Source organism: Triticum urartu, chromosome 1, assembly GCF_003073215.2.
Source record: "Triticum urartu cultivar G1812 chromosome 1, Tu2.1, whole genome shotgun sequence".
Taxonomy (NCBI): Eukaryota; Viridiplantae; Streptophyta; class Magnoliopsida; order Poales; family Poaceae; genus Triticum; species Triticum urartu.
The window spans coordinates 493,081,720-493,153,808 of record NC_053022.1 but is presented as its reverse complement, the minus strand read 5'-3'; the positions used below and the strand labels follow the sequence as shown (position 1 = coordinate 493,153,808).

The following is a 72,089-nucleotide window of genomic DNA, read 5'->3' as shown; positions in this document are numbered from 1 at the left end:
TGTTATGCATGATAGTTATCTTAACTATATTTTTGCCTTCCTAAAATTGATAAGAATTTGTTAGAAATATTCTATTAAATATTCTGGTAAATCATATTACTGGTTTTACAGAAAGTTTGAACTTAATTTAGTGATAGAGAAAGTAATAATTGTTGATAGTGAAATCTTTTGTTATGCATATGAAAAATTTATTGGAATTGCTTTCTTGCGTAAGAAATCAATGAAACTTGTTGCAAAATATTTTGATTAAGTTGTGAGTCATCTGTAGAGTAACGTGAGTTGTTGACGGTTATGCTTGGTGCATATATGCATTAGTTATTTTGAAGATACATGTGTTATTTTGGCATTTCATGGCATGCTATGACACCGGTCATTGTTAGTTTAAAGTTGAAACTGAAAATAACTCAACTTGAATACACCGTTGACTGGATCATGGTGGCACTGAATCGAGTCTTTCCAGTGCAACCACATTTGCCTTTATGGGGGGCCTTAATTCGGTCCATTAACACGGCCTCTGGTCGGTGCCTCCATCTAGGGAAGGTTATGTCGTGTTTGCCCTGGCCCAGCAAGCAAACTTAACCTTGTGTGCTCGTTGATAAGATTATGGTACCGAGTTCCCCGAGTGGGAGTTTGACCACGATGGTGGTCAGGGTGTCTTTGGTAGACATGGGGCCACCCAGGACCAGCCCGTTGTGGATTTGGGTCGGAGTGGCCGGGAGAGTGTTGTGGCAATGGAGGGGTTTCGTCGGAATGCCGTTGGTCCACCCGAATGGGAGTGCGAGGCCATGGGTTCCGTGGTGTGGGTCCAGTGTGCTACCTCTGCAGAGTGTATAATCTACCGATAGCCGCGTCCACGGTTGAGGACACCTCATAGTAGGTCCCACCATGAGTCAACGAATGATAAAAATTGCACACTAAGCTATAAACCTTGCATTGTCAAGGATGGCAGAAAGGCCATCGCGGAACTTGCGACCAGATATTGGTCGTGGTTGTGATCGCCGTAAGGATCACGAGTCATTTTGTTAAAGACCACATTGGTGGTGTGTTTTACCACGTTGGTGGTGTATCTTACCACGTTGGTGGTGTGTTTTACCACATTGGTGGTGTTTGTGATTAGAGGATGATCATGGTTGGTAAGTTGTCCTGAGGGACGTTCGAGCATGATCACAGCATGTTGACATATAATGTTGCATCTTTAATAATTGGCTAAATATCATGATATTGTTTGTCATTATGATTATGCTTGTTGTGAGCTTGCAAGTACATTCAATGTACTGACCTGGCGTGTCATGCCAGCTTTCAGGAAAGTCTCGTTGGAAAGGAGCGTTGTTCGAGTCTAGATCGTGTCCACATCGGTGTCCCTGTGATATGGAGCTTCCGCTACGATGTTATTCCGCTGCCACGTAGTTGTTCAGATCGAGGCCCCTTTATGTTCACGAAATAATGTACATATTGTTCGGCCGCACCGAGTGTGCCGCTTGGCCTCGATCGCTGTTGTAATTTGAACTCTGTTCCGCTAGTATCAATAGAGCTGTTGTTTTCTGTACCAATTTGTTGTGTGTTGCCAGAAGACATGGTCTCTGGGCTGGCAATGCAGGGTAAACCGGTCTCTCTGAGCCGAGGTGCCACAACGATTGGTATCAGAGCCGCGCTGACTGTAGGCCACGCTAGACTACGACGTGTTAACTGGACGCTAGGTGCGAGAAAAATTGAGTGCCGGTAGCAGTTATAGCTGGTTGTTGCATTCTAGTCATTGGATTATTATTGTTATGCTAACCTGTTAATGGTTGTGAGTGTAGATGGCTCCGGTGTCATATCCGTGCCAGTTGCAGCTGATGCCGTACACGTCACCGCACCTTCTCGGCAACATGTGGCGTCGGTTGTACCCTCACGGAGACGAACCCGTCTACCGTGTGTACCGGGAGCGTCTAGCAGACTCAGTGTATGAGTATCACGCAATGGTTTCTCTACGCACCAGTTCCGATTCCGGCTCTTACACTCGCTGAGGGAGTCCTGCATTAGGGGGTGTCCGGATAGCCAAACTATACCTTCGGCCGGACTCCTGGACTATGAAGATACAAGATTGAAGACTTCGTCCCGTGTCCGGAAGGGACTTTCCTTGGCGTGGAAGGCAAGCTTGGCGATACGGATATGTAGATCTCCTACCATTGTAACCGACTCTGTGTAACCCTAGCCCTCTCCGGTGTCTATATAAACCGGAGGGTTTTAGTCTGTAGGATGAACAACAATCATACCATAGGCTAGCTTCTAGGGTTCAGCCTCCTTGACCTCGTGGTAGATCTACTCTTGTACTACCCATATCATCAATATTAATCAAGCAGGACGTAGGGTTTTACCTCCATCGAGAGGGCCCGAACCTGGGTAAAAACATCATCTCCCCGGTCTCCTGTTACCATCCGCCTAGACGCACAGTTCGGGACCCCCTACCCAAGATCCGCCGGTTTCGACACCGACATTGGTGCTTTCATTGAGAGTTCCTCTGTGTCGTCACTTTTAGGCTCGATGGCTTCTCCGATCATCAACAGCGATGCGATCCAGGGTGAGACTTTTCTCCCCGGATAGATCTTCGAATTCGGCGGCTTTGCACTGCGGGCCAATTCGCTTGGTCATCTGGAGCAGATCGAAAGCTACGCCCCTGGCCATCAGGTCAGATTTGGAAGTTTGAACTACACGGTCGACATCCGCGGAGACTTGATCTTCGACGGATTTGAGCCACAGCCGAGCGCGCCGCACTATCATGATGGGCATGATCTAGCTCTGCCGCCGAACAGTGCCCTGGAGGCCGCACCTGTGTCCGCTCCGACCCCTAGCTCGGAGCCGATCACACCAATCAAGGATGGGTGGTTAGACACCGCCTCGGGGGCTGCAATCTCTATGGCGATAAAGCTGAACACCAGCCTTGTCCTCTGCGAAGCCCGTGACTCCAAGGTGCCGGACTCCTCTTCGGACTCCGAGCCCTCCGCGCCCCTACCGATCAAATCCGATTGGGCGCCGATCATGGAGTTCACCGCCGCAGACATCTTTCAGCACTCGCCCTTCAGCGCCATTCTGAATTCACTCAGGTCTCTCTCTTTGTCAGGAGAGTCTTGGCCGGACTATGATCGGCAAGATTGGGATGTGGACGACAAAGAAATTCGAAGCCCACCCACCACCCACTTCGTAGCCACTATCGATAATTTAAAGGACGTGCTCAACTTCGACTCCGAAGACATCGACGGTATGGACGACGCTGTAGGAGATGAACATGAACCAACGCCTATAAGGCACTGGACAGCCACCTCATCTCATGATGTATACATGGTGGACACACCCAAAGGAAGCGACGACGAGGAACACAGGGATGCAACGAGGGATCGTTCACTCGAAAAGCAATCAAAGCGGCGACGTAAGCGCCGCTCCAAGCCCCGCCTCGACAGAGACAGCAGCCATACAGACCTAGCCATAGAGCAGGACGAGCCGACGGACGACGAACATGCCTTCGAACAAACGTCCGAACAGGGCAACTTGGATAAACAAACCGAACACCCCGTCCCCGGCGAAAACAACAGTCCGGATGACCTTACGCCGGATAAACTCACGGAGCAGAAGAACCTCCACGAAAGGCTCGTCGCCACTGCGCATAGCCTGAAAAAGCAGAAGCGGAAGCTCAAAACTGCGGAAGATGCACTCAGAATCAGATGGAGCAAAGTACGCAACTCCGCAGACAAATATGGCGGCAGTCGCCGCACAAAAAGCTATCCAAAGCGAAAGCTACTGCCTAAATTTGACGAGGAGGCCTTAGAGCCCCCGCAGTTAAAAAATAGGAAAGCCACCCGGTCGGATAGACGACCGCATGGCCAGCATGGAACGGCAAGCGGCGCCGCACACAAGCCGGCACGCGATCCACCAAAGGATCCGCATCAAAAATACGGCCCAGCCAGATCTATCTACGGGCCAAGAAAGCAAGCTCTAGTAAGCAATGCAACACAACAAATATCCGAACATCACGGCACACCCAAATAGAGGGGTGCCGCACACCCCCTATGTTTCACCGATGAGGTGCTGGACCATGAATTTCCAGCGGGATTCAAGCCCGTAAAAATAGAGGCGTGCGACGGAACAACAGACCCTGGGGTCTGGATCAAGGATTATATCCTCCACATACACATGGCCATAGGAGATGACCTCCACGCCATAAAATACTTACCCCTCAAGCTTAAAGGGCTAGCCCGGCATTGGCTCAAAAGCCTTCCCAAAAACACCATTGGAAGTTGGAAGAGCTTGAGGATGCTTTCCGGGCAAATTTTCAAGGGACCTATGTCCGCCCTCCGGATGCAGACGATCTCAATCACATAACTCAACAGCCCGGAGAGTCAGCCCGGAAATTCTGGAACAGATTTCTTACTAAAAAGAATCAGATAGTCGACTGTCCGGACGCCGAAGCCCTAGCAGCTTTTAAGCATAACGTTCGAGACGAATGGCTCGCCAGACACCTCGGCCAAGAAAAGCCAAGAACAATTGCCGCATTAATAAGCCTCATGACCCGCTTTTGCGCAGGAGAGGATAGCTGGTTGGCAAGATGTAGCACCAGCGACCCAAGTACATACGAAGTTAGGGATGGAAACGGAAAACCCCGACGCAGCAAGGACCAGCACCGGAATAAGGGAAACATCCCAAAGAGCACGGCGGTCAACGCCGGATTCAAAAGCTCGCAGCAGAATCAGAGAAAGCCGCCCCTCAAGGATAATAGGGACGAACTATCCAACTTAAACAAAATCTTGGACAAGATATGTCAAATACACAGTACTCCTGGGAAGCCTGCGAACCATACCCACAGAGATTGTTGGGTTTTCAAGCAAGCCGGCAAACTCAACGCCGAACACAAGGGGCTCGACACACCAAGTGAGTACGACGACGAACCCCACAAGCAGAGCACCAGGAAACAAAAGGATTTCCCACAAGAAGTCAAAACAGTAAACTTAATTCACGTGACGAACAGAATGGCGCCACCAGAGATACGCGCCATACGGCCTATCCCAAAGGAGTCTCGCCAATGGTTGTTGAAGCCGATCACCTTCGACCATCAGGATTACTCTAGAATATCCGGAACACAGGCTGGACTGCCTTGGTATTAGATCCAATAATCAGCGGACTCCACTTTACAAATGTCCTGATGGACGGCGGCAGTGGTCTAAACCTGTTATACCAGGACACAATCCGCAACATGGGGATAGACCCAACAAAAATTCGCCATAGCAAAACCTCCTTTCAAGGGGTAACGCCAGGCCCGGATGCCCGCTGCATGGGTTCTCTCCGGCTAGAAGTTATGTTCGGCTCCACTGATAACTTCCGTCGCGAACAGCTAACTTTCCACATCACCCCATTCTCAAGTAGCTATCAAGCACTGCTGGGACGCGAAGCTTTCGCCCGCTTTAACGCAATACCGCATTATGCATCTCTTACGCTTAAGATGCCTGGTCCACGAGGCACCATCTCATTAAAGGGAAAACATTGAGTGTTCCTCTCGCGCGGAAGACAGTGCGGCTACCTTGACAGCCCCACAACAAAGCGGCTTCACCAGCCAAAGCATCTAAACAGGTCGTCAAGACCACGGACACGGCTAGACGAGTTCGGCATAAACATACAATTGATAAAGGCTTAATAGCCGTATACCCCTGTACTAGGGGCTCCGCGCATATAAAAAAAGAGACAATAAAGCTCAATTTTACCTATTTCGATTTATACTTTGTTTATTTAGTATAACTCATGTTCGGCACAATCTTTCTTCAGCTAAGTTCCTCTCTTTTACAGATGAACACCGTGCTACGCCCGTCCAGGATACGGCACAACGGAGACACAGGCGCAGACGTGCAGCAGGGACCCGTTCCAAGGATTCTTTTCACATTAAGACCCTGCATAAACCTTTTTTACTGTCTCTTGTTGATACACATCCCCTGGTTTCTTGGTATAACCAAGGAGGAGGCTGGCATTTTGGCATGTGGCCACGTCAGAGTTTTGCGCATACCTGGACACTAGGGGCTTATTACTAAGGGCGTTATCCCGCCCGCCCTCATAAAGACCGAATACCTTAGGGAGTGTTCGGCATCGCGAGTTTGGCCTTATATGCATCAGCTCTGAATCATGTCTTTGGTCAAATGTTGGGTTTGCCCGGCTCCTGTGTTTTGCTACCTTACGTTCCGCTCTATCGGCTAAGGCGACACCAGGAGAACTACTGTGATTGTGCCCCGGCTCGGCCAGGCGAGCACCTCAGTAGAGAAAGCCGAAAACTGACTATCATGATATAGCATGAGACTGGTCAACCACTCGATGACTTACCGGAATCTTTAGGATTCCTCCGCATTAACGAAGGGCCGCTTCCCGGCCAGGCACATACGCGCCCCGAGTTCGGGCGAGCGCAGGCGCCACCAGGGGCTATATAAGTAGCCTCACTGTCAAACTCCTATGGCTAAGTGAAAGTGATAAAGCATCATAGTCCGATTGCCTAGTTCGCTGAGCTATCACCTCCTTTGTAGGACCAAGACATTGGATCAAGTGTGAAAATGCGCCTTCTGCGAACACCCCCGCATTATGTGCGTGGGGGCTGAAGCCGACGACTGCCATCTTTCAGATTATATATACATATATGTTAAACGGCCGCACAGGAGGTATTATAATACTTGCAGGCACAAGTATAAAAAGCTTCTACAATTTATCAAAATATTGTTTTACAATAATATATGCTATTCGAATATAGTATCCTTCGAGCACCGCGTCTCTATTAAACGAGCGCCTTGCAGAATTTCCTGAAAATAGTGATCGGCAGGTACTCGGCTTCCATCCAAATCTGGGGATGCAACAGCGGTGGCCTCCATTTCCGCCCAGTATGTCTTGACATGGGCAAGAGCCATCCGCGCACCCTCTATGCACGCTGACCTCTTCATCGCATTGATATGCGGCGCCGCACCAAGGAACTGCTGCACCAAGTTGAAATAACTTTTCGGCTCTGGCCTCTCAGGCCACAGATGACTCATGACATACTTCATGGCGAGTCCGGACAGCCTATTTAGCTTGGCCCATTCGGCCAAACGATCGGCTAATGACAGTGGACGCTCCGGATTGTGGAACTGCGACCAAAAGAGCTTTTCCATTTTGCGATCTTCTTGATCTCGGAAGTGTTCGGCCGCATCTGCGGCACTCGCTGCCAAATCCAGATAGATGTCCGCCGTACTCCACATCCGGTCTAACGGAGCATGTTTAGGATCACAGAACTTCCTCCGCAGCATAAAGGGCTTTCCAGCCGCGATCTCTCCGGCCTGACGCAGCTCCTCCTTCATAGCTCTCATCGCAGAGCGAGCATCCTTGGCATCGGCAACGGCCTTCTCTAGGTCCGTCTATTCCGCCTGATCTTCTTTTTCAAGAAGCTTGCAACGGTCAGCAGTGCTCTTCAGCTTCACAGCCATCTCGGCCATTTCCTTCTTGCTTCGGCAGTGAGCAGCCTGTTCGGCTTTCAGCTCTTCAATTGCCTTTCCGGCAGCCGCATCACTTTTCCTGGCTTGCTCCTTGGCTCGGGCAAGTTCCGCCCGAAGATTCTCCATGGCAGCAGCACCATCTGCATCAAGCGCACACATTGTAAGATACTGGCATAAGGCTCCTCTTACCAGGTGCCGCTGGAGTAATTACATACCTTGTGCCTCGTCAAGCCACTTGTTGACAAGCGCGATGTCGGCATCTGCCACGTCAAGTTGCCGCTTTAGCTCGGCAAATTCATCAGTCCGGCTGGCCACCCGACACTTCGCCACCTACGTATGAAGGCGGCATATTAGACCTGGTATTATGATCCTCTGCGCGCCGTCACTTTTGACAACGCACAGAGTCTCAGGGGCTACTATCTACACATGGCGCATCTTATTTATGCGCAACTATCCAAAAAGGGTACATTATTTCGCGTACCTCAAAACCTGTCAGTAAACTCCTGACGGCCTCGTGCAATCCGCTCTCCGCAGATGAAATCCTCTCAATCACCGTACCCATCAATGCATGGTGCTCCTCTGAGATAGATGCTCGCCCTAGCAGATCCTTCAGCTCCTCCAACCGCGCACCAGACGGTGCCGGAATCGTCCGATGGCCCTTTTCGAAGGCCGGACGCTGAGGGCTTTGGGGGGCCATATGACTACCTTCCGGCCCTGCCGGATTCGGAGAAACCCTCCGCGACGATACCTCAGGGTCGCCCGCCTCGCAAGGCGGTACGGCAGGGGGAGGCGTTCCGCTCTCCATCATCTCCGGAAGAAGATCCCCGAAGACGAGCTCTGCTGAGAAGGGCTAAGGTCTGAGCTACAAGGTAAATTTTCGATTACTCTTCTCAGATATAACGCAAGGATTTCTCTCATTTCTTAAAAAGGAAAACTCCTCTCTACTTACGACTCGGTGGAGGGCTGATCCCCTTGAGGGCATAATTCGGTCGAAGTATCCCCCGGCGCAGGATCCTCTGACGAAGATTTCTTCCCCCGCTTTGAGGCCATGGTCTCCGGGTCGTCAGAGGTGGTCCTCTTCTTCCCCTGAGGAGAGGAATTTTCGATTCCTCCCTTCCGTACAACCTTCTTCGAGGAGGCTATAGGTTCCTTGTCCCCTCCCTCGCTTTCCTCTGAAGGCACAACCTCCAACATCCTGACTAGCACGGGATCCGGCGTGGTCTCAGGGAGGGGGCCGGACACCTGATTAGCTTTGCTTTCGCTATCCACTCCTGTTTAAAGGACAGCTCTTTTAGGGGCAATTTTATGACAAATATACGGATAGCGAGTCCGGGCACAAGGCTACTTACTTGAGCATCCGGGCGATTGCAGCTCAGGCCTGCGTCCTCGGTCAAGTCCGGACACATTGCTTGTGATCCGAAGAACAATTTGTACATCTCCATGGGCGTTGCGCCCATGAAATGCTGGAGAGCTCGTGGTCCCTCCGGATTGAACTCCCATAGGCGAAGGGGGCGACGTTTGCCGGGCAAGGCTCGGCGGATCAACATGACCTACGTCACCACGACCAGGCTAATGTCTCTTTCTAAGAGATCTCGAATGCGGCCCTGCAACAAGGGCACGTCCTTGGATGGCCCCCAGTCCAATCCTTTATTGACCCATGACACTAGCTGTGGTGGGGAACCCGAGTGAAAGGCAGGTGGCGCCACCCACTTGGTGCTCCTGGGAGCGGTGATATAAAACCACTCTCCTTGCCATAAGCTAGACTCCTCTTGAAAAGAGCCCTCGGGCCATGGAGCACCAGCATTCTTGCTTATAAAAGCACCTCCGCACTCCGTGTTCCATCCCTCGATCATCTTCGGCTCTACTTTGAAGGTCTTGAGCCATAGTCCAAAGTGAGGAGTAATACGGAGGAAGGCTTCACACACGACGATGAATGAGGAAATATTGAGGATGGACTCTGGGGCTAAGTCGTGAAATTCCAGCCCATAATAAAACATGAGCCCCCTCACGAAGGGATCCGTCAGGAAGCCTAGCCCCCGAAGGAAGTGAGACATGAACACCACACTCTCACCAGGCTTGGGAGTGGGAATGACCTGCCCTTGAGCAGGCAACCTATGCCAGATTTCGCCGGTCAAGAACCTGGCCTCTCTCAACTTCAGCACGCCCTCCTCCGTGACGGAGGAGGGCATCCATCGGCCTCGAAGGTCGGAACCGGACATTATCGAAGGTCCGAAGCGCCTGAAATCTGGAGCCTTGGGTGTTGGAACTCGAGGCGAAGGGCGAACTCGTTTGAGATTGAAAGAAAGGAGTAAGGCCTTGGTCTTTATAAGAGGTTGAATACCAAGGGCCCTCCCCGTGACCGTTTGGGACTCACCTTTGATCGAGAAAACATACCAACGGGTACGACTGGGTTACCCACGCCCGTATTGATGAGAATCCTGGAATAAGGGGACACGATCTCTGCTTTGACAAGACGTGCCAAGGAAACCGCCTCGCTAAACGCGCTGAGGTGGGACAGTGAAATGATTTGAATAAAGACTTGGCCGTGGTGTGATGTCACGCTACGGAATACGTCAGCAGATTAGATTTGTGTAAATATTATTCTCTCTATGGCAATATGTGGAAACTTATTTGGCAGAGCCGGACACTACCTTTGTGTTCAAAATCTTCTATGAAGTACTTGGAGGAGGAACCCGCCTTGCAATGCCGAAGACAATCTGCGTGCCGGACTCGTCGTCATTGAAGCATGGTTCAGGGGCTACTAAGGGAGTCCTGGATTAGGGGGTGTCCGGATAGCCGGACTATACCTTCGGCCGGACTCCTGGACTATGAAGATACAAGATTGAAGACTTCGTCCCGTGTCCGGAAGGGACTTTCCTTGGCGTGGAAGGCAAGCTTGGCGATACGGATATGTAGATCTCCTACCATTGTAACCGACTCTATGTAACCCTAGCCCTCTCCGGTGTCTATATAAACCGGAGAGTTTTAGTCCGTAGGACGAACAACAATCATACCATAGGCTAGCTTCTAGGGTTCAGCCTCCTTGACCTCGTGGTAGATCTACTCTTGTACTACCCATATCATCAATATTAATCAAGCAGGACGTAGGGTTTTACCTCCATTGAGAGGGCCCGAACCTGGGTAAAAACATCGTGTCCCCGGTCTCCTGTTACCATCCGCCTAGACGCACAGTTCGGGACCCCCTATCCCGAGATCCGCCGGTTTCGACACCGACACTCGCACTTCTCGGAGCGGTTACGCCTCCACCGCTTCTCAGGCTGTCCAGTTTGCCGCATTTGGGATCCTTGTCGAGCTTCTTTATACCGAGGTTCAAATGCAGCACCACCCAGGTTTCTATTACTACCCATCTCTGCACGACAACGGTCGTGTCCGTTTTCCCCTCGTTGACCCGGAGTCTGATAGTGTTGCTAGCCATCTTGATCATTATATCACTGCTAGCTATCTGATGATCCACGAGCTGGCTTGAGAGCTGACTCGTGCTCGCACTGCTTTAGCCGCTACCTTGGTCACTACTAGATCCACCACTACTCCGTCCTCACTGGGATTTACCCCGTATGTCCCAGTTAGTTCTAGCTCTCCTCTTTCGCCGGTTACTCCCCCGAGTAGCACAGGCGTCTCCGCTGTGAACCCTCTCAGTGCTCCTGCCGAGTGGGTCTCACTTCTCGCTACCCCTGCAGCCCCGATGCTTCATCCTACCCCTACCCTTGAGGGAGAGCCCTCGAGGCAGCGTCGTCGCGTTATCTTTAACCCGGAGGTTTCCGTTAACCATGTCAGTTCGGGATCTGAGACCGCTTCAGGGGAGGACGCCACAGCACCAGCAGAGCAGTAGTATCTTTGAGTATTCGCAGTCATCTAGATGGTGCACGGATGTAGTTGTATGAGTTATGATGCTTCATGTATGAGAGTAGCGGAACCAGCCTTGTAGTTTAATTATCATGTATGAGTCTATGTATAATTATGTTGGGACTTTAATCGTCGTATTTTCTTCGCTCTTTTTGGTCTATTTCGAGAGTTGTTGCTGGCTTTTCCCCCAATTTTATTCTTGGATGTGTCTCATCTCGATTGCGTTGCCTTGGGAAAAAAATACTCAATAGGATGACGCGGGGAGGCAGCAGTAGCAACGTTCGCGCAAGAACTCCTATTCGTCGTTCCGCACGACAGGCAGGATATTCTCCCGAGCCGAATGTTCAGCCACCACCTCCACCGCCCGATCCTCCATCCACCGAACAAGTTCTGCGTATGTTTGAAGAGAAAAGGAACAATGATCTGATTGAAATATTGAGAAGTGTGCAAGCTATGGTTGGACAAAATGGAAATCAGAATGGTCACCACTCAAAGTTGTCAGATTTTCAAAGGACCAATCTGAAGGAAATATGCCCTAGAGGCAATAATAAAGTTATTATTTATTTCCTTATAATCATGATAAATGTTTATTATTCATGCTAGAATTGTATTAACCGGAAACATAATACATGTGTGAATACATAGACAAACAAAGTGTCACTAGTATGCCTCTACTTGACTAGCTCGTTAATCAAAGATGGTTATGTTTCCTAACCATGAACAATGAGTTGTTATTTGATTAACGGGATCACATCATTAAGAGAATGATCTGATTGACATGACCCATTCCATTAGCTTAGCACCCGATCGTTTAGTATGTTGCTATTGCTTTCTTCATGACTTATACATGTTCCTATAACTATGAGATTATGCAAATCCCGTTTACCGGAGGAACACTTTGGGTACTACCAAACGTCACAACGTAACTGGGTGATTATAAAGGAGTACTACAGGTGTCTCCAAAGGTACATGTTGGGTTGGCGTATTTCGAGATTAGGTTTTGTCACTCCGATTGTCGGAGAGGTATCTCTCGGCCCTCTCGGTAATGCACATCACTTAAGCCTTGCAAGCATTGCAACTAAATGAGTTAGTTGCGGGATGATGTATTACAGAATGAGTAAAGAGACTTGCCGGTAACGAGATTGAACTAGGTATAGGAATACCGACGATCGAATCTCGGGCAAGTAACATACCGATGACAAAGGGAACAACGTATGTTGTTATGCGATCTGACCGATAAAGATCTTCGTAGAATATGTAGGAGCAAATATGGGCATCCACGTCCCGCTATTGGTTATTGACCGGAGACGTGTCTCGGTCATGTCTACATTGTTCTCGAACCCGTAGGGTCCGCACGCTTAAGGTTACGATGATAGTTATACTATGAGTTTATGCATTTTGATGTACCGAAGGTTGTTCGGAGTCCCGGATGTGATCACGGACATGACGAGGAGTCTCGAAATGGTCGAGACATAAAGATTGATATATTGGAAGCCTATGTTTGGATATCGTAAGTGTTCCGGGTGAAATCGGGATTTTACCGGAGTACCGGGAAGGTTACCGAAACCCCCCGGGAGCTAAATGGGCCATGATGGGCCTTAGTGGAAAAGAGAAGAGGCAGCCCTACATGGGCTGCGCGCCTCCCCCTTCCCCTAGTCCTATTAGGACTAGGAGAGGTGGCCGGCCCCCTCCTTCTCTTTTCACCCTCCGTGAATCCTATTCCAACTAGGATTGGGGGGGAATCCTACTCCCAGAGGGAGTAGGACTCTCCTGGCGCACCCCTTGTGGCCGGCCAGCTTCCCCACCTTTGGTCCTTTATATACTGAGGTAGAGGCACCCTAGAACACACAAGTTGATCCACGTGATCTATTCCTTAGCCGTGTGCGGTGCCCCCAGCCACCATATTCCTCGATAATACTATAGCGGAGTTTAGGTGAAGCCCTGCTGCTGTAGTGCATCAAGATCGTCACCACGCCGTCGTGCTGAAGGAACTCTTCCCCGATACTTTGCTGGATCGGAGTCCGGGGATCGTCATCGAGCTGAACGTGTGCTCGAACTCTGAGGTGCCGTAGTTTCGGTGCTTGATCGGTCGGATCGGAAAGACGTACGACTACTTCCTCTACGTTGCGTCAACGCTTCCGCAGTCGGTCTGCGTGGGTACGTAGACAGCACTCTCCCCTCTCATTGCTATGCATCACATGATCTTGCGTGAGCGTAGGAAATTTTTTGAAATTACTACGAATCCCAACACAATCCCCCAGTTTCAGTCAGGTTGTTGACCCATTGGATGCAGACGATTGGTTGTGGACCATGGAGAAAAAGCTTGAGATCGCTCGTACTGAAGGAAATGATAAAGTCCCATTTGCAACCCATTACCTTGAGGGCGCAGCTTCCATATGGTGGGAAAATACAAAAGCCATGTGGCCGATTGATGAGGAATTCACCTGGGAAAAATTCAAGGATAAGTTCCACAAGTATCACATCCCTACTGGAGTTATGAAGGCCAAACAGCGTGAATCTCTCGCGCTCGTCCAAGGAAATTAGTCTGTGGCTGAGTACCTGCAAAAATTCAATCATTTGTCCCGTTACTCTCTGTATGACGTGGCCACTGAAGAAAGGAAGATTAACAGATTTCATGGAGGTTTAAATCCACAACTTCGGTGTGCTCTCAGTATGTTTGATTTCACCGATTTCCAAACTCTGGTGGACAAAGCGTTCATTGCTGAACGGGAGCACAAGCTTATATCGGATAATAGGTCTGCTAACAACGTCAACAAGCACAAGTTTGAGCCAAAGAAGGATGGACAACCTGTGCAAAAAGCTCGTACCTGGCAGCCAACTCAAGTGGAATACAGGCCAAATTGGCAGCAGAATGTTAATAGGACCACCACTCAAGTCAAGAATATTGTAACCAGTCCAACACATGAGGAGCGCCAGCGCAATAATACTTGTTTCATTTGTGGGCAGGCCAGACATTATGCCAAACAGTGCCCCAAGAACAACAAGGTGAATGCCGTGAGCAGGCCACAAGTCAACTTTATGGAGTCAGGGCCAACTGGGCATGTGAACCATATCTCCGCCGAGGAAGCCCAAGAGAAGCCAGAAGTCGTCATTGGTATGTTTTCTGTTGATGACATACCTGCAGTAATTTTATTTGACTCTGGGGCTTCCCATTCTTTTATTTCTCGGAGTTTTGCCGCCCAAAACAATTTTCCTTGCACCATTTTGGGCAAAAATATGCTGGTGCAAACCCCGGGATCTATAATCAAGAGCAATCTAGTCTGCCGTGATCTGGAGATCAATATCGACGGGGTCCAATTTCCAACATCTCTGATAATCATTGAGTCTGAACAGTTGGATATTATATTGGGGATGAATTGGTTGACCAAGTACCAAGTCTGTATAAACTGCGCAACCCGAGAAGTCAGTTTGACTGGTCTAAATGGGCAGCTCATCAAATTCTATGCTCGCAAGCATGTTCCCAAGCCAGAACTACTTTGCACCGCTGTGGTTGAGTTGGAATTTATTCCTGTGGTCAGTGAGTACCCTGATGTGTTTCCAGAAGAACTGCCTGGCATGCTACCAGATCGGGAACTGGAGTTTGCCATAGATCTTGTGCCCGGAACCGCACCAATATACAAGAAGTATTACTGGATGCCCTCATCAGAATTAGTGAAACTAAAGAAACAGCTTGACGAATTACTCCAGAAGGGTTATATTCGTCCCAGCTCATCACCGTGGGGGTCACCAGCAATTTTCGTGGGCAAAAAGGATGGCAGTCTCCGTATGTGCATAGATTACCGTCAGCTGAATGAGGTCACCATCAAAAATAAATACCCACTACCAAGGATTGATGATCTATTTGATCAGCTCAGTGGGGCTGAAGTATTCTCAAAAATCGATTTACGGACCGGATATCATCAGCTCAAGATTAAAAAGGAAGATATTCCTAAGACCGCATTCACTACACGATACGGTCTTTACGAATATACTGTGATGTCCTTTGGTCTCACCAATGCCCCTGCCTTCTTCATGCATATGATGAACAAAGTGTTCATGGACTTCCTCGACAAATTCATGGTAGTCTTTATCGACGATATCCTCATTTACTCCAAGAGTGAAGAAGAGCATAAAGATCACCTCCGAGCAGTGCTACAACGGCTTCGCAACCATCAATTATACGCCAAATTCAGTAAGCATGAATTTTGGCTCAAGCAAGTCGGGTTTCTTGGACATGTACTATCCGCCGAAGGTATAGCCGTGGACCCGAACAAAGTAAAGGATGTGCTCGATTGGGTACCACCCACGACTGTAACACAGATCCGGAGTTTTCTCGGATTAGCTGGATATTATCGTTGTTTCGTTGAAGGGTTTTCCAAAATTGCTAAATCGATGACGGAACTGCTCAAAAAGGATACAAAGTTTGAGTGGACAGAGGACTGTGAGAAGAGTTTTAATGAGCTAAAGACGCGTCTGACGACCGCACCGGTATTGACTCTTCCAGAAATTTATCACAGCTTTGATGTATACTGCGATGCCTCCAGACAAGGTATTGGTTGTGTATTGATGCAAGACAGCAAGGTAGTAGCATATGCCTCACGACAACTACGACCACACGAGGGAAATTATCCTACTCATGATTTGGAATTGGCTGCAGTGGTTCATGCATTAAAAATTTGGAGACACTATCTCATTGGAAAAAGGTGCCAAATTTTTACTGACCACAAAAGCCTCAAATACATCTTCACTCACCAAGATTTAAATCTCCGTCAGCGAAGATGGTTAGAATTGGTCAAGGATTATGACCTTGGAATAAATTACCATCCAGGCAAGGCCAACGTCGTTGCCGATGCGCTCAGTCCAAAGCTCGTCAGCTTAAATGTCATGTTAAAATCATTGCCTACCGAACTTCAGGAGGAGATCGCTCGGCTCAACTTGGTCATCATGGATGCTGGCCTCACTAATATTTTGGAAGTTACCCCCACACTTGAGATGGATATCCGCAAGGCCCAGCCAGAAGATGTCGAGCTACAAAAACATGCAAAGCAATCCCCAGATTTCTTTAAGGACAACTTCGGTACCCTCCGATTCCGTGGATGAATTTGTGTACCAGATCAATCGGACTTGAAGAAGAAAATCTTGTCGGAAGCACATAATCCTCGTATTCCATTCATCCGGGAGGTACGAAAATGTATGAAGACCTTAAACGGATATTCTGGTGGGATGGGAGGAAGAAAGACATTGCATATTTTGTAGCCTATTGTGACATATGCAACAAGGTGAAAGCAGATCATCAGAAGCCAACTGGACTTCTCCAACCATTGCCAGTTTCACAATGGAAATGGGATAATGTTTGCATGGATTTCATCACCGGATTGCCTAGGACTCAACGAGGCAAAGACGCCATCTGGGTTATAGTGGACACCCTCACCAAGGTTGCTCACTTCATCCTGATCAGCACCAGATACAGAGCAGACGAACTTGCACAACTGTATGTATCCCGAATCGTCAGTCTGCATGGAGTACCCCGAACCATCACTTCCGACCAAGGATCTTTGTTTACCTCCGCTTTCTGGTCCCGTCTTCATCAAGCCTTGGGGACAGCACTGAAATATAGTACTGCTTATCACGCTCAGACGGACGGTCAAACAGAGCGAGTAAATCAAATACTCGAAGATATGTTGCGAGCCCGTGTACTAGCCAACGGGGCAAAATGGGAAGATTGTTTGCCATACGCCGAGTTCTCATATAACAACAGCTTCCAGACCAGTCTAAAGATGTCGCCATATGAAGCTCTATATGGTCGTAAGTGCCGCACTCCTCTAAATTGGTCTCAAGCTGGAGATAGCCATATCTTCGGAACCGATCTCATGATGGAAGCTGAGAGACAAGCCCGGGAAATCAGAGACCGATTGCAATTGGCCAAATCCCGTCATAAGAGTTATTATGACGCAAAGCATCGGCAGGTCAGTTTTGAGTCTGGAGAACACGTGTACCTCCGAGTCACTCCTATGAAAGGAGTTAAGCGATTTCAGACTCATGGAAAGCTGGCACCCAGATTCATTGGTCCATTCCCAATTATGTCTCGAGTGGGTACGATCGCATACCAACTGGAACTACCCCCGGAGTTGTCGGATATACACAATGTGTTCCATGTTTCGCAATTGAGACGATGCATATCCCCGCCTGAGAAAAGGACTGCAATGACTGAGATAGAATTGGTAGAGGATTTAACTTATGAAGAAAGACCGTTCAAAATTTTGGATCAAATGGAAAGGGTCACTCGCAACAAAGCCAGAAAATTTTACAGGGTTCAGTGGGAGCATCACACAGAGTCAGAAGCAACTTGGGAGCAGGAAGAATTCCTTAAGGGTCGGTATCCAGAGTGGTTTTCCCAAGCAACCGAAACTCGAGGACGAGATTCATTCTAAGTGGGGGAGGTTTGTGACAGCCTGGTTTTTGCCCTCTTTCATTTGTTTGAGTTTTCATTTGAATTTTTTTGAAACTTGGGGTTTTTGAATCTTTTCATTTGGACTTAAACACTTGGGCATCCTTGGCTTTCACCCAAGTGTTCTTTTCTCTCCCAAACCATCATTTCACTTCTGATCCACCTCAAAATAATGAAAAATATTCAATTTCTCTCTAAAACCCTAAGCCAAACCTGTTTGCTCCAAAGCAACCCTAATTTTTATGGCTCAAAAAATTCCAAGATAATTCAAAAATATTCTAGAGACCCTAGGTCACCTCCTTGAGCAAAAATATTTCATCACTTTTTGGGATATTTTTGCTACAGAAAATCTTTTCTGTTCTGGACAGAAATGGTGGTTTCTACATCAACTACCATTTTACTTGCTCCATTTGACCTGATCTTTCTTGTGCTTATTTACCTTAGTAACTCTAAGCTAGCCTCCAAAGCACAACTTCAAACTCCTAGCCATTTGACCACAGTAACACCTCAAAGTTACTGTCCAGAAACTTACCAGACTTGTAAAACTTTCTCTACTGCACCTGGATCCAAACCCAACCATGGTAAACTTCAAAACCACCACGAACAACATGCCAGAGATGGTTTTTGGACGAAGGCCGGCCTGTGGAGGGAGTTCACGCGGTGACCACGCGTGTCCATGATGCCAGGCATGCGTGTCGACGCGCTCTGGGAGCCGCTGAGTGCTCTATTCGCGCATGCTCGCTTCCCCCACCTGCCAAACCTAGCCAAAGCTCGCCATCATCATCGTCTCGACACCATTAACTCCACCCTGGCACTCGCCGACGCCAGAGCTCGCTGCAGCAAGCACGGGCAAGGTCCGGATAGCCCAACAGTGCATGCGCACTGTGCTCGTCGTCACCCCCCTCGACCCTGTGCTCGTCTCCGCTCGCCCACAGTGGCCGCGTGACCTCCGTCGCCTGCTCCCCCTCTCACTGACGCTGCTCATCGCCGGGCGCCGTGGACAGGTGTCCACCGGCGGAGCCCGAAGCACCCTCGCCGCTCGCTATATATAGAGCCCCTCCCAACCCTCTCCGAGCATCCTCCAGCACTCACACACACTCCACGGTAGAGTAGGAATCCATAGCCTGGCCAGGCAGGCCTCGGGCCGCCGTCCCCGATCTCGAGCTCGCCGGCAATCCCCTCTAGTTGCCGCAGCAGCTCCAGCCCCTCCCAGGCCTGGGCGACCTCTCCAGGGCCTCCGCCTCTCTCCGGTGAGGCCGTCTCGCCCGCTTGGAGCCCCTGGAACGGCCTCTGCTCGCCGTCTTCCCCAACTCCGACGACCTCCCCGTTCTGTCTCCGCCCGCGAGCAAGTTTCTGACGCCATCCGACCACCCCTAGCTACGCTACGGGTACGGGCAGGTGCGCCTCGACCTCCTCTTGCCATCCCTCCCTCTCGTTTTGGCCAAAGAGCCCTCGTCACCGGTGAGAGCTCCGGCGAAGCTGCGGTCATCTCTGTTTCTCTCTCTTCCCCCACCTGACAAGCGGGGCCCGCTAGTCAGTCTCTCTGTACACACGCGAAGCAGTACGAGTGGTGGCGCCCCTGGGCTTTTACGCCTTCGACATCACCCCCCAGTCTGTTTCTTTTTATTAAAATTCATTTGAACTTACAGAACACTTCAAACACTCATAACTTTTTAACCATAAGTCCAAATGAATTGATTCTTTTTGCATTGTGTTCTTTGAAAGAAAATCTAACAGCTCACCAAAGATGATATTATTCTGAGCTGTTTAGAATTTTTGGTGAATTTCATAAGTGTTCTTGATATTTTCCTTGTGTGTTTAAAATTATTTTCAGAAGGTGAGGCTTGTCTTGAGGATCACCAGGAGGCTTGTGAACCTCACCTGCACTAAGGCAAGCCACAGCAACATTTTTATGATGCCATTTCAATATTTGTGATTTTCTTACTTGGATGAAATAATTAATCCATGCATCTAAATAAATATTGAGTTATTTGTATTCTGTTAAAGGTTGAATAGTTGTTATGCTTGATTCACAGAATAGTTGAAACTAGTTTAGTGGATAAAGCAAGTTAAGCTTTATTTGAGGTGATATTACAAATAATTTTGTTATGCATGATAGTTATCTTAACTATATTTTTGCCTTCCTAAAATTGATAAGAATTTGTTAGAAATATTCTGTTAAATATTCTGGTAAATCATATTACTGGTTTTACAGAAAGTTTGAACTTAATTTAGTGATAGAGAAAGTAAGAATTGTTGATAGTGAAATCTTTTGTTATGCATATGAATAAGTTATCGGGATTGCTTTCTTGCGTAAGAAATCAATGAAACTTGTTGCAAAATATTTTGATTAAGTTGTGAGTCATCTGTAGAGTAACGTGAGTTGTTGACGGTTATGCTTGGTGCATATATGACATCGGTTATTTTTATGGTACATGTGTTATTTTGCATTTCATGGCATGCTATGACACCGGTCATTGTTAGTTTAAAGTTGAAACTGAAAATAACTCAACTTGAATACACCGTTGATTGGATCATGGTGCCGCTAAATCGAGTCTTTCCAGTGCAACCACATTTGCCTTTATGGGGGGCCTTGATTCGGTCCATTGACACGGCCTCTGGTTGGTGCCTCCATCTAGGGAAGGTTATGTCGTGTTTGCCCTGGCCCGGCAAGAAGACTTAACCTTGTGTGCTCGTTGATAAGATTATGGTACCGAGTTCCCCGAGTGGGAGTTTCCCCGAGTGGGAGTTTGACCACGACGGTAGTCAGGGTGTCTTTGATAGACACGGGGCCACCCAGGACCAGCCCGTTGTGGATTTGGGTCGGAGTGGTCGGGAGAGTGCTGTGGCAATGGAGGGGTTTCGTCAGAATGCCGTTGGTCCACCCGAATGGGAGTGCGAGGCCATGGGTTCCGTGGTGTGGGTCCAGTGTGCTACCTCTGCAGAGTGTATAATCTATCAATAGCCGCGTCCACGGTTAAGGACACCATGAGTCAACGAATGATAAAAATTGCACACTAAGTTGTAAGCCTTGCATTGTCAAGGATGGCAGGAAGGCTCGCGGATCTTGGGACCAGATATTGGTCGTGGTTGTGATCGCCGTAAGGATCACGAGTCATTTTGTTAAAGAACACATTGGTGGTGTGTTTTACCACGTTGGTGGTGTATCTTACCACGTTGGTGGTGTGTTTTACCACATTGGTGGTGTTTGTGATCAGAGGATGATCACGGTTGGTAAGTTGTCCTGAGGGACGTTCGAGCATGATCACAACATGTTGACATATAGTGTTGCATCTTTAATAATTGGATAAATATCATGATATTGTTTGTCATTATGATTATGCTTGTTGTGAGCTGGCAAGTACATTCAATGTACTGACCTGGCGTGTCATGCCAGCTTTCAGGAAAGTCTCGTTGGGAAGGAGCAATGTTCGAGTCTAGATCGTGTCCACATCGGTGTCCCTGTGATATGGAGCTTCCGCTACGACGTTATTCCGCTGCCATGTAGTTGTTCGGATCGAGGCCCCTTTATGTTCACTAAATAATGTGCATATTGTTCGGCCGCACCGAGTGTGCCGCTTGGCCTCGGCCGCTGTTGTAATTTGAACTCTGTTCCGCTAGTATCAATAAAGCGGTTGTTTTCTGGACCAATTTGTTGTGTGTTGCCAGAAGACATGGCCTCTGGGCTGGCAATGCAGGGTAAACCGGTCGCTCTGAGCCGGGGTGCCACAATTTTTATTGCTTACCTCAAAGCCTGTTAGGAGGCTGGCGCAAGCTTTGGCCAGTCCGTTTTTGGCGGACTAAACTTTCTCGATCACCGCACTCATGATAGTGCGGTCCTCTTCGTCAATGGAAGTGCCGTGAAGCGCCGCGAAGCGCTTCCAGCAAGTTGTCCAGTGCCTCTGGATGGACAAAGGACACCAGCACGGGCGGCTGGCCCCCCTTAACGAGGGATCACCTGCCGAAGTCCGGAACCATCGAAGGTTCTGGCGCAGTGTTCGGCTGGGGGGCCGAACTCGGAGCCCGTGGGAGTTTTGCTCCCTTTGCGCCCAGGGTCTGGGAGGTCGCCTCGAGGCGCCCCCAGGACCACCGCCCCTTAGCTCGGTGCCTTTCGAGACAACACCTCAACGTTGTCCATAGGGCGAGGGGTGGAGGCAGTCGGAAGAGAACCGCTGTTCATATCCGACGAGTCCAATGAACCGCTCGACGAAGATACGTCGAGATGAGCTCGGGATGGACTGCATAATCATGTTCGGCATGAGGAGAAGCAGTGCAATAAAACATACCATGAATTACTATGGTGTCTGGATACTTACGACTTCGCCAGGGGCTTGACCCTGGGTAGCCACTCGTCGTCGCTGTAGGCGGCCGTCGTGGAGTAGTCCGGAGGGAGGGTCCTTCCCTTCCTGGACCCTTCGGCCTCCCCGGTTGGGTCGGCCTTCCTTTTCTTGTCTCTCTCGGCTGGGGGGAGAACTTTCCTCCTCCTCCTTCTCGTTTTCATGGGAGGACTACGCGTCGGAGTCATCGCACGATGAGTCTGATACAACCTTGCGTCGGAGACCCTTTCGGGTCCCCGTGGCCTTCTTCTTGGTCTTCTTCGCCGGCACCTCGTAAGGTGCCGGAGCCAGCATCCCCGTTAGGAGAGCATCTGCAGGATCTTCAGGCAGGGGGGCTGGGCAATCGAGCTCCTCCGCTGTCTTTATCCAGTCCTTTTAATGACATGTAAGCTTAGATCCCGCACATGATTTAACTGGGGCAAATAAATACCCTGTGAGATATCAAAACTTACCGGATTGGCATGGCGCTTTGCGCTGAGTCCGTGGTCCTCGGTGAGGGAAGGAGGTACCTCGGCGCCCTTGAACAGCACCCTCCAGACGTCCTTGTGCGTCATGTCGTAGAGCTCTCGCAGTGTCTGGTGCTTGGCCGGGTCAAACTCCCACAAATTGAATACCCGTTGTTGACACGGGAGAATCCGGCGGAAGAGCATGACCTGGACCACATTGACGAGCTTGATTTTCTTGCTTATCATGTTCCTGATGCAGGTCTGGAGTCCGGTCATCTCTACCGAAGAACCCCAGGACAGGCCCTTCTCTTTCCAGGAAGTGAGCCGCGTGGGGATTCCGGATCGAAATTTGGGGGCCGCCACCCAGTTGGTGTCGCGCGGCTCGGTGATGTAGAACCACCCCGATTGCCACCCCTTTATGGTCTCCATGTAGGAACCTTCGAGCCAGGTGACGTTAGGCATTTTGCCCACCATGGTGCCTCCGCACTCTGCTTGCTGGCCAACCACCACCTTCGGTTTGACATTGAAGGTCTTCAGCCACAGGCCAAAATGGGGCCCGATGCGGAGGAAGGCCTTGCGCACGACGATAAACGCCGAGATGTTGAGGATGAAATTGGGGGCCAGATCATGAAAATCCAGCCCGTAGTAGAACATGAGCCCGCGGACAAACGGGTGGAGAGGAAATCCCAGTCCGCGGACGAAGTGGGTAAGAAAAACTACCCTCTCATGGGGTTCGGGCATAGGGATGATCTGCCCTGCATCTGGCAGCCGGTGCGCGATATCCGCGGCCAGATATCCGGCTTCCCATAACTTTGTGATGTTTTCCTCCGTGACGGAGGAGACCATCCACTTGCCTCCCGCTCCGGACATGCTTGGAGTGGTTTGAGAAGAAAGACGCGAACTTGGGCGCTGGAGCTCGAGTGTGCGAGAATGGTTAAGCAAGGAGGAAGAAGGCGTGGGTGAAAAGAGTGAATCCTAATCCCTTTATAAGGGCGGAAGAGGCGATGCGCCTCCCCACTTGCCTGGTAAAATCGCTTATTCCCCAAGCGCCGTAATTGATGGCGCGGTTGGGTTACCCACGTCCGTATTGATGAGAATCCCGTAATAAGGAGAACATGATCTCTGCTTTGACAAGACGTGTCAAGAAAACCACCTCACGATATGTGCGGTGCTGGTTGAGAAAAATGGTTCGAATAATGACCGGGTCATGGCGTGATGTCATGCTGTCAAAACGTGTCAGCAGATTAGATTGGTGGAAATATTATTCTCTCTATGGTGGTATGTGGAACTTGTTTTGCAGAGCCGGACACTATCCTTGTGTTCAAAATCTTCCATGGAGTATTCGGAGGAGGAACCCGCCTTGCAATGCCGAAGACAAAACCGCGCGCCGGACTCATCGTCATTGAAGCCTGGTTCAGGGGCTACTGAGGGAGTCCTGGATTAGGGGGTCTCCGGACAGCCGGACTATATCCTTTGGCCGGACTGTTGGACTATGAAGATACAAGATTGAAGACTTCATCCCGTGTCCGGATGGGACTCTCCTTGGCGTGGAAGGCAAGCTAGGCAATACGGATATGTAGATCTCCTCCCTTGTAACCGACTCTGTGTAACCCTAGCCCCCTCCGGTGTCTATATAAACCGAAGGGTTTAGTCCGTAGGACAACATACAATCATACCATAGGCTAGCTTCTAGGGTTTAGCCTCTATGATCTCGTGGTAGATCAACTCTTGTAATACTCATATCATCAGGAACAATCAAGCAGGACGTAGGGTATTATCTCCATCAAGAGGGCTCGGACCTGGGTAAAACATCGTGTCCCCTGCCTCCTGTTACCATCCGCCTTAGATGCATAGTTCGGGACCCCCTAACCGAGATCCGCCGGTTTTGACACAGACACCCCCCCCTTTTGCCCCGATCGCTGTCGCCTCTCGTGTTCTGCCCCTTCCTTAACGTCGACACAACCTCTCCTACGATCTAGCAATGCCCTACTCCATCCCCTCTTCTTTATATCCAACTAGCCTTCTCCCCTTCCTCCATCGGGCCAAAGGGAAGGAGATGAGCCCATCGGTGTGTGCTACTCCCCGGATTCTTACGAGGGTTTCACCTTCGCTGCCATCCATTGATAGTGCAAGGTTCACACTTCTTTAGATTACATTTCCTTCAGCTTATTTGCACTGGTCTTAGTTTTCAATGAAAACATGTCCATGCAACTTAAATATAGCAATACTTCTCTGCAATGGAACAACATGTTCAGCTAGCTTAACATATTCATCTCAGTCTATCTCACCAAACACATAAAAGAATCAACCTATTATACTTTTCTACCTCTACCAAACACAAGAATGGAATTGACCGGTTTCTTTGGAATGGAACCATCACATTACATTCCACTTGATTCCCAACCAAACACACTCTTAATTTCACCCACACAATAATCTCTTTAGTGTTCATTGTGATGATGGACAAACTACGTGTGAATAACATGAAGATTCTTGGATTAGGGCATCTTGAATGACGTATCCCAAAGTGGGCACACTAAACACATGCGCGGACCCATACAGGAGTCGGCCACCCAATCCTATGCACCAAACATCCAACTCCATCTGCCTCTATTTTTTCCTATGTCCGTCGCACTGCATATATAGCATAAATAATTATTCAAGTAGTGCAAATATTCAAATGAAACAATAGTTTAAATATAAATATTTCAAACATTAATTTTCTAATAAAATAGTTCAAACTCAAATTCAACTTATTGACGCATATGTTCCAGTTCTTCTGTAAGTGCCCACATATGCTCAATAAGACCATCCCAAAGTTGCCCATGAGTTGCTCGATGGCGAATTTGCTGATGCATTTGGAGGAACGGCGGTGGACTCCAAGGCAGACATGCACATGAGTGGGTGGCTGAGGTCTGGTTGGGCGGGTGGCCGGGGTGGTACAACGGTGGCATCAGTCTGGGAGGGAGGGAGTAGATATGGGGTGGGGGGGTTGAGAAAAACACGACCCCAAATGAGGTTTCAGATGGGCCAGGGGTGTTGGAATTCTATGTGACCGAGGTTCAGATGCCCGCAAACCTCCTCGGTTTGGTGCCAATTTGTGAGATTTTTTTAGAGGCACATTGGAGGTGAGGCCGATGGCACGATGTTGGATGTCGTAAAATGTCCGGACACGAGGTCCAAACATTTAGGGCCGATTTGGTGTACACCTATGGAGATGCCCTTAGAGCAAGTCTAGTAGAGCCCTCAAACCCTCAAACCCCTAAAAATAACTGCTTTTTTTACAATTTTCGCCGAAAAAACGCCGTAGACTAGAACCTCTAAACCCTCAAACCCGTAAAAAAATTAGAGGTCCAACCCTCAAACCAGTTTGCAACCTGTAGAAGTGGGGGTTGAGAGGAAAATCTCCCCCCAACCCGCAATCCTCCTCCTCTCTCACGCGGGAGGAAACTTCCTCCTCCTTCCGGCCTCCTCCTCCCGCCGCCTCCCGCCGCCTCCTGCCGCGCCGGCCATGGAGGGCCCCGCCGCCGCCGCGCCCCCGCCCGTCGCGCCCGTCCCGCCCGCCTCACCCGCCCCGGCGCCCGCCCCCGCCCCCGCCCACCCGACCGTGACCAACGTGGTGGCAACGACCCACGTCGGGGCCAAGCGGCGGCGGGCGGGCCTCGCACCTCCTCCTGCCGCCTCCCCGGCTCCCGCCCCGGCCACCGTCACCGCCCCGGCGCCCGCCCTCGCCGCCTCCCCGGCTCCCGCCCCGGCCACCAAGAAGAGCCGGCCGAAGGCGGCCTCTCATGGGCCGCGAGGGGCAGCCTCCAAGGTCGTTGGCTCGTCCGCGGCCCCGCCCGCCGCCGTCGCCGAACCTCCTCCCGCCGCGCACGAGGTGTTCGAGGAAATGGCAACCCCATCCTCGTTCATGGACCTCCTCCAAAACGCGGAGGTGGACCTCGAAGCTCCGCCTCTAGACCCCTTTAGGGTTGGTGACGACTTGGAGGAAAAGGAGGAAGATGAGGAGGATGAAGGGGATGATGAGGAGGAGGTGGCCGAGATAGGGGAGGAGGCATTCACCGCCGCTTCCCGTCCACACGCGCGGTCGACAAACTACACCGAGGCGGAAGATATCCTCTTGGTTCGTGCTTGGGCAGCCGTGGGAATGGATGCAACCACCGACACCGATCAAACCGATAAACGGTATTGGCAAAGGATCGAGGACACTATTGTAGGATCAAGCCGAAGAATAGTGGGTTCATCTCTCGCACTTACCGGTCGCTTCAAGACCGGTGGGAGTTGATCAAGCCCGCTTGTGATCGTTGGAGTGTGGCCATGGACCAAGTGAGGGATGCACCACCTAGTGGAACCGTGGAGAGTGACTATGTGAGTACATATTTCTTCACTATTTTGATTATGTGTGTGCACTATGCTATTGGTGGGTTCTTATGTGATTTATGTGTGGTTGATAGGAGACAATTGCCGGCATGAGGTACAAGGAGATGGCCGCTTCCAAGGGCAAGCCATTCCCATTTAAGCATGCTTGGACAATTCTTCAAATCTTTGACAAGTGGAAGTTGAGGGATCAAGAGACCGCACCCAAGAAGTCGGCAATGCTTAGGATGGATGATAGTGAAGATGAGGAGGAGAGGAACTTGGGCAAGCCCGAGGGAACCAAGAAGGGCAAGCTAAGGGTGAAGATGGAAGAAGAGGCGTCAAGCCTAAGGGAGAAGATGGACCACATGATGAAGGCAAGAGAGGAATTGACAATGAAGACATTGGAGACGAAGCTTCTTATCACCGAGAAGAAGAAAGAGGTCAAGCTTGCACAAGTTGAAGCAAAGCATGAAGAAGCAAAGCGCAAGGCCGAGTTGGAGGAGAGGATGATCAAGCTCAAAGAGGCAAAGGTATGGAAAGAACTCATAGTGGAAGAGAAAGAGCACATGATGATGTCCAAGAAGGACATGGATCAAGACCAATTGCAATGGTGGAAGAACTACAAGGACGACATCGCGGAGAGGAAGAGGATGTTCCGTGTTGCGTCCTCTACTTTTCGAGGTGACACTCCGATGAGTAGTTGTGGTGATGGCGGTGTGTACGACTCCACCGGTGCCCATGGAGATGCTTGATGGAGCCCGCATGTGGTCTAGGAGATGGCGCCGAGGTGCAACTTTTTCGTGATGGTGCCGATGACAAGAGGAAGATGATGATTTTGTGATGTAAACTATTAAACCATGCATCAATGATTGTCATTTGGTAGTTTGTTTGGAAGTTGATTGTGTTCTTATTGTCATAAATTATGAGATGTCAAATGATAGATTTAAAGGTTGGGGTCGAGGCAAAGACTAGAACCCTCAAATCCAATCCTTAAAGCAGTTTAAGGGTTGGGTTTGAGGGTTCTAATATTTGCCCCTATTTTTCAACCCTTAAAAGTGTTAAAAAGTGGCACTTCTCAACTCTTAAAACTGCTTTAAGGATTTGAGGGTTCTACGTAATGCTCTTAGAGCAAGTCTAGTAGAGCCCTCAAACCCTCAAACCCCTAAAAATAACTGCTATTTTACAGTTTTCGTCGAAAAAAAGCCGTAGACTAGAACCCCTTAACCCTTAAACTCTCAAATTTTTTTAAAGGTCCAACCCTCGAACCTTCTCCCAATCCTTAAAAGTAAGGGTTGGGGAGCAAAACCTATCCCAACCCTCATTTGGCGGTTATCCTCGCGCGGGAGGAAAAAATCCTCCCAACTCCCACGCCCACGCCCGCGACCGCCGCTGCTAGTCGCCCCCGTCGCCGGCGGCCGCCCCGTCGACCTCCCGCGCGCAACGACATCATCGTTCATGGGGAATATTCCGTTATAAGGGTTGGGTTTAAGGGTTTTAATCTTTGTCCCTGTTTTTCAACTCGTAAAAGTGCATAAAAAAATTATTTTTGAACCCTTAAAACGCTAATGAGGGTTTGAGGGTTTGAGGATTCTACTAGTAATGCTCTTAGCAAAGCGCGCATATCCTCTGTGTCAGCGTGATTATATGTCTCCGTTCGTGCAAGCTCGTCACCACTCACCAGTCATCACACAAACTCGTCCCAGGAAAATTTGTGGCGTGAGAAGCTGGGCCGAGCAGAGCATGGACGGACGCAGAGCAGCACCGCCGCCGGCGTCGCGGATTAGTGGCTGGCACGCCGACGACGAATCCGAGCTGGACGAAGAGGAGCTCGGCGTCTTCACCGCTGAGCGCTACTTCAACGGCGCCCTCGCCGCCGAGGACGCTTTGTGGTGCGACCGCTCGTCGTCGTCGTTCTCGTCCGCGTTCAAGACATGGCAGCACGACGGGTCTGCCCCGACGCCGACGGCTGCCACCAGCTCGTCGGAGGCCAGCTGGAACAGCCGCTCTGCGCTTCTGCCTAACCGTCCGGCGATGGCAGTCCCCTCGCCCGTTGAGAGCAAGCTGGATTCCAGGGCAGAGAGTGATCAGACCGGAAGAAAGGCACGCTCGTCGTCGTCTCACCTGCGACGTTGGCTTCTCGGCATGGCAGGGCGCGCCTGCGCCTGGGGCCACGGCGAGGAGTCGGTTGGCACCGAAGACCTGAGTCACCATGAATTGGAGTCCGGCTCTGGTGGCCAGAAACGCAGCCCCGAAGCGGATGCGGCGCTGCCAAGAATGACGAGCAAGCAGATCGCCGTGGAGGACGGCACCACGGCGAGGGTGATATCTGGAAAGAGGGTCGACGACGGCGACGCACCACTTACCCTGCTGCTCGCGGAAGCTACGCACAGTCGAGCTGCAAACTCCGGCGAATTGTCCATGAGGATGCTGGATCCGGCAGCCAACGCGTCGTACAACGACCGGCTCCGGCGGGAATCTTTGGACATGTTTCACCAGGCAGGCCAAGGCTCTGCCATCACAATCGTGGCGGGAAGCACGGCGCGGGGTGGTGCCGCAACTGCAAGTGCGGGCGGCGGCGCCAGAGGAAGCCCCTCCCCACCAAGCAGGAGGCGCGACTCCGGCGATCTCGAGAGCGTGTGCCCGCCGAGCGAGGCGAGCGTGGTGTGGAGCGTGGTCACCGCGGAAGGCGCCGCGTCCGGCAACTTCTCCAGCGCGGCCTCGGGATGCCACTATTACTTCAACGACGGCGACGGAGAGACGACGCGGCACACGGCGGCAGGAGGGAAGTTCAGCCGGAGGAGACGAAGCAACGGCAGCGGCTTGCTGATGGGCTGTATGTCCAAGAGGACCGTCGACGCCGTCGGCGCCGCCTCGGACGCGCGTCTACCGGCCGGAGGTAGAGCCGGCGGCGGTGGCGAGGTGAGCGGCCCAGACGTGACGGTGACGCGCCGCCGGTAGGTGTGCTCGGTTTTGACGTATGCGACGATTGAGACGTGGACTTGGATGCATGCATGGACCCGTGGATGTGTATTTTTCTGGAAAAAAAGTTAATGGATCATTTTTATTTGCGAAACAGAGGAGTAATTGCGATAGGGATGCGGTGTGGACGATGCTCTTCAAAGCTGCCGTTATCAGGTGTACTGTCCCGCATACATACACGCGGGATGCTACATTTCACAATAATCGTGGAAACAATTTCCAGAACCCTACAATGAACTTGGTCTATATCACGTTCTGCGTACTGTGTAAAACGTTGGTTTCTTCTTCTCAAGTAACGAACAATAGTACAGTCGGACCGGTCAAATCTGGCCTCCTGTATTCGACGAACAGCGTCCGAGTGCGCCCACATAGGAACAAGGTGCCCCATTTATCCGTGTCCGGGAAGCCACACCCCTCTTATTTAAAATTTAAAATTTTATTTATATAAATCCATGCACATAGATCATATAGTACATAATCAATTCACCAGTTCAACAATTCAAACCAACCAAAAAAGGATCATGATCCACCAATTCAAGCAAGCCAAAATAAATTTCAACAAGTCACACATTGACGATACACAAATGAATCCCCCCCCCCCCCTTCCCTCCCCTCCCCTCGAAGATTTGTAGAGGCAAGCACCTGCGGAAACGTCGTGATATGAGAAGTTGTTGTGGCGGAAATTTATTGGAAAACGGATGCGAATTCGTAATCCTCTAAATACGAGACAATATATGCGTTTATTCTATACAAATACTTTTGTCTGAAGCTGTTATACGTCTTTCTACCTGTCCATATGCTGCATCCCCCGTTCTGTTACATACCCTGTTACAGGAATTCGTCACACTGTCCATCTTCTCTTACTTCGCCCCCTTCTTGCAGTTCAACATGTCCATACTCTTCCCATTTGCCTCACATGTGTTTTTCCTTTCAATCCTTTAACAGTCTACATTCCCTATTGCTTTTGCTTCTATTCAATTTATTTCCTTTACCTGATTCATACTCATCAATTCATGCACTTCTGTCCATTCCAATGAATATTCCATACACCCTTTTTGCCTGGGTTTTTTTTTTTGGAGAGTACGCTAATGACGTACCATATTTTTATAGAAGATAGTAATAGTATTTACAAGATGTGCCGCGCAAATGCGTACATTTGTGCGTGCACGACACCCCACTCCAACACCTACGATTACATTAGGGCTATCCTCTCACAAATCTTTGTAGACCTCCGACACCACCAACCGACTGCCTCCATTCTTCCAGTTCCCGTAGGATGGTATGAGCTAAATCTCTTGGCCTCATTTGCTGCTCCATCCGGTTGAAAACCCTCTCATTCCTTTGCTTCCATAAGGACCAGGTGAGCGCAATGACTAGTGTGTCGAAACCTCGCTTTTCCGCCATGTGGAAGTTTCCTCTTTCTCTCAGCCACCAGCCGAGAGTGGTGTCCGTGGGGAGTGGGTCATTTACATTGATCTGAATTTGTGTCCCATATCGTGCACCAGACCTCACTGGCGTATATACACCGAGTAAGAAAGTGATCTACGTTATCCTCATCTTGAAGGGACGTGTAGCAGGGTGAGGGAACTTCCTGTAAGCCATGCAGTGCTCGCGTGTCTGACATCCATATCATGTATTGCATGGCGAGCCATGCAAACAACTTGCATTTGAGGGGTGCCCAACTCCCCCAAATGCACTCTGCCATGGGGGATCTTGGCAAGTTGGAGCAAAGGTTGTTGTACACCAAGCGAGCAGAGTAGTCTCCCGATGCCGAGCATGTCCAGGAGAAAGCATCTGGCACCTCCGGGTATCGGCTAACCGTAGCAATATGATACGTCTCCAACTTATTTTTGATTGTTCCATGCTATTATATTATATGTTTTGGATGTTTAATGGGCTTTAATATGCACTTTTATATTATTTTTGTGACTAACCTATTAACCGAAGGCCCAGTGCAAATTGTTGTTTTTTTACCTATTTCAGTGTTTCGCAGAAAAGGAATATCAAACGAAATTCAAACGGAACAAAACCTTCGCGAGGATCTTTTTTGGAACAAACGCAATCCAGGAGACTTGGAGTGGAGGTCAAAGAAGCAACAAGGAGGCCACGAGGTAGGGAGGTGCGCCCCCCACCCTTGTGGGGCCCTCGTAGCTCCACCGACCTACTTCTTTCGCCTATATATACTCTTATAGCCTGAAAACATCCAGGGGAGCCACGAAAGCACTTCTCCACCGCCGCAACCTTCTGTACCCGTGAGATCCCATCTTGGGGCCTTTTCCGACGATCTACCGGAGGGGGATTCGATCACAGAGGGCTTCTACATCAACATCATAGCCTCTCCGATGATGTGTGAGTAGTTTACCACAGACCTTCGGGTCCATAGTTATTAGCTAGATGGCTTCTTCTCTCTCTTTGGTTCTCAATACAAAGTTCTCCTCGATGTTCTTGGAGATCTATTCGATGTAATACTTTTTGCGGTGTGTTCATCGAGATCCGATGAATTGTGGGTTTATGATCAAGATTGTCTATGAACAATATTTGATTCTTCTCTAAATTCTTATATGCATGATTTGATATCTTTGCAAGTCTCTTCGAATTATCGGTTTAGTTTGGCCTACTAGATTGATCTTTCTTGCAATGGGAGAAGTGCTTAGCTTTGGGTTCAATCTTGCGGTGTCCTTTCCCAATGACAATAGGGGCAGCAAGGCACGTATTGTATTGTTGCCATCGAGGATAAAAAGATGGGGTTTATATCACATTGCTTGAGTTTATCCCTCTACATCATGTCATCTTGCCTAAAGCATTACTCTGTTCTTATGAACTTAATACTCTAGATGCATGTTGGATAGCGGTCTATGTGTGGAGTAATAGTAGTAGATGCAGAATTGTTTCAGTCTACTTGACACGGACGTGATTCCTATGTTCATGATCATGCCTAGATATTCTCATAACTATGCACTTTTCTATCAATTGCTCGGTAGTAATTTGTTCACCCACCATAATATATGCTATCTTGAGAGAAGCCACTAGTGAAACCTATGGCCCCGGGGTCTACTTTACATCATATAAGTTTCCGATCTATAATTCTAGTTTACTATTTATTTTGCAATCTTTACTTTTCAATCTATACAACAAAAATACCAAAAAAAAAATCTTATTATCTTTATCAGATCTCTCTTTTGCAAGTGGTCATGAAGGGATTGACAACCCCTTTATCGTGTTGGTTGCAAGGTTCTTGATTGTTTGTGCAGGTACTAAGTGACTTGCGTGTAGTCTCCTACTGGATTGATACCTTGGTTCTCAAAAACGGAGGGAAATACTTACCCTACTTTGCTGCATCACCCTTTCCTCTTCGAGGAAAAACCAACGCATGCTCAAGAGGTAGGAAGAAGGATTTCTGGCGCCGTTGCCGGGGAGATCTATGCCAAGTCAAGACATACCAAGTACCCATCACAAACTGTTATCCCTCGCATTACATTATTTGCCGTTTGCCTCTCGTTTTCCTCTCCCCCACTTCACCTTTGTCGTGTTATTCGCCCTTTTTCGTTCGTCTCTTTTCGCTTGACTCTTGTTTGCTTGTGTGTAGGATTGATTGTTTGTCGTGATGGCTCAAGATAATACTAAATTGTGTCACTTTTCAAATACCAACAATAATGATTTTATTAGCACTCCGATTTCTCCTACTACCGATGCTGAATCTGGTGAAATCAATACCGCTTTGTTGAATCTTGTTATGAAAGATCAATTTTCTGGCCTTCCTAGTGAAGATGCTGCTGCCCATCTAAACAACTTCATTGATTTGTGTGATATGCAAAAGAAGAAAGATGTGGATAATGATATTGTTAAATTAAAGCTATTTCCGTTTTCGCTTAGAGATCGTGCTAAAACTTGGTTCTCTTTTTGCCTAAAAATAGTATTGATTCATGGAATAAGTGCAAAGATGCTTTTATCTCTAAGTATTTTCCTCCCGCTAAGATCATCTCTCTTAGAAACAATATTATGAATTTTAAGCAACTTGAGCATGAGCATGTTGCACAAGCTTGGGAGAGGATGAAATTAATGATACGTAATTGCCCTACACATGGTTTGAATTTATGGATGATTATACAAAAAAATCATGCTGGATTAAAATTTGCTTCTAGAAATCTTTTAGATTCATCCGCGGGAGGTACTTTTATGGAAATCACTTTAGGAGGAGCTACTAAACTCCTAGATAATATTATGGTTAATTATTCTCAATGGCATACCGAAAGATCCACTAGTAAAAAGGTTCATGCGATAGAAGAGATTAATGTTTTAAGTGGAAAGATGGATGAACTTATGAAATTGTTTACTAGTAAAAGTGTTTCTTCTGATCCTAATTATTTGCCTTTGTCCACCTTGATTGAGAATAATAATGAATCTATGGATGTGAATTTTGTTGGTAGGAACAATTTTGGTAACAACGCATATAGAGGAAATTTTAATTCTAGGGCATTCCCTAGTAATTCCTCTAATAATTATGGCAATTCCTACAACAACTCTTATGGAAAATTTAATAAGATGCCCTCTGATTTTGAGACTAGTGTTAAAGAAATTATGAATCCACAAAAGAATTCCAATGCTTTGCTTGAAGAAAAATTGCTTAAGATTGATGAGTTGGCTAGGACCGTGGATAGAATTTCTCTTGATGTTGATTATTTGAAACTTAGACCTATTCCACCTAAGCATGACATCAATGAGTCACTCAAAGCCATGAGAATTTCCATTGATGAGTGCAAAGAAAGAACCGCTAGGATGCGTGCTAAAAAGGATTACTTTGTGAAAGCGTGTTCTTCTAGTTTTCATGATAATAATGATGAAGATATAAAAGTGATTGATGTATCTCCTATTAAATCTTTGTTTTCCAATACAAATCTTGATAAAGATGGGACTGGAGATGAGTCAACTTTAGTTAGAAGGCGTCCCAATGATTTGGAGTTTTTAGATCTTGATGCAAAAATTGGTAAAAGTGGATTGAAGAGGTCAAAACTTTACATAGCAATGAACCCACTATTTTGGATTTCAAGGAATTTAATTATGATAATTGCTCTTTAATAAATTGTGTTTCCTCGTTGCAATCCGTGTTAAATTCTCCTCATGCTTATGATCAAAACAAAGCTTTTACCAAACATATCATTGGTGCTTTAATGCAATCCTATGAAGAAAAGCTTGAATTAGAAGTTTCTATCCCTAGAATACTTTATGATGAGTGGGAACCTACTATTAAAATTAAGATTAAAGATCATGAATGTTATGCTTTCTGTGATTTGGGTGCTAGTGTTTCCACGATTTAAAAAACTTTGTGTGATGTGCTAGGTTTCCGAGAATTTGATGATTGTTCTTTAAATTTGCATCTTGCAGATTCCACCATTAAGAAACATATGTGAAGGATTAATGATGTTCTTATTGTTGCAAATAGGAACTATGTGCCCGTAGATTTCATTGTTCTTGATATAGATTGCAATCCTACATGTCCTATTATTCTTGGTAGACCTTTCCTTAGAACGATTGATGCAATTATTGATATGAAAGAAGGAAATATTAGATTCCAATTTCTGTTAAGGAAAGGCATGGAACACTTTCCTAAAAAGAAAATTAAATTGCCTTATGAATCAATTATGAAAGCTACTTATGGATTGCATACCAAAGATGACAATACCTAGATCTATTCTTGTTTTTATGCCTAGCTAGGGCGTTAAACGATAGCGCTTGTTGGGAGGCAACCCAATTTTATTTTTGTTCCTTGCTTTTTGTTCCTTTTTAGTAATAAATAAATCATCCATCCTCTATTATTATTGTGTTTTTTATGTTTCAATTAGTGTTTGTGCCAAGTAAAGCCGTTAGGATCTTCTTGGGTGATTATTGTTTGATCTTGCTGTAAAAAACAGAACGTTTGCGCTCATGAGAATAATTTTCATTTTTTACCAAAGAGCGATAAAATATAAATTCCAACTGCAGTAGATCTATATACAAATTATTTAGGCCTTCCTAATTTTGCAGAATTTTTGGAGTTACAGAAGTATTCGAAACCTACAGATTACTACAGACTGTTCTGTTTTTGACAGATTCTGTTTTTCTTGTGTTGTTTGCTTATTTTGATGAATCTATGGCTAGTATCGGGGGGTATGAACCATAGATAAGTTGGAATACAGTAGGTTTAACACCAATGTAAATAAAGAATGAGTTCATTACAGTACCTTAAGGTGGTGGTTTGCTTTCTTATACTAACGGAGCTCATGAGATTTTTTGTTGAGTTTTGTGTTGTGAAGTTTTTAAGTTTTGGGGTAAGATTTGATGGATTTTGGAACAAGGAGTTGCAAGAGCCTAAGATTGGGGATGGCCAAGGCACCCCAAGGTAAAAATCAAGGACAACCAAAAGCCTAAGATTGGGTATGCCCCGGAAGGCATCTTCCTTTTTCGTCTTCGTCTATCGGTAACTTTACTTGAGGCTATATTTTATCCACCACATGATATGTGTTTTGCTTGGAGCGTATTGTATGATTTGAGTCTTTGCTTTTTAGTGTAACACAATCATCCTTGTTGTACACACCTTTTGGGGAGACACACATGAATCGGAATTTATTAGAATACTCTATGTGCTTCACTTATATCTTTTGAGCTAGATTAATTTTGCTCTAGTGCTTCACTTATACCTTTTCAGAGCACGGTGGTGGTTTTATTTTATAGAAATTATTTATCTCCCATGCTTCACTTAAATTATTTTGAGAGTCTTTTAGAACAACATGGTAATTTGCTTTGGCTACAAAATTAGTCCTAATATGATAGGCATCTAGGATGGGTATAATAAAAACTTTCATATAGAGTGCATTAAATAATATGCGAAGTTTGATACTTGATAGTTGTTTTGAGATATAAAGGTGGTAATATTAGAGTCGTGCTAGTTGAGTAATTGTGGAATTGAGAAATACTTGTGTTGAAGTTTGCAAGTCCCGTAGCATGCACGTATGATAAACGTTGTGTGACAAATTTGAAGCATGAGGTGTTCTTTGATTGCTTTCCTTATGAGTGGCGGTCGGGGACGAGCAATGGTCTTTTCCTACCAATCTATCCCCCTAGGAGCATGCGCGTAGTGCTTGGTTTTGATGACTTGCAGATTTTTGCAATAAGTATGTGAGTTCTTTATGACTAATGTTGAGTCCATGGATTATACGCACTCTCACCCTTCCATCATTGTTAGCCTCTTCGGTACCGTGCATTGCCCTTTCTCACCTCGAGAGTTGGTGCAAACTTCGCCGGTGCATCCAAACCCCGTGATATGATACGCTCTATCACACATAAGCCTCCTTATATCTTCCTCAAAACAGCCACCATACCTACCTATTATGTCATTTTCCATAGCCATTCTGAGATATATTGCCATGCAACTTTCCACCGTTCTGTTTATTATGACACGCTCCATCATTGTCATATTGCTTTGCATGATCATGTAGTTGACATCGTATTTGTGGCAAATCCACCTTCATAATTCTTTCATACATGTCACTCTTGATTCATTGCACATCCCGGTACACCGCCGGAGGCATTCACATAGAGTCATATTTTGTTCGAAGTATCGAGTTGTAAGTAAATAAAAGTGTGATGATTTTCATTATTAGAGCAATGTCCCATGTGAGGAAAGGATGATGGAGACTATGATTCCCCCACAAGTTGGGATGAGATTCCGGACGAAAAATAAAAATAAAAAAAGAGGCCAAAGAAGCTCAAACAAAAAAATAAGAGAAAAAGAGAGAAGGGGCAATGTTACTATCCCTTTTCCACACTCGTGCTTCAAAGTAGCACCATGATCTTCATGATAGAGAGTCTCTTATTTTGTCACTTTCATATACTAATGGGAATTTTTCATTATATAGCTTGGCTTGTATATTTCAATGATGGGCTTCCTCAAAATGCCCTAGGTCTTCGTGAGCAAGAAAATTGGATGTACACCCACTTAGTTTCTTTTTGTTGAGCTTTCATATATTTATAGCTCTAGTGCATCGCATCTGTTGCATTGCAATCCCTACTCCTTGCATTGACATCAATTGATGGGCATCTCCGTAGCCCGTTGATTAGCCACGTCAATGTGAGACTTTTTTTGTCTTCTCACACAACCTCTATCATCATATTCTATTCCACTCATAGTGCTATGTCCATGGCTCGCGCTCATATATTGCGTGAAAGTTGAAAGAGTTTGAAAAAGCCAAGTATGAAACAATTGCTTGGCTTGTCATCGGGGTTGTGCATGATGGGAGCATTTTGTGTGACGAAAATGAAGCATGGCCAAACTATATGATTTTGTAGGGATAAGCTTTCTTTGTCAATGTTATTTTGATAAGACATAATTGCTTGGTTAGCATGCTTCAAGTAATACTATTTTTATGTCAATATTAAACCTTTGTCTAGAATCTTTTGGATCTAAACATTCATGCCGCAATAATGAGAATTACATTGAAAATTATGTTAGGTAGTATTCCACATCAAAAATTCTGTTTTTATCATTTACCTACTCGAGGACGAGCAGGAATTAAGCTTGGGGATGCTTGATACGTCTTCAACGTATCTATAATTTTTGATTGTTCCATGCTATTATATTATCTGTTTTGGATGTTTAATGGGCTTTAATATACACTTTTATACTATTTTTGGGACTAACCCATTAACCGAAGGCCGAGTGCAAATTGCTCTGTTTTTTTCCTATTTCAATGTTTCACAAAAAAGGAATATCAAACGGAACGAAACCTTCGCGAGGATCTTTTTTGGAACAAACGCAATCTAGGAGACTTGGAGTGGAGGTCAAGGAAGCAACAAGGCGGCCACGAGGTAGGGAGGCGCGCGCCCCACCCTCGTGGGCCCCTCGTAGCTCCACCGACCTACTTCTTTTGCCTATATATACTCTTATACCCTGAAAACATCCAGGGGAGCCACCAAACCACTTTTCCACCGCCGCAACCTTCTGTACCCCGTGAGATCCCATCTTGGGGCCTTTTCCGGCGATCTGCCGGAGGAGGTTTCGATCACGGAGGGCTTCTACATCAACACCATAATTTCTCCGATGATGTGTGAGTAGTTTACCACAGACCTTCGAGTCCATAGTTATTAGCTAGATGGCTTCTTCTCTCTCTTTGGTTCTCAATACAAAGTTCTCCTCGACGTTCTTGGAGATCTATTCGATGTAATACTTTTTGCGGTGGGTTTGCCGAGATCCGATGAATTGTGGGTTTATGATCAAGATTATCTATGAACAATTTTTGATTCTTCTCTGAATTCTTATATGCATAATTTGATATCTTTGCAAGTCTCTTCGAATTATCGGTTTAGTTTGGCCTACTAGATTGATCTTTCTTGCAATGGGAGAAGTGCTTAGCTTTGGGTTCAATCTTGCGGTGTCCTTTCCCAGTGACGGTAGGGGCAGCAAGGCACGTATTGTATCGTTGCCATCAAGGATAAAAAGATGGGGTTTATATCATATGTCCTAGCTTATTTCATACTGGATAAAGCATAGAAACAAATCGTGAAGAGGGTTGATACTACAGATGGTACAACAAAAACCTAGGAAGACATTGGCAATGCAATTATGTTTATTAAGCGATATTACTCATTTCTAAATGAATACAACATTTAGTATCTTAATCATCCATAAATTCCACTACTGCATAGTTGCACACTTTGACGAAGTCTAACATTAAGAACAAACTCTTGGTAAGCTTTATTTTTCATTTTATGTTTTCAACAAACTTTCGTTATAGTATATGTAATTGTTGCTTCCTTACATAAATTTCCTTATGACAGAAACTGCCAAAACATGCCATGCCTAACCTGATAGACGGCATAGGTTTCCTCGGGATTGTTCTACATCCCACTATAACTTCACACATACCTGCACATGTTCTGTTGATGATCATGACATCATTAATGGCCGGCTAGAAGTACTAAAGCGGAGCAAATTCCAAGTTCGAGACATACTGATATTCATCAAGAACTAGAATACTGAAGGCGTTGTCATGTTTCTCGGTCGAATTTGATATTCAACTTAGTAGTTTTATCTTCTGATCTGTCGACTGTAAGGCTTGTCCTACTCCTATTGTATCGCATTGTTCGTACACATGTCCTGCTGATGCAAGAATGTCATTTTGTACTCTTTTGTACTACTCATGTTCGATCTTATTACCTATCCTGCTTCCTGAGTCAGTACTGCCTCACCACTGTCTGCAAAACTATTATAATTTAATGTTCAAACATTTTGAAAGGCAGTACTATGATTTCTTCCACTAATCCAATATTATTTCTTTCATATTTGTTTTCATAATTGAAATATTCTTACAACTCAATATACATATCAAGAACTGCCATATAATTTCACTTCTCTTTCTGCTACGCATAGACCTTCACTGCCTTATAGAGATAACTAGATCATCGATGGCGCGCGTTGCCGCGCCCGTCTTTCAGCAATAGTAAATGTTAGGGGTTGATGCAATAATGTGGAAGTATTTTATCCAAATGTCAAAAGTTAGTACTCTAGTATCCAATTATGTGTATATACTTTTGCATAATTTCATTTTAACCAAACATATTTGAGGCAATCATTTTAATGTTAGGGACTTAGTCGAGTGCCAAGCGCCTCGCCACATTCAGAAGGCGAGAAATTGGATCCTTTGCCCCACTTTACTTCCCCATAAGATCATTTGCCCCCCCCCCCCCCCCTAGAGGCTACCGGGTGGGGCCCGGGGCCACTGTCATTGAGACAATCACAGGGCAAATCATCCAACCCCTTGTAAAGTGGGGCAAATCATCCAATCCCCCTTCAGAAGGCATGTGACATGAAAGCGAAAAAAAGCATATCATTGACCGATGAGTTTAAAAGTACGTGCGTTAAATGTTGCAGGGACAATCTTCAGTACGATTCTCTATTCTTATATAATATATTTTTTGCAGGTGATATTCTCATATAACTTTGCATGCTAAGGCAGAAATGTTGCGGGTGATACATTTTAGTCTGATATGGTGTATCAAAATGTGATGGCAAATATTGATATTTATATAGGAAACCAGAGCCATGTACATGGGTAAGTATTGACTGAAGGAATATCATGAATATTTGACACACCAATGTTTTCTCTAAATCTTGCTATAACAGTCTACGAAATATGTGTGTCTCAATACAATACAATTGAGCCTAAATTTCCTTTGGGAGTGTTTGACTGAAATAACGCAGGAAATATTTCAGAGGCAGAAAAACAATTTAATACGCAGCACATCAGCAGGATATAATTCTTGCAACAAACGTTTTACTATTCTTTTGCATAATCCCCTGCTTACGTGTCTTGCTAACGATATTTCTGTTGGCATGTGCCTGTAACAGATTTGATCTCTGCGCATGGCAAAAGGCATGAGCACCCCAAGCAAAATGCTGCAAAATATGAATGTAAAAAACATCAATTAATCATGCAAAATAAGCTGATATTCCTAATAAGATCATGGCGCCCTCTCAAAGTTAAAATTAAAATGACTAAATGAAAATGGACAAATGAGACCTGAAACTTCTAAGTTGTCACCCTCTAACAAGTTCAGGAATACAACATAATTCAGTAATAATCAGAGCAATTTCAACGTTGTTCTTTACTCCAATTTCAACACTGCCAATGGCTCAGTGCATTACATAGAAGACTTCAATGGGCTGAATCAGAAAGGTTAGTGAATATCGGTACTTTCACTGCACATCAACCAAAATATTCGGGATTCAGTATCTATTCTTATAGAAAAAACTACATTTCTGAGAGGAAAAACCCTGCTAAAGACTGGCTTGGGCTTTCAGAGTAGTCCATACCAGGAACACCAGCCATCTCGCCTTCAACCTAGCAGAATTGGCTTGATTGCCGGAGGAAAAAACAATATGCAAGCGAGGGCGAAAAATCCCATTCATCGCCTTTTGTGACGTATTGTCGCTATAATGCACATGCAAACCACTATACGGCTGACCCATGTAGCTGTTGTTTCCCTTTTTGTGTGAATTAAAATATTCTCTATTGTGTTAAACTCAAATGTGGCATGCCTCAAAATAAAATCTCTGGTACAATAAACCATTGAGAGGTAATTTTTTAAGCATCCAAAAATACCTGGAGAAAAATAATGTGGGCATGCAATAACATGTATCATGGAACAAAATTACAAATCTTCGTAAATTCTAGTACAATACTAACACATGATTTATAGGAGTTAGTATTGCTCCACGTACCTAACAAAGTTAATTATATTTTCTTGTTTAGCTTCCTGCCAGTAAAATTATAATCGTATATTGGCAGACTGCTCAAGTGCTCAACTATATGGTAACAAATTGATTGACCATTGAGAAATCCAGACATATAGAAACTTCAGTACTCAGTGGTTGGAGAAGTCATAGGTTTCTTATGTACAAATAAAAATGGTATAATGAGGAGAAGCCAAAGATTTCTTATGTTAACAAATAAATATGTACGATCAGCTGTGAACTGATACAAAATTATATCCAGAACAAGTAGGCATTGTTATTTCTTTGCAATATATATCAAATCATACTTCATAATATATGTAGGTGCCATATGTTTATAACTCATCTTACAGCAACTATGATATAGTAATTGTGATCATCAAATGGTAAAATAGGCAGGCACCTAGGAATAGTCAAGACAGCATGTGTATTTCCAAAGCCTAGGTTCATAGATTTTGAGAAGAGCAAATCACAAATCCATATAACCTGCACCGGCTCAACATTATTTGAATAATATTCAGATACAATGAACTGAATAGGTGGTATAAAGGAAAAAAGAAAGATGTGTAAGCAAACAACATGGGCGATTATACCTAGGTTTTTCCATCTTAGGAACTGAGCAAATACTCTGAATCATTAGAGGTGTTTAATTTGTGGTTGAACGTATGCATTCACTTTGTTGCCAATTCAGATGTTCAATTAAACAAAGGTCAAGTGCTCTAGACAATTGACTTCATGTACATATGCTGATCTGTAGCAGGTGACATGATCAAACAAGATATTTTATTGGATAACTGCTGCACATATCAAAAAAGAAGTGTCTATCGGCAGTAGTACAAAATGAAAAACAAACATAATGGTTCCGATGAGGAGAACTTACCGATCAATATGAGGAGAAGTGCTACTGGAAGGAAGCACGCCGTCAACGTCAACCGGCATGTATGGTCACGGCACACCCCCAGCAAACAATGGCAACCACCTGTGTTACAGGAAGGGAGATCGATTGAGACGAACTGATCAGGACACAAGGCAAGCTGGCAAGTCACAGTTGCCTCCGCTGTTCGAGGTCAGGGGCGCAGGACGGGCGCCGCCGTGCCCGTCCTGCCTCGGACGCCACAAGAGGGTTTGCTAACGAAAGGACGGAGGAGCGGCGTGGTTTAATGCCAGACGGAGAGTGCTACAACAGTCAACAGAGAGCCCACTGGGCCCGACTTAACATCAGGCGTCTAAAATTGCCATTGGATCAGCTCAAAGAACCAAAGAAACCAACCAGTCCGTAGCTAAAATTCCTACTTGGAGAGAAGCTGTAATCATTTCAAATTGAGAATTAGACAGAGAACATATCAGTATATATATGTAGAGAACAACTGAGAATTGGAACCAGCACATCACCTTGAAACCAAACAGAGGTGGAACCTAAGCATCACCCATCGCTTTTGTACTGGAGATTGGTTTGCAAAAATGAGCAGAGTAGGAAAGGGGCAGCGGCAAGGTTGGGATTTTATAGGCACGCATGAATATATGGAGACACAATTAACCTCTCAATTAATCATTTGGAATGCAGGATTAACCTCTCAATTAATCAATTGGCATGAATATGAATGGGCGATGAAACTGACCTGTCCGGAGCATCAATTGGCATTAATGGCCAATTAACCTCTCAATCAATCATCGTTTGCGATTGAACTTCATGGCTGTTGGCCGCCACACCCCATCCGGCCGTGCTGCTCGCGTATGTGCCCCATCCGGCTGTGCCGCTAGCGTCCGTGCAACCAAATGATGTCCGTGCGGCCGAACGGTCCACAGAGGCGCTGTACGCCTCGTCCGTGCAAACCTAGCGCAGTCGCCGATGCAATCCGAGGCCATGGTCAGGCGACGCAATCGTAACAGAGCAGGGCCGCAATTCATTGTTTTAGAGTTCGTCGTGACGTAAGAGGTTTTATATGCTAATACGCTAAAGAAAATGCACAAGAGATGGTATCTTGATTGTGCCCCATCACACAGTTTTCATCTTATCGTTCAGACAATCAAAGATGGTAAGTATGCAAGTGCAGGTAGAACATTGATTAATGCTGATTGTTAAGTTTTTCTTCATCGCTATGGGGGAAACCTTGACATCATGAATTACAAAAGTAACTGTTGTGAAAATTCAGTCATAACCACATAAGAGATCGCATAACAAAAATTAACCTCGGAGCCTTTGGAAGATTCTTATTGCATGAATCAACCTCTTCCAGTCTCGTCTCTCAAAAGGAAGACCTGACAAATATCAGCACATGGACATTGATCCCAAGAACAAATGGAAAGGAAGGGGCAAGGAGGAGTAGAAACGGGGCTCACCAGTGGCAACCACGGCCAGATCTGGGCTTTGGCAGGGCAGAGAAGACACCTAAGGCACCCACCAGAGGAAGGAGGTGGACACGGAAATATGGACGCTTCTCGCCGCCGCATCCGCTGAAAAGGAGCTTCTAGGGATGCGTCTTGCACTGCCTTCTCATCTCCACCGACATAGTAGTATCTATCAACACAATTTTTTCAACAGAAGTCATGTGAGCAGAAGGAATGTAGTGAAGGTAGGGTAATTTACCTGGAATTTGTATGAAGGCCCTCGGCCTCCCGGCATCGATATTCATGCGCACCTGGTACGTTGACACTGCGGTCCCAAATAGAATCTTCCCAGTGATGCGACGGATCGGATGAGGAGGAGGCGGACGGGAGGGAGATGTCTATGAGTGAAGCCTCGGACATGGGGAAACCGTCATGGCGGCGAGGAGACCTAGGGCGAACGCGGTCGCAGCGGTCATGAACTTGTGATTCGCGTGAAAGGAGAGAGATGCGGGGGACTGAAGCGGCTCTTCCTCATCGCACCCGAGGAAGCATTCAAAAGGCCCATGTTGGCCCAATTCACCACAGAATTGCAGTTTTGTTACGGGAGCAGCTGCCCGAGCCAACTTGCGGAAACTGCAGTGATCAGAGGTTGATCCAATGACCAAAAATGCTCACAAGTCCAGATCAAACGGCTGAAAATGTTGATGGTCTGATAGGGTCCTGGGAGCGCCTGAAAAGTGCTCAGTTATAATGTTTTTAGATATATATCTACAAAAAATCTTGGTCTACAAACTCAACTAGTAAGTTCATACTTAGAAAACCAGTAAATGTACGCCCTCTTAAATTCGTTTTTGCAATTCCTACTTCTCAAACATTGATATATAATGCCGATACGTTCAGTACTGCAAATCAATTAGAATATACTCATGTAAAAAATAAATTTCAACACTTCTGCTTGATTAAATATGTTAAAAAGTATTAGCATGATGAAAAAACTATCTTCTTCAAATATAAACTTAAAACATAATCCATAAATAAACTTCCATATTGAAAAACTAATTAAAATGTGTAAATATCGGCCTTACAAATTACAATGTCTACTATTAGAAGTTATGATGTTCAAATATATATATACATACAGATTTAGTATTATGCACATGTTTTGCAGCAACAAAATAATCTACAATTCACAAACTGGTTAATCCACCAGGGTTGAAATATTTAATCAACATGCTCCTGATTATAATTTTACTGATGCAACATCGACCCTCTACTAAGCTTTCTCTACTCAAGTTTCCAAACAAAAGTAGCATGCAACGCGAAAATGCTTATGTGAGCCCGAGCTCACAGGGTCTCGGAATCAGGACCATTTATATATCTTGCGATGTGTGCTGCAGTCTGTATAGTATCAGGTATATGCTCCTGCCTGCTTTTCAGCGAAATAGGACCTGGCCCACTGCTCAGTTCACTCAGTGAGTTAGCAACGTGACGGATCAGACGGAGGATGACGGATTGGACCGTTCCATCGTAGTACATTATGTTCCAACTGAGCCGTTGTGCTCATTTATGGCCCCACGGTTGGCAGGTCCCAATCTTCTCCAGCACTTCTCCTCGTCCATCCTCTTTATAGTTGGGGATCCAACACAGCCTCTTGCAATTTTCCTGCAATGAACAGCAATTTTTTGCCTCAATATGGCGAGGAAGACGTGCATTCAGTGAGGAATCAGCACAGGCAACGTACCTGATTCAGACCATAGCACGCCTCTGAGCATTCTTTAGTCCCGGTCAAGGAAGATGCAGCCTCAGACCCTTCTGAATCTGCCATTAGGACTCTCACACCTTTGAATGGTTGTGAGCTACTCCATGTGGTTGGACGCAACCCCCATTTGTACACACTCGCCACCCTCCAACACCTGACAGAACAGTTGCCATCCACATTTAGTTATGCCCCTAGTTTAGCAAGCAAACAGATAGGTACGTCTATGAGAGGCTGGCAGATATACTGCAAAATCAATTCAGCCTATGGATATTTATTCAGTTGTCATACAGAATTTAAATGCATTTTTGCTCTTCACACCATCCTTATGCACGATGTACGTACACTCTCCTTCAGCGTGTGGTCATACATGATAATCAACAACCACTTCAGCAGCACTTTCAGAAAAATCTTCATAAAATTCAGAACATACACTGCTGACAGAAACAATACACATATTTTGTTACACCAAGTACTCGATTAGGCATAGTTCAAGCATATCACAGGTTCTTTCACAACTAAAAGGAGGACTTGATCATTTAGCATTGCCTAATTCTTAAGCTTCCAGTTTGTTAGTTCAGCCTTAGTTCTGCATTCTTGTGGCAATTGTTCCGGCGGTGGCCTTCAATTCCACAGTTCTTGCATCTCGCCGGCTTACGAGGCTATTTGGGTACATCCCCACTCCCCCCCCCCCCCCCCCCCCCCCCCCCCCCCCCCCCCCCCCCCCCCCCCCGCGCGCGCGCGCACGCTCTGGGCAGATTGTGCGTTTGTGCCCAGAACAGATTACATAATTAACGGACAAAACAACATCTTAGCACTATGGTTGAACACATAACTTGATCGTTGCAAAAAGAGCACATATCCCGATAACCATGCCATCTAAATCACCTTTAGGATGTGGCTGCACAGCAGCCCCATGTGTGCAAACTGCCCACACTGACAGACAAATTCATCACCTCCTTCCATAATTGTTACTTTGTATGAAGTTTTACACCACTTTTCTCTCCGTGCTGCATCTTTATGTATTGCAACACAGTTTTTACCTTTATCGATCTCCTCCACCTGATATGCACCACACTCATACAATATATGTCCGAATTGCTCGAACATAGCCCCAGTGTATATTTTCCCAGCATGCCTCTCGGTAGCCAAATTTGCTCGCATTAGTGGCCTCCCCTGGAAAAAGTAAACAAAAGATTATCAGTACCTCATATCACTTATTCGTTTTGTTTATAACTAAACTATACCAATTGTTATCATGTACACGGTGCTTACTATTGTTGTCCGCTTCTCCTCATAATTCTCTTCTGCTTCCCGGTCAAATATTAAGCTCATATACTTCCTGACAAAGATATGCATTGGGCTTCCAGGAGGCACATAGTTCTTCAGCATGTAGTTAGCACTTTCATTCCGTTGCGTACTACTCATCTTTGCACAGAAGACTCCCTTGAAGTATGGCTTCACACACTTGGGCCTTATCTCGTACAAATTTGTCATATAATCGTGGCTCTTCAGGTTGTATTTCTCTATGAGGTACTTCCAGCCTTCCTCAAACTCATCTATGGTTAACATGTGATTAACAACCTTGTGGTACTCTGGACGGAAATCACTATTTTTTTAGTACAACAGACCAAGTGACTCTTTTGCCTTCTTTCGCACATGCCACTTGCACCATCGGTGAGCTTGCCAGGCATCACATTCTTTATGGCAACCTCCATAACCCTGTTTTGATCAGCACAAGTTTGAAGTTGATGTGTATTAGATTTTCAGGATTTACATCATTCCACTGCATCGAAATTGAGCTAATATCAATTCACTTTTTGATTACCTGTCAGGATTGTTTGTGGTGCATTGCCACCCATTATCCTAATAACTCAAATGTTTCAACTGTCTCACTTTGAACCAACACTCCCGCAAGGATAATGCTCTGAAAGTGATTGTTCACCCCCTCAAATAAACCAAAAGGCATGTCATAGAGGTTCGCCCGGTAGGTTGTATCAAATGTAACAACATCACCAAAGAAACTGTATTGCAGCCGGCTGTTGCCAGTAGCCCACATCAGAGTGCTGATTCTGCCCTCATTGTCAGCTTGAACTCGATATGTGAACTGCGGGTCCTTTGCACACAGCTCTGAAATACTTCCATTGTTTTCCTCACATCATCCTCGGACTGACCACGGCTTATCTTTCTGCACAGATTCCCGCAAAGCTCTCTTCGTGAAAGGTACATTCTCCATCTTCCTAAATAAGCTACTGATAATGCTGTACACCTTGGCAAGATTGACATTATTTTGACTTAGCTGCTTCACAAGGTTCCTACTGTACTGATCAATATGTTTGTGTGATGACCAACACAGTGTCTGTCCATACGTGTGCGACAATGCATGGTTGTGCATATCCTGATGCTCAGCTATGTACCACCCATTATCCTTGGAGCACAACAGTCTTATGAGTGCCGGACATTGACAGCGACAAGACCGTGTATTTTCAACGATTGGCTTCCCCTGAGGATCGAAACAAACAAACAATGCATAGTTAGTACAAATCATCTATTGCTATTTCCATACATAAGTAATAATCAGATGTGGTAACAATGATTTATCTTACCGCACATCCACACACTATCTCTTGCATGCACTTCGTCCAGTTCACATTCAGCCTGCTCTTTCCATATCTAATGCCAAATCCTTTCTCTCACGAATATAATTTTAAAAGTCGTAGGCTTCACCAAAACTGTCGAAACTTTTTCCTATCTTTTGGAACTATGACAATGTCCCCTGGATCCTCTGCAAATTGCCGAACGGTCTTTTCGAACGCTGTCACCCTGTCTGCACGAGGAGCCCTGCCTGGAGCAGCAGCACCCACACACACTCTGCTCCCATGTCAAAACAAGCACAAAATGAGAGGTTGGTTCAGTTTGCTGAAACTGAAATATATCTGACTAACATAGTAACCAGCTTACTGTCAGATTTCCATTCGAAGATAATTTGCATAGCAAGTTCGTATAAATGAATTGGATGCACATACCAACTACAGTATATGACGTAGGAAAACAATATTTAGATTCTGTACTGAAACTATTAGATTATCCTAGTGTCCACATATATTCTATCAGCTTATTGTACTACTGGAAGTGCAATTCATCATGCATTTCAACAGCGATCGTTCGTACCTTTGTGTCCAGCCTGGGGTTTTTGGGTCCAACTGTTCTATCAATTGCTCTGAACACTGAGCCTTGCTTGCACTTCTTGCCTCTGCAGCGGCGTCTTCAGGGCAGTTCTGGCCGTCCGCACTTGAAGCTGCCTGGGCTGGCAGCTGAACCTCTGTCGGCGCGCTCACCGGGAACCGCATCGGCTCCATATTGCTGTTATTTTCGTTCACCTCCTCTAGCAGTGTTCTAGATAATCCACACAAATTTTCGGTAAGGCAAAAGTGCAGTCAGTCAGAATAAACCGAATCCAGCGAAATCAGCAAGGGGGTAGCCATCCAGATTCTGACCTGTTTATAGGTTGCATCAGGAACTCCATGCCCGCCGGTGAACTTCCGAGCTTCCTGGATAGCGCAGCCACCGTCGGCGCAGTAGATTTCGCCGCCGTCCCGCCGCCTGGGAAGAATACCTAACCCGACTTATCTGCCCAAGCACCAAGCGGCCAACCTAAACGCATTTACTGCGTACTCTGACGGTGCTACCGGAACCCGGTGATCTGGGCCACGGATCAGGACTCTGGCGACATCTCGAGCCACGGCTCGGGGCTCTCTCCGCCGACGACGTCGAAACTTCCGTTCACCAGGTCCCATATGTCAGGCCAGTATATGGGCATATATCAATTTTTTCCCCCACTCCGCGTGAGCCCGCCGACTGACACCTCCTTTCAATGTATCAAATCTTACAGCAATTCTGGACGAGTGTGATTCCGAGCTCCTGTGAGCTCGTGATCAATTGCTCCGCGGCAACGCCTTCTCCTGCTAGTGATACTTACATTTGCTAGTGTACAAATAGCTCGAGGAGGGTAGAGAAGTGACCACTGGGCTAACGATCAGTGTGGTCCTCAATTGAGCAAATGTCTGGTCTAAAATTTCCCATGTAGTAGGTCCTTTTGAAGACCGGGCTTCATGGAGGCTTTAATTTCAAAATTTCAAAATTCATACAGTACTTTTTAGTTTCAAAATTTTATAAAATAATACACATGTTTATAAGGATGTAATGTGTTTGTTTAGGATGTCTTAAAACTGAAAAGTTTGAAGTTTGAAGTTTTCAAATTAAGACCTTCATTTGGCATTTTCTATTTCTATCATTCTTGAATACATCGGGCCGGTTCATATGGTGCCTCCATTTCTTAGCTACTACTAGCACATATGACCGTGCGTTGCAATCGGAGAGATATTTTTTTACGAGAAGCAACGGGAGAGAAATGATGTGTCCTCCGAAAATAGACTCTGCAGCGGTGGCCGATAGAGCGAGGAGCTGCGGTCTTCTCCCATGCCATGTTTGGCCCATGAGATCTTCATAGTGGTGGGGCTGTCGATGTCTCGTACGATGGTGTAACCAGATGGATTACTAGTTCTAGCGCATATATCAAAGACCCGACGACATGCTACTAGCTAGTCGAACACAGAAGTCCTAATAACCAACGACCAGCTAGAATACTTAAGAAAATAATGCAAAAACAATTATTGGAAATCTCAAATAATTGTGGAAACACAATGATTTTTTGAAAAAACAGGAACATTTTTTGTATTGAACAAATTTTGGAATGACAAAAAGGAATTAAAGTTCATAACATTATTTAAAATGGGAGCTATTTTGGAATTTGGAAAATTTATCAAAAAATTGAACAAAATTGAGCTGCTGAGGTTGAAAATTTTGAATTAATGAAAAATGAAAAAAAAATATACTTGGAAGGGAAAAACAGTAAAAGGAATATGTTTTGCGAGAAACGGTAAAAGGAATTGGAAAGAAAGAGAGAAAGGGACAAAAAAACAGAACACGAGAAACGGCCTGACCCAGTATTGGGTGACTTGTGCGAAGCTTTGACTATTTGACGCATCGTGTAGGCAAGAATGGGTTTCTCCCGGCTGCATGAGCAAGAAAATAAGTGGGCTGGCTTCGATGGGCCTTAGCGCCTGGCCTAGGTACGAGATTATGAACAAATCGTTTTTTTTAATAGACGAACGCACAAAAATTTAGTACTACCTCGAAGAGAAAAAATCGTCGCCGAACGAAAGTGAACGGATGAAAAATTCACAAAAACACACATTACTTTATTACTCCCTCCATCCCATAATATAAATAAGAACATTTTTTACACTAGTGTAGTGTTAAAAACATTTTTATATTATGGGATAGAGGAAGTAGTAGGTATAGTCGAAATGGAACGGAGGCTCGACGGCAAAGCCAAAGCGTTGGACAGCGATTGTGCGCAGCCATACTGAGATCTGAGGACCAGACGAGCAGGGCATGGCAGAGACTTGGACATCTCCCGCTCCAGTGACCACGTACCCTCTCCCGTGGTGACGCCCTGCCCCTGCAGCAGCCCAGGCCGACCCATTCGCTACCTTCTCTCGAGTTCGACGCGGCGCTTCGACCTCCTCTACTTTAATCTTTTCTATCTTTCCCAATTCTGCGTTCCAACCGGAATTAAGAACACGTAATGCACAGAGTTTAACCTTTCCTGGGAAGATGAGCTCGGCGTAATATGATGGAAATGCAGTACCCGTGGAACCCTTGCTGTACAAGAAGACAAGCTTTTTACCCCGAAAAAAAAAAGGCAAGCTTTCAGTTCCAAGAATCGAGGCAAAGCAACTGTTGAGTGCTAACTTTTAGAAAAATGTTTCGGTGCTCACGTGAAGCTTAGGCTAGTCATACTGAGAAGTTACATACACTAGTGTTATGCATATAACACTAGTCTAAAAGCATTGTTCATAATACAGCCCGCTGATGGCTATAAGGAACCGCCATATCATCTATAGCCATCATCCATATGCATTCATACAATAGTGTGGGCTATAAGGTTGGGGAGGCGGACGAATGGCTCTCGGCAACGCCGCACCCTGATATCTGTGTCATTGAGTTCCTGCGATGGCATGGCTGCATTAAAGGCACAATGAATTTGCTAGTTACGGATATATATCAAATACTTGATGATACACTGTGACTCCTTTCCTCCGTATGTAGAGTCAATATTCTCAATAAATACCACCTATGTTTGCATAAAAAAATGCGGGTGTCAATTATAAATGTAGCAATTAATACCACATTGTTGTTGGATGGAGATGATAATTGATATTAGATAATTTTCCTTTATAAGTAAAACCCGTTAAGTGAGAAGCTGATGCTTACACAAACATAAGTTAAGCTTCTTTGAGCAGATTTGTCTTCCAGATAAACCAAACATGGCAAGTTCTAAACCCTGTTATCTATTAAGGCATGTCGATCCAAGTATTGTTCTTCTTTTAGATGACTCTGATCTTTTATGGGGCGTATAGGGCATCCAGTGTCAGTTCATTAGTGATGTAGAACTATGTAGTATTAAACTGCTAATGGATGATTGTGGCCGGAGTTTAGTGTGCGGAGGAAGAAATGTTACCGGTTTACCGCGTGAGTAGTAAATGGAGTGTACAACCGGAGGTTTGCAGTTAGAGAACATGCATGTAATAGATGCATGGTGAAACCAGAGTTAGAGCACGTACATGTGATAGATGCATAGTTCCAACAGCATGATGACACCAGAGTTAGAGCATGTACATTAAATTCTCAGCTTTCTTAAAACAGGATAATACCTGAGATTATTATAGAATATGTTTTTAGAATTATTCTCATAACGTACTTAGTTTCTCAATCAACAGAAAAAAACAAATACTATAAAATATCTTAGAAACCCTCTCAAATCTAATTAGATAACTTCGCATGAATTAGTATCGTAAAAATCACACTTCGTAAAAATGTGTGATTTTGTGAAATGGCTTTTAAGTTTGAGATGAAGGAGTTGAAGAAAGATGAAATCAACGGGAAAGGCATTAACTGATGATGTGACCATTGCTTGAATAAATGTAGCTTTAGTTGTTGGATGTTGGCGGCTAAAGTAGGAGCATGCTGTTGAATGGGCCAGTGCATGCAGAGAATACATCAATACAACGCTATGCATCTCTACATCAGAACATACATGCAACTAAAATGATGAATACATATAGTGGTGCAGATCCTTATGCATATTCAATGGTGAGATATTAGGGGGCTCCGCCCGCAGGTGCTTCTATGCAATTTCGATAAGATTGGCTATTACACTAGTACTTTTTTCATCTCCACTCTATCTCTTTCTTCACATTTATTGTATTTACCTAGTAATGCGTATATAGCTAGTCTCTTACATGAGAGCCCACTCCCCTTACTTTTTCACACCTCTCTCCTCCATATAGGCAAAAGTGTCATATAAGCGGGCTATAAGCTCACTATTACTTTCATACTAGTGCGTAGTAATATAGTAGTAGTGTCATAGATGACTTCATTTATTAGTTTGTAGACTCATCCTTTCACGGAAAGCGCTATGTTTACAGCAATCCTCTCCTCATTAACTACATGCCACATAAACAAACATTTCTTGTAGTGCGCTATGTTACTACCTAAGTTATTCCCGCTATGACTAGCCTTACCTACAAGATGAGAAGATCCACACTTTTTTTTATTTTACAGAACGAGCGTAGCAACCAACATTGCTTGATGGTGATCACTATGTCATCAGCACAAATATAGTTACTCATTAGCTTTCTTAGAGCATCTCCCACGGACGCGTTAGATTTGGCACGCGGGAGGCGCGCTTAAAAAACTGTGCACGTGAAAAAACAATAACAAATGCGACAGTTTTGGCGCGCGGCGTCCAGCGCGCTATATAAAACCCGCGCGCGGGCGCCCGCCAACTGCCGTCTCCATCACCTCTTTTTTCCCGCCGTCATATTCTTCCTTGCCTCTGTCGGTGCCTTGCCGCCTTCGCTATGCCCCCGCGCCCCTGAAGCTGCTCCGGCTTCCACAGTGTCCGCCTCCGCCCGTCCGGCGTGTATTACGCGGAGATCTGCTCCGGTGATACACGCCTTGGGCTCGGGACGTTTGAGACCGCCCACGAGACCGCCTGCGCGTAAGACGCGGCAGCGTGGCGCCTCGGGAGGCCACGAGCACAGATGAGCTTCTCCGACGTGAGGACGCGCGAGTAGGTGCAGGAACTCGTGCCTCCCCCGAGACTCATCACCGACGAGGATTGCCGCGTCCAACGAAGGCGGGAGTGCCGCGTCCTCATCGCCGAGGCGGATGAGCACGCCTGCAAGACATCGTTGACGAACCGAGTTCTGGGAGCGGAGGAGGGCGGATCAAGCCACGCGTCGGGCGGACAACCGTGCGCGGAAGGCCGATGCAGAAGCCCAGTGTGAGCTTGGACCTGCGTCGACCTGGGACGAGGATGATCGTTGGTGGGTTGACACGTTTACGTCGTCGGACTACACCACCAAAGAGGACGAGGAGCAGTATAGTTTTTTTTGCAATCATTGTCTAGTTTTATTTGCATTTTATGAACTAGTTTGTGGTGTGGCGCTTGAGTTGCATCAATTTGAACTAGTTTTTATGCTTGAATTTGAACTATCATTGCATCGTATGGAAACTGTTTGTGTTATGCGCTCGCTGGATTTTGCAACGCCTATGCTGTAGCGACGCGCTAAAATTTTCAGCGCTTGAGAGCATTTCCAACAGACACACGGTAGCGGGACAAGCTAAAAAAATTTTGCAGTGCTGAAATAGTGTTTTTGCGCGCGGAAGGTTTACCAGACGCACAAAAACACGACGTCCAATTCGGCGGCCCCACATACTGCAGGCCACGCGCACAAATCGGCGCCTCAAATTTGCAGCCTCGTAGTCTGGGTGCGCTAAATTTACAACCCCGTTTTTGTGCGTGCTCTATTTTACAGCTTGTGCTCAAGCATTGTTTTTGTCAGGCGCGCTATATAGGCACCTTTGTTGGAGGGAGAAGGATCCTCTGACATACGGTGCCCTGTCATTGGGCCACTGACATGTGAGCCCGGATCCACATGTTAGTGAGCCAACGGCAGTCAAAGGAGCTGCGTCCTGTTGGAGATGCTCTCGAAAAGAAACCAAGCCCCTTGGCGCTGTAAAAGATTTTTATTGCGTATGTTGAAGATGCTCTTAGCAATATAGTACTCCGGCCAGCAGATCAGAACTGATAATTGCTTTGGCCGACCCGACACCAAACACCCGCCAGGCCTCTCAGCTCTCACAGTCGCAAAACAAGCTAACGCATCAATGGCTCTCGCGGCGACGCCGAGCTCCGGCGACCAGGGCAGAGGCGCACTGCATCTCGTCTTCATCCCGAGCGCCGGTATGGGCCACCTGCTCCCCTTCTCCCGCTTCATCGGCTCCCTCGCGAGCCAAGGCAACGTCGACATCTCCGTCGTGACCGCGCTGCCGACGGTCTCGGAGGCCGAGTCGGAGCACTTCGCCGCCCTCTTCGCCGCCTTCCCCGCCATCCGGCGCATCGACTTCAACCTCCTGCCGCTCGACGACGCCACCCTCGCCGGCACGGACCCCTTCGTCCTGAGGTGGGAGTCCCTGCGCCGCTCCGCCCACCTCCTCGGCCCGCTCATCGCCGGCGCCACGCCACGCGCGTCGGCCCTCGTCACCGACGTCACTCTGGCTTCCCAGGTCATCCCCATAGCCAAGAAGGAGCTGCACCTCCCGTGCCACATCCTCTTCATCTCCTGCGCGACCATGCTGTCCTTCCTCGCCTACTTCCCCACCTACCTCGACGGCGCCAACGCAGACCACCTCGCCGGCGACGTCGACATCCCCGGCATTGGACGCATCCCGGTCGATTACCCCCCGAACGTGCTGCGCAACCCCGACAGCCTCTTCACCAAGCAGTTCATCGCCAACGGCCGCGAGATCGCCGAAGTAGACGGCATTCTCGTCAACACGTTCGACGCCCTGGAGCCAGAGGCACTCGCCGCCCTGCGGGACGGCAAGGTCGTCCCCGGGTTCCCTCCGGTCTACGCGGTCGGCCCGCTCAAGTCGTCGGCCACGGACAAGGAGGCGGCACACGGCGGCGCCTCTTCACCCATTGCCTGGCTCGGAGAGCAGCCGGCGCGGTCGGTGGTGTACGTGGCCTTCGGCAACCGCAACGCGGCGGCGCTGGACCAGATCCGCGAGATCGGGGCCGGGCTGGAGGCGAGCGGCAGCCGGTTTCTGTGGGTGGTGAAGACGACGGTGGTGGACCGCGACGACACGGCGGAGCTCAAGGACGTGCTGGGCGACGGGTACCTGGAGCGCGTGCAGGGGCGCGGGCTGGTGACCAAGGAGTGGGTGGACCAGGAGGCGGTCCTGCGGCACCCGGCCGTGGGGCTGTACCTGAGCCACTGCGGGTGGAACTCGGTGACGGAGTCGGCGGCGTACGGCGTGCCGATGCTGGCGTGGCCGACGCTGGGCGACCAGCGGCTGATCGCCAAGGTGATAAAGAGCGGCGGGTTCGGGCTGTGGGTGGAGCACTGGAGCTGGGACGGCGGGGAGGGCTCGCTGGTCCGCGGCGCGGAGATTGCGGAGAAGGTGAAGGAGGTGATGGGCGACGAGGCGGTCTCGGCGAGGGCCAGGGAGATCAGCCTGGAGGCGACCAAGGCCGTCGCCGAGGGCGGCTCCAGCCACCGGAGCATGCAGGAGTTCCTTGCCACGCTCAGCTGACTGCTCTGCTCTGTTACCGGCCGGGAGCTGCTGGTTACTGAACCTCCTGCCCTGTCGCATTTTGTATCGTCCTTTCGAGTGGATCGATCACGATGCATGCCATAATCGTTGATCGATCGAGAATAAATAGGAGAACCAGGAGGAAAATGAGTGCACAAGTGGCACACTGCTGCCTCATGGTTCCCTTGTTTTTTTCCGAACGAAAACCTTTCATGGTCTTTGCTGGCACGCCGTTTATTGCTAGTACTATATACGTACAGTATACAATAGGTGACGGGAGCGACTAACAGTCAGTCGACTGAATTTACAATTTAGATTAGTCAATTTTTCTTAGTCCAGAGAAAAATCATTTTTTTTAAATAGACGCAGGAGAGCTGTGTATTTCATTGATTAGAAGGGGAGGCGAAAGAGCGCCGAGTACAAGGTGCAGGCTAACGCATTAGCTTGTGGAACAAAAAATTCAGAGAAAGCAAAAGAGAAAAAAATGAGCTACTCTCGCAGAATTAGGTGCCGGCCTCCTGCCAGCGCCCAGTCGCTTGCCTCCGATAGCAGGAGGTGCAAGACTTGCTGCGGCGAGTGATGAAGCTATGTACCTAGGGTAGGGGCACAGACTTGTCCAAAGAGCCCTACCTAAGGACATTCCTAGAAGAAGTCACCTTTCAATCGACTTGAAGGTATCCCACTCGACGGGTTCAAGACACTCGACCAAGAAGCTATCACTCGACCATGAAGCCAACCACTCGACTGCCAGGAGACCTAAAGTCACTCAGCAGACAAACGGTCGGCTATTAAGTAGTCTTTATGGTCATTATAGCACTTTATTAGGGGCGTTACCAGTAACGCCCAACCTTAAATGTACCTTAAACCCTGCATCACTGAGGGCAGGAGAGGGCCGGCGAACTCTATATAAGCCACCCCCCCTCCTCAGTATGGAGAGTTCGCACCCCTGTTATTCACACACGCATAATTCAATCGACCGCCTCCGGGCACCGAGACGTAGGGCTGTTACTTCCTCCGAGAAGGGCCTGAACTCGTAATCCTCGTGTGCTTACAACTCCTCCATAGCTAAGACCTAGCCTCTCCATACACACCCCCCTACATCACTGTCAGAGTTAGAACCACGACAGTTGGCGCCCACCGTGGGGCAGGAATCTTAGCGCCTAGTTGGAGAAGTTGCGATCTTTTCCGATCCCTTTGATCATGATTTCTCGCGGAATTTTGGTGGAGGGCCGCGAGATCCGTCTCGGCGCGCTCACGTTCATCGCCGACGACTCCGCCTGGTTTCAGGAGGCACCACTCGACATCGACGCGCTCCCCGTCCGCGGTGCGACGCACTTCCGCGCGTGCATTCGTGGCGTCCTCCTGCGACAGCCGTCGACCCAGTATCAGTCGGCCCCCGTGTCGTCTCCCCGCCCTGTCTCCCACCGGCGCAAGCGCTCCGGCCGGTCCAGACTTCAGAGGTGGGTGAGGCATGCCGTGGCCCGCCAGTCGGCAGCCCCGCAAGTCGCGACAATCGAGCCCGACGAATCCCTCTACGGCCTGTTCGACCTGTCGACTGGCTCCGCGGGGACCGCATCCGAGTGCGACAGCAGCGACCCGGCGGCTGAGGTTTTAGCGGTCGATGGAACACACAGTCCTCCCAGTTTCCCTCGCACCGATGGAGGCGCGGGTGGAGGCGACCCGTCGCATCCTCACGATGAATATCTCCCCGAACCTCTCACGTCAGTGCAGCGAGAGGAGCTTCGCCGCCGGAACATGGATGCACTCCACACTCCTATCGTCGGAGAAACCCCCGAGGCCCGGACCTTGGAGGACGCGCGCTTGGCTAACTTGGCCGAGCGCACTCGACTGGAGAATCTCCAGCGAATACTCGACGAGCAAGCGCGTCAGCGGGCTCCCGAGTCCAGTCGACATCAGCTCTTCCCGCCTACGCAGGTATATCGAACCCCAGTTCAGAATTTGGCAGCCGCGGCCCGTATAGCGGAATCGATTCAGCCCTCCCAGTCAGAGGCTGGCAGGGGCTTGTTGCAAATCAGAGCGTTGCTCCGGGCGGCGGGAAACCAGAATTCCGCCGTTTCTCAGTCGCGGAATAGGATCCACAGTCGATCCGTTGCAACAGATACAGTCCAGTCGGCTCACAGCCCGAGATCGCCCCCGAGGTGTGAGGGACGTGGTGACCGGCATGATCAGTTGTAACGCCCCGAGACCGTTGCGCCAGGTGTCTTCCAGTTATTCGTTGTCGTTGCCGTGTCATTCGCTTGCGTGTTGCATCTTTCCATGTCATCATGTGCATTGCATCATCATGTTTTCAAAACTTGCATTAGCCCGGGTTCTCCCAGTTCCGTCTGTTGTCCGTTCTGAGCCCAGACACACTTGCACGCGCCCGTGGCATGTCCGAAATAGTATTTTATAAGTGGCCGGAAAATGTTCTCGGAATGGGATGAGAGTTGACGTGTGGTCTTATTATAGTGTAGATAGACCGCCTGTCAAGTTTCATCGCATTCGGAGTTCGTTTGACGCCCAAACGATTAACTATAGCGGCAGTATAGCCGGTCTAACACCGGACGTTTTCGGTCTCCGAAAACAGTTGCCGGGCAGCACTCCTCTCCTCTCATCTCAGCCCAACCTCTCTTCACAGCCCACTAGCCCACCTATCTAACCCCCCTCCGCTTCGGGTCGTCCGATCGAGATCGAACGGCTCCGGAACGGACTAAATTCCCCTAACCTAGCCCCCTTGTCTATATATAGACCTTCCCCTTCCATTTTTGGAACCCTAAACCCCCTCCACCTACTTCTAGCCTTCCCCTCGGGATCCCCGCAGCCGCCAGCCACCCTCTCCTCAAATTCTGCCATCGGCCACTTCGTCCCTGCCACTTGGCGCGTGGCCATTGGCTGCGCCACCACTCAGCGCCGCCCGTGGCCAGTGGCAAGCCGCCACGTCGCCTTCCCGCGCCCCACTTCATCGTGGCCCGCCCGAGCCCGCAACCGGCCCGCCCGAGCCGGATCTGGGCCCGTCTGCCTCAGCCCCCGGTGCCCTGTCTTCCTCCCCACGGTCAAGGAGCCCGAGCTCCCTCTGCGCCGACCTGCCGCCACCTCGCCAAACCCCGATGGCCACCGGGAGCTGCGCCGGCGATCGCCACCCCTGCATCAGGCTAGCCCCGTCGCCCCGCCTCTCTGCTTCCTTCTCCTTCGGCCTTCCTCTCTAAACTCTCCCTCTCGCGCGCGCAGGAGAGATCACCGTCACCGGAGTCGCCCATTCCATCGTCGTCGAGGACGTTGCCGGCCTCCTCGCCCTGAAACGTCGTCAGATCCGGGACCCCCTCACCAGGATCTGCTCGTTCCTGACCTCGCCGACCGTGCCCGTCGTCGTTTCCCCGTGCGCCGCGCTCGCCGGAGTTCGGCCGCCGCTGTCGGGGTTCTTCGCTGACCGCGCCTGCGTCGACCGCACGCACTTGGGCCGTCTCCTCTTCCTTCGTTGACCGCGGCCACCTCCCCATGGGCCGATACCCAGCGCAGGGCCCGGCCTGTGCCAAGTCGGCCTACTGCACCCGCTCTGTCCGCACCAGGCCGGATCTGCCAACCGGCCCAAGGCCCGCTGTGAGCAGATCCCCCAGTCCCTCCTCTCTATTCAGCCCAGCAGTGCACCAAATACAGCCCGTTGATGTTTTTTCAGGATTTGTAAATTTTTCTATTTATCCTGAGGCTGCAGTTTTACAGAAAAGACCCTCATGTTCATGCATATAATAACTCACAATTCGTGCATCGGTTTAAAATGAATTATATATGAAACTTGCTCAGAATTTTGTCTAGTTTAATAATATGTCTTTTTCACCCATGTTTAAAATTTCTAAAATGATGTGGGTTTAAATTTGTTCCTATGCCATGCTAAAATGATTTAATTCATAACTATTCAACCGTAGCTCCGAATTAAATAATCTTTATATGTAAATGGGGTAGAATTTTGCCTAGTTTAACATGGTGGCTTTACGTTGCATGTTTAACAACTCTAAAATTGTGTTTAGGGCAGATCAGTACCAAATTTATAATATGCATATGGGGATTTACCGGAATTGTTGTTCGTTGCTTCCGGCCTCATTTAACCTTGCCTAGATTAGATAGTTTTATTATGCTTCACCCTCTTGCCATGTTTAATCAACATTTAATTTTGTTGGGGTACATAAACGAGGGAGAACTAAATAATTGATGTGGTGTTTTGTCAATATGCATCCCGATGCATATTGAGCTCCACTTAATTTGTAGGATTGTTTGTGCACTTTGCCATGTCATGCTTCATTAAACCGGACATGCATCATACTTGTTTGTGCATCATGCCATGTCTTTGTGGTGGTTGTTTACTATGTTGTTTGCTTCTTTCCGGTGTTGCTTCTTCGGGTTGGTTCCGATAACGTTGCGTTTGTGAGGATCCATTCGACTACGTCCGTTTGTCTTCTTCATGGACTCATTCTTCTTCCTTGCGGGATTTCAGGCAAGATGATCATACCCTCGAAATCACTACTATCTTTGCTATGCTAGTTTGCTATGCCAATGCTTCGATGCCTACCATTTGCTTGTCAGCCTCCCAAATTGCCATGTCAACCTCTAACCCACCATGTCCTAGCAAACCGTTGATTGGCTATGTTACCGCTTTGCTCAGCCCCCTCTTATAGCGTTGCTAGTTGCAGGTGAAGATTGGAGCCGTTCCTTGTTGGAACATTTATTTACTTGTTGGGATATCATTATATTGCTATGTTATCTTAATGCATCTATATACTTGGTAAAGGGTGGAAGGCTCGGCCTTATGCCTGGTGTTTTGTTCCACTCTTGCCGCCCTAGTTTCCGTCATATCGGTGTTATGTTCCCAGATTTTGCGTTCCTTACGTGGTTGGGCTATAATGGGAACCCCTTGACAGTTCGCCTTAAGTAAAGCTCTTCCAGCAATGCCCAACATTGGTTTTACCATTCGCCACCTAGCCGTTTTCTTTCCCTTGAGTCGGCCGACTCAAGGGTCATCATTATTTTAACCCCCCCGGGCCAGTGCTCCTCTGAGTGTTGGTCCAACCTGTCAGCTACCGGTGGCCACCAGGGGCAACTCTGGGCTGGCCTACCCGTACCTAGGACAATCTGAGTGTGCCCTGAGAAAGAGATATGTGCAGCTCCTATCGGGATTTTTCGGCACATTCGGGCGGTGTTGCTGGTTTAGTTTTACCCTGTCGAAATGTCTTGTTGTACCGGGATAACGAGTCTGATCGGAATGTCTCGGGTGGAGGACTATTCCTTCGTTGACCGTGAGAGCTTGTGATGGGCTAAGTTGGGACACCCTGCAGGGATTTGAACTTTCGAAAGCCGTGCCCGCGGTTATGGGCAGATGGGAATTTGTTAATGTCCGGTTGTAGATAACTTGAACCTTAATTGATTAAAATGAATCAACTGAGTGTGTTACCGTGATGGCCCCTTCTCGGCGGAGTCCGGGAAGTGGACACGGTGTTGGAGTTATGCTTGCGCAGGTTGTTCTCCTAGATTCTCGCTCGCGCTTTGCCTCCTCTTCTCGCTCTCTTTTGCGAATAAGTTAGCCACCATACTTGCTAGTCGCTTGCTGCAGCTCCACTCATATTTTACCTTGCCATTCCTATAAGCTTAAATAGTCTTGATCGCGAGGGTGCGAGATTGCTGAGTCCCCGTGGCTCACAGATACTTCCAAAACCAGCTTGTAGGTGCCGATGAGACCGAGCAGTTGACGCAACCAAGCTCAGGAGGAGCTCGATGAAGATCTTGTCCTTTGTGGTGTTTCGTTCTAGTTGATCAGTAGTGGAGCCCAGTTGGGGTCGATCGGGGACCTTTGTCGCATTTGGAGTTCTTCTTTTATTTTGGCTCCGTAGTCGGGCCCTGATTGTATTTGGTTGTTGTAATGCTTTATTCCTGTAATTGTGTGAAGTGGCGATTGTAAGCCAACTATGTAATCTCTTTCCCTTATTATATTACATGGGTTGTGTGAAGATTACCTCACTTGCAACATATGCCTTCAATGCGATTATGCCTCTAAGTCGTGCCTTGACATGTGGGAGATATAGTCGCATCGAGGGTGTTACATCAGTACAGGAGGAATGAGCAGTATGATCACCGGTTCGATCATGATGATCAACGTCGAGTGCCAACCCCTCCCCCGAGGAGTGGGTCGTATGCGCCTCGACGGCAAGATAATAGACGCCCTCATAGTGTTGGGCAGAGGATTCCAGTCGACCCCAGGGACCCAGGCTTTGATGCGAGATCCATCCTCGTTCAAGGTTTGGTTGACAGGAACAGAGCTCATCGAGAAGGCCACAACAGAGATGCACTTGCCAGCAACAGAGTACATGCTTCAGGGTCAGAGTGTTTCAGTCGAGCCATCAGGGCCGCAGTGATTCCTCCCAACTTCCGGTTGGCGACCGGAGTCAGCAAGTTCATCGGCGAGTCTAAGCCTGACACTTGGCTCGAAGACTATCGAGTGGCTGTCCAGATTGGTGGCGGCAATGATGAGGTGGCTATGAAGCATTTGCCTCTCCTGTTAGAGGGCTCAGCCAGAGCGTGGCTGAATCAGTTAGCACCCAGCAGCATCTACACTTGGGAGGATCTCTCTCGAGTGTTTGTCACAACCTTTGAAGGAACATGCAAGCGACCGGCAGGCCTTACAGAATTGCGGTCCTGCGTGCAGAAACCGAGTGAAACTTTGAGGGATTACATCCAGAGGTTGATCACTTTGCATCACACGGTTGAGAATGTACCAGATCACCAAGCAGTTTGTGCCTTTAAAGAAGGCATCAAGAACAGAGAGTTGAACCTGAAGTTCGGTCGGACCGGAGAAATGTCTCTGAATCGGATGATGGAAATTGCCACCAAATACGCTAACGGAGAAGATGAAGATCGACTCCGGAGTGGCAAGCAGAAAGCAGTCGCCCAGGAAACCGGAGGCAATTCCAGTCGGAAGCAGAAGCGGAAGGCCGAGCCAGCCGCTCCTGGGGAGGCCCTGGCCGTGACCCAGGGAAAATTCAAGGGAAAACCCAAGGGGCCCTGGAACCCCAAGAAAGTCAAGGATCAAGATGGAAATGATGTTTTGGATCTGCCATCTCACATCCACACCAAGAAAGATGAAGAGGGTAATTTTATTTACCCAAAACATACCACTCGACAGTGCCGGCTCCTAATCCAGTAGTTTCAAGGCAAACAGTCCAAGGACAAGGAAAAAGAGTCGGACAGAGTTGAGGACAACGAAGACAGTGACGATGGATACCCCCAAGTCAATTCCACCCTGATGATTTTTGCTGATGTCAAAAGCAAAAGTCGACTGAAAGTCATTAACCGTGAAGTGAATATGGTTGCCCCGGCAACACCCAGCTACCTGAACTGGTCTCAGACTGCCATCACGTTCGACCAGTCCGATCACCCTGCGCACATTGCCACCCCTGGGAGGCAAGCTCTGGTGGTCGATCCAATTGTCGAAGGCACTCGACTGACCAAAGTCCTGATGGATGGTGGCAGCGGCCTGAACATACTGTATGCAGAAACGTTGAAAGGGATGGGCATTCCGATGTCCAGGCTCAGTGCCAGCAACATGAGTTTCCATGGAGTCATTCCTGGAAAGAAAGCCGAGTCACTCGGCCAGATTGCTCTCGATGTGGTTTTCGGTGATTCAAAGAATTACCGCAAGGAAAAGTTGACATTTGAGGTTGTGGACTTCCAAAGTGCTTATCATGCTATTCTAGGCCGGCCAGCTTATGCACGCTTCATGGCTCGACCGTGCTATGTGTATCTCAAGTTGAAGATGCCCGGCCCCAAAGGCGTGATCACCGTTACAGGCAATCGGAAGAAAGCAGAGGAGTGTTTTCAGAAAGGATCAAAGATCGCTGATGCTCAGATGTCAGTAGTCGAACTGCAAGAGTATCAGAAGACTGTTGATCCGAGTGAATTGCTGCGAGCCAAGAAGCCAGCTTCAGAATCAGCTTTTCAGTCGTCTGGTGAAACTAAGCCAGTTCACATTCACCCGACCGACCCCAATGCCGCCCCGACTCACATCTCAACGACGCTCGACTCCAAATAGGAAGAAGCGCTCATCCAGTTCCTCCGTGAGAACTGGGACATCTTCGCATGGAAGCCTTCTGACATGCCTGGAGTTCCCAGGGGGCTGGCTGAGCACCGTCTATGAGTCGACCCGAAGTTCAAGCCTGTGAAAGAACATCTTCGATGGCCGCCGTCCAGAAGAGGAAAGCTATTGGCGAGGAGGTGGCTCGGCTCTTAGCAGCGGAGTTCATCCGAGAGATTTACCACTCCAAGTGGCTCGCCAATGTTGTCATGGTCCCCAAGAAGGACAAGTCACTTCGCATGTGCATTGACTTTAAACACATCAATCGGGCCTGCCCGAAAGATCATTTCCCTCTCCCCCGCATCGACCAGGTAGTTGACTCGACCGTGGGGTGTGAGCGTTTATCTTTTCTAGATGCTTATTCAAGGTACCATCAGATCCGTCTGTATGGACCCGACGAAATCAAAACGGCTTTCATCACCCCATTCCGGGTGCTTCTGTTATGTCACCATGCCCTTCGGCCTCAAGAATGCTGGAGCCACGTTCATGAGGATGATTCAGAAGTGTTTGCTCACTCAGATTAGTCGGAACATAGAAGCATACATGGATGATATTGTGGTTAAGTCACGGAAAGGTTCCGACCTACTGACCGACCTTGCCGAAACCTTTGCTAACCTCAGGGGATACGATATCAAGCTCAATCCATCAATGTGCACATTCGGAGTTCCAGGTGGAAAGTTACTCGGTTTTCTCGTTTCCGAACGAGGAATCGACGCCAATCCCGAGAAAGTTGGCACCATACTTCGGATGAAGCGCCCTGTGCGTGTACACGATGTCCAGAAGCTTACAGGTTGCTTGGCCGCTCTAAGTCGATTCATTTCTCGTCTCGGTGAAAAGGCGTTGCCTCTTTACCGACTGATGAAGAAGTCTGACAAGTTCGAGTGGACTCCAGAAGCTGATGCAGCGTTTGCAGAGCTCAAAGCTCTGCTCTCCACCCAGCCGGTGCTTGCTGCCCCAATCAGTAAAGAGCCTCTGCTGCTGTACATTGCGGCCACGGGACAAGTTGTCAGTACAGTACTTACGGTCGAGCGGGAAGAAGAAGGAAAGGCCTTCAGAGTTCAGCGCCCAGTATATTATGTGTCTGAAGTTTTGACCCCTTCGAAGCAAAGATATCCCCATTACCAGAAGCTTGTATATGGGATCTACATGACCACGAAGAAGGTTGCACACTACTTCTCTGACCATTCCATTATAGTCGTCAGCGACGCCCCACTGTCAGAGATTTTGCATAACAGAGATGCAACTGGTCGAGTGGCAAAGTGGGTGATTGAACTCTTTCCCCTAGATATCAAGTTCGAAGCAAAGAAGGCTATCAAGTCCCAAGCAATTGCATATTTCGTCGCCGAATGGATTGAACAGCAGCTTCCGACTCAAGTTCACTCGGAGCACTGGACCATGTTCTTCGATGGATCTAAGATGCTGAATGGTTCTGGTGCTGGGGTAGTCCTGGTCTCCCCCCGAGGAGATAAGCTCAGATATGTTCTCCAGATCCACTTCGATTCCTCCAATAATGAAGCAGAATATGAAGCACTCTTGTATGGGTTGCGCATGGCCATTTCACTCGGCGTCCGGCGCCTCATGATCTATGGCGACTCAAATTTGGTGGTTAATTAGGTGATGAAGGAGTGGGACGTCAGAAGCCCAGCTATGACTGGCTACTGCAACGCAGTAAGAAAGATAGAAAAGAAATTCGAGGGGCTAGAGCTTCATCACATCCCCCGATTGAAAAATCAAGCAGCTGATGATCTGGCAAAGATAGGCTCCAAGAGAGAAGCCATTCCCAGCAATGTGTTTTTGGAGCACATCCGCTCGCCGTCAGTCCAGGATGATCCTTTTACAGAAGAAGCCCCGCAACCGAAAAGTGCCACAGATCCGACTGAAGTCGAAATTCCTGCTGTGGTCGACCTAGTCATGGAGGTCTTGGCAATCACTCCCGACTGGACGGTACCATACATCGCGTATATCTTGAGGAAAGAACTCCCGGAGGACGAGGAAGAGGCTCGACAGATCGTCCGCCGATCCAAGGCCTTCACAGTCATAAAGGGACAGTTGTATAGGGAAAGCGCGACTGGAATCGGTCAGAAGTGCATAACACCAGAAGAGGGTCAGATAATCCTTGATGATATCCACTCGGGGACCTGTGGTCACCATGCGTCCTCTCGGACCATTGTGGCTAAAGCATACCGAGCGGGATTTTACTGACCAAGAGCAAATGAGATTGCAAAAGAGATAGTCGACAAGTGTGGAGGCTGCCAGTTCTACTCCAACATGTCACACAAGCCTGCATCAGCCCTGAAGACCATTCCACTCGTCTGGCCCTTTGCTGTCTGGGGACTGGACATGGTTGGTCCACTGAGAACAGGCAGGAGCGGATTCACGCATGTGCTTGTGGCAGTCGACAAGTTCACCAAATGGATTGAAGCCAAGCCTATCAAAAATCTTGATGCTAGCACTGCTATCGGTTTCATCAGAGAGTTGATACTCAGATATGGGGTCCCGCATAGCATCATCACTAACAATGGGTCAAACTTCGATTCAGACAAGTTCAGAGCTTTTTGCGCCTCTCAAGGCACACGAGTCGACTACGCGTCGGTCGCGCATCCTCAGTCGAATGGACAAGCTGAAAGAGCAAATGGTCTAATTCTCAAAGGACTGAAGCCTCGACTGATGCTGATCTCAAGCACGCAGTAGGCGCTTGGGTCGATGAACTTCCATCAGTTTTGTGGGGGCTGAGGACCACCCCGAACCGGTCGACCGAAAGAACGCCATTCTTTCTGGTTTACGGAGCCAAAGCCGTCCTGCCGAGTGATCTACTTCACAACGCCCCCAGAGTCGAGCTTTATAACGAAGACAAAGCAGAGCAAGCCCGGCAAGACACAGTCGACCTCCTAGAGGAGGAGAGGGAAATGGCTATGATCAGATCGACCATCTATCAGCAAGACTTGCGTCGATTCTATGCCAGAAATGTGAAGAGCCGAGCCTTCCAGGAAGGAGATTTGGTCCTCCGAGTGGATCAACAGAAACCACACAAACTTGCTCCTACTTGGGAAGGCCCCTTCATCGTCACCAGAGTCCTCCACAATCGAGCGTATCACCTCTACAATGTTGATCGCCAGATCGACGAGCCACGAGCTTGGAATACGGAACTGCTCCGCCCCTTTTACACTTGAGTTCTCCCTTGGACGAGATGTAATAAGAAAAAAAAATTGCAGTCTATTTTTACCAAAGACAAGAGTGTTCCAATAATTGCTGTCACTCTTGTTTGCATACGAAATCCCCCAGTGGGTGACTTAGCTGCGAATCCGTTTCGCCTAAGTTTGAAAAAATCCTACCGAGTGGAGAGCAATCCTCCCACTCGGGGGCTTAGCTGCAGTCCAGTACTCGCCTAAGTTCTCCCACTTAGAGACTTAGCTGCAGTCAGGCACTCGCCTAAGTTTGAAAATTCCTACCGAGTGGAGAGCCAGACTCCACTCGGGGGCTTAGCTGCAGCCCAGTGCTCGCCTAAGCGTTTAAAAATCCTACCGAGTGGAGAGCAAACCTCCCACTCGGAGGCTTAGCTGCAGTCCAGTACTCGCCTAAGTTCTCTCACTTAGAGACTTAGCTGCAGTCAGGCACTCGCCTAAGTTTGAAAAAATCCTACCGAGTGGAGGGCAATCCTCCCACTCGGGGGCTTAGCTGCAGTCCTAGTACTCGCCTAAGTTCTCCCACTTAGAGACTTAGCTGCAGTCAGGCACTCGCCTAAGTTTGAAAAAATCCTACCGAGTGGAGAGCAATCCTCCCACTCGGGGGCTTAGCTGCAGTCCAGTACTCGCCTAAGTTCTCCCACTTAGAGACTTAGCTGCAGTCAGGCACTCGCCTAAGTTTGAAAATTCCTACCGAGTGGAGAGCCAGACTCCCACTCGGGGGCTTAGCTGCAACCCAGTGCTCGCCTAAGCGTTTAAAAATCCTACCGAGTGGAGAGCAAACCTCCCACTCGGAGGCTTAGCTGCAGTCCAGTACTCGCCTAAGTCCTCCCACTTAGAGACTTAGCTGCAGTCAGGCACTCGCCTAAGCTTGAAAAAATCCTACCGAGTGGAGGGCAATCCTCCCACTCGGGGGCTTAGCTGCAGTCCAGTACTCGCCTAAGTTCTCCCACTTAGAGACTTAGCTGCAGTCAGGCACTCGCCTAAGTTTGAAAATTCCTACCGAGTGGAGAGCCAGACTCCCACTCGGGGGCTTAGCTGCAACCCAGTGCTCGCCTAAGCGTTTAAAAATCCTACCGAGTGGAGAGCAAACCGCCCACTCGGAGGCTTAGCTGCAGTCCAGTACTCGCCTAAGTCCTCCCACTTAGAGACTTAGCTGCAATCAGGCACTCGCCTAAGTTTGAAAAAATCCTACCGAGTGGAGAGCAAACCTCCCACTCGGAGGCTTAGCTGCAGTCCAGCACTCGCCTAAGTTCTCCTACGAAGAGACTTAGCTGCGGTCAGCACTCGCCTAAGTTTGAAAAATCCTACCGAGTGGAGAGCAAACCTCCCACTCGGGGGCTTAGCTGCAGTCCAGTACTCTCCTAAGTTCTCCCACTTAGAGACTTAGCTGCAGTCAGGCACTCGCCTAAGTTTGAAAAAATCCAACCGAGTGGAGAGCAATCCTCCCACTCGAGGGCTTAGCTGCAGCCCAGTGCTCGCCTAAGTGATTAGAAATCCTACCAAGTGTGAGCAAACCTCCCACTCGGGGGCTTAGCTGCAGCCCAGCGCTCGCCTAAGTGTTTAAAAATCCTACCGAGTGGAGAGCAAACCTCCCACTCGGGGGCTTAGCTGCAGCCCAGCGCTCGCCTAAGTGTTTAAAAATCCTACCGAGTGGAGAGCAAACCTCCCACTCGGAGGCTTAGCTGCAGCCCAGTGCTCGCCTAAGTACAGGACACAACCCAATCCGCAAGGACGACGAGGCGCAAGTCGACTGCTACCTTCTCCTTCGGAGTTGCGCCGCAAATACAAGGTTATTCCGAGTGAAGATCAAGTTCCACTCGACGAATCAAATCATGAAGATATTCAACGAGAAATCAAGATCAGATAAAGCCTAAAAGGTCCCAGACCTCAGATCAAAGATACGAGCCCTCGGCTCGGCGGAGTTTAACGGTTACAAATCCACTCGGCATTCCGAGGCAAATTTAAAGTGAAGCATAAAAGTTTTTCATTCCTCAGGAGGAGGACTGGAAGGGGCGACGAACTCGTCCAAGTCGATCCCGTCTGCAATACGAGTGGCAGGCAGCAATGAAAGTCTCCATGAAGTCTTGAAAGTTGTGCTTCCTGGTATTGGCAACTTGGATGGCGGCCAGCTTTTCTTCTCGCGCCTCCTTGCAATGGACGCGGACCAGAGACAGAGCGACATCAGCACCACATCTAGCAGAAGATTTCTTCCATTCCGCCACTCGACCTGGACTTCATTAAGTCGAGCCATCAGGGACTCGAGGTCGTTCTGAAGCGTCGTCCCAGGCCAGAGTGATGTGTCGATCCGCGACATCGCAACCTTCAGTCGAGCAAGATAGTCAACCACGCTGGCAATAAGAGACTCCAGACAGAGCACGTTCTTGCAGCCTCGTCCTTCACAAGGGAGTTAGCAGGGTCCAAGCCTGGCTCCACTCGACTGGTCTCCTCTTCAAAGTTCTGACAGAATTCTGCAAACACGATTCAAGAATAAGACAGTGACCCTACACAGACTTGGTAACTGCAAGACAGTCGGGGCAGAGTAATTACTTCGAAGCACGACGAACAGCTTCTTGGCGAGTCCACCGAGATAAGCCTCCAGATTATTCCTCTTCCCCGCCATCTCACCTGCCTTGTCGTGCAGAGCCACGTTGTCGTTCTTCAGTCGGCTGACCTCTTGATTGGCTACCTCGAGAGCAGCTTTCAGTCTGGAGTTTTCTCCTGCTCAAGAGAGCCGACCGAGAGCCATGTTTCTCTTCAGCAAGCCTCGTTTTGTCCAAGACCTCCTTCTGTGCCTCTGCAAGATCTTGATCCTTCTTCTTCAGAGCTTCCTCCAATTTATCTGTGGCGCATCGAATGAAATCAACATCAAGAATGGACAAGAAAGAAAAGCCACTCGTCAAGAATGGAGAACCTCACCAGCCATACCTTTTGCTTCTTCTTGCGCCTTCTTCAAATTCTCCTGAGCAAGCTTCAAGTTAAGGTTGAGCTGGATCTGCTGATTCTCCAACTCAGTATAGCGAGCTACAAGTTCGCAGGATTTCTGTAAAAAGAAAAATCAGTCGACAAACGTCCAAAATAAGTTGCTTCCGAGTAACTAAGAGACAATGATGACGTTTCTAAGACTACAGCCGAATCAAGAACATTCGACAGTAGTCTCGGGGACTACACCCAGTGGGTGCACTCAGCGTGCCCCCACTGTAAAAAAAAACAAACAAAAAGTCGACTGCCCGCAGTCGACCGGATACAGTCCCATTCGACATGGCCTGACCAGACCGAGTGAAGAAATACAGCTACAGCAACACAATATAAAGACTACAGTCGACTGCCAGCAGTCCACCGTAGTCTCGGGGACTACACCCAGTGGGTGCACTTAGCGTGCCCCCACTCGTCCAAGAATTGGCAGACACACCCAGTGGGTGTACAGATACAAAGATCTTCGGAAAAGAGATTCTTCAAACAGCATATCATAACAGACCAAGTGTTGAGTCGACTGACCTGGACGTTGCTCTGAAGAGCCGAGCTCGCGTCATAAGCTGCTTGGCTGGCCTCCCGAGCCACTTCACTTGCTCCATCATGATCCCCGCCTGGCGTATAGCCTCTTTTGCGGCAGCGCTTGGTCCTCAGGGACAGGGTATGCGGCAAAAAGCGAAGGCGGATCCGCAGTCGACGTCGAAGGCCGCACACTTGTCAGAGGAATGGCGAAAGTCACAGAAGCCCGAGCGGTGTCACCACCATCCCGAGCTACGGCCTCAGCCGCCGGAGCAGATTGGGGGACCTTGTCAGCCGACGCCCTCTTGTTCCTCCTCACTCTC

The 72,089-nt window shown here is 47.9% G+C and overlaps 2 protein-coding genes and 1 long non-coding RNA gene across 13 annotated transcripts; 2 read left to right on the top strand and 1 right to left on the bottom strand.

Annotated features, from left to right (window-relative positions):
• Positions 1–28,552: 28,552 nt before the first annotated feature.
• On the top strand, positions 28,553–29,996 carry LOC125521775. Its single transcript, XM_048686841.1, has one exon. The coding sequence runs from the start codon at positions 28,568–28,570 to the stop codon at positions 29,879–29,881; it is 1,314 nt and encodes a 437-aa protein (XP_048542798.1). The 5' UTR covers positions 28,553–28,567; the 3' UTR covers positions 29,882–29,996.
• Positions 29,997–40,865: 10,869 nt separating this feature from the next.
• Positions 40,866–50,098, bottom strand: LOC125521740. 11 transcript variants are annotated; one of them, XR_007289417.1, is made up of 12 exons: positions 49,749–50,094; positions 49,423–49,647; positions 48,858–49,122; positions 48,080–48,754; positions 47,527–47,973; positions 47,295–47,427; positions 44,755–46,408; positions 44,508–44,685; positions 43,787–44,426; positions 43,560–43,608; positions 43,048–43,471; positions 40,875–41,330 (listed from the first exon to the last, which is right to left on the bottom strand). It is a non-coding gene; the product is annotated as an uncharacterized LOC125521740 (long non-coding RNA). The 11 variants fall into 11 exon arrangements; XR_007289425.1 differs by having other exon boundaries at positions 40,870–41,330; positions 43,048–44,426; positions 44,755–46,145; positions 46,237–46,408; positions 49,749–50,096; XR_007289403.1 differs by having other exon boundaries at positions 40,872–41,330; positions 43,560–44,426; positions 49,749–50,095.
• Positions 50,099–55,465: 5,367 nt separating this feature from the next.
• On the top strand, positions 55,466–57,197 carry LOC125536389 (UDP-glycosyltransferase CGT-like). The gene has a single exon (XM_048699605.1). The coding sequence runs from the start codon at positions 55,552–55,554 to the stop codon at positions 56,977–56,979; it is 1,428 nt and encodes a 475-aa protein (XP_048555562.1). The 5' UTR covers positions 55,466–55,551; the 3' UTR covers positions 56,980–57,197.
• The last annotated feature ends 14,892 nt before the right edge of the window (positions 57,198–72,089 follow it).

Excerpts from the sequence above, each read along its gene's own strand:
- LOC125521775 (XM_048686841.1), top strand. The coding sequence starts at position 28,568 with ATGTCTCCGTTCGTGCAAGCTCGTCACCACTCACCAGTCATCACACAA.
- LOC125536389 (XM_048699605.1), top strand. The coding sequence starts at position 55,552 with ATGGCTCTCGCGGCGACGCCGAGCTCCGGCGACCAGGGCAGAGGCGCA.